At 44.7% G+C, this 72,089-nt stretch overlaps 2 protein-coding genes across 2 annotated transcripts in view; one reads left to right on the top strand and one right to left on the bottom strand.

Annotated features, from left to right (window-relative positions):
* Positions 1–2,659, top strand: part of LOC140389505 (extracellular calcium-sensing receptor-like) — an 18,483-nt gene extending 15,824 nt beyond the window's left edge. Inside the window, exon 5 of the mRNA XM_072473653.1 lies at positions 1,752–2,659. Within this exon, the coding sequence (XP_072329754.1) occupies positions 1,752–2,659 (908 nt within the window). The remainder of the gene's footprint in view (positions 1–1,751) is intronic.
* A 9,406-nt stretch (positions 2,660–12,065) lies between these two features.
* On the bottom strand, positions 12,066–48,235 carry LOC140389507 (extracellular calcium-sensing receptor-like). The gene is made up of 6 exons (XM_072473654.1): positions 47,989–48,235; positions 28,946–29,231; positions 23,831–24,637; positions 19,953–20,180; positions 17,135–17,258; positions 12,066–15,003 (listed from the first exon to the last, which is right to left on the bottom strand). The coding sequence occupies exons 2-6, from the start codon at positions 29,195–29,197 to the stop codon at positions 14,096–14,098; spliced, it is 2,319 nt and encodes a 772-aa protein (XP_072329755.1). The 5' UTR covers positions 29,198–29,231; positions 47,989–48,235; the 3' UTR covers positions 12,066–14,095.
* Positions 48,236–72,089: the final 23,854 nt, after the last annotated feature.

The following is a 72,089-nucleotide window of genomic DNA, read 5'->3' on the forward strand; positions in this document are numbered from 1 at the left end:
TCACGAATTTGATGGAGTTTTTCGAAGAGGTCACAAAAATGATTGATGCAGGTAGGGCAGTGGATGTTATCTATATGGACTTCAGTAAGGCCTTTGACAAGGTCCCTCATGGCAGACTGGTAAAGTCACACGGGATCAGGGGTGAGCTGGCAAGATGGATCATAGAAGGCAGAGAGTAGCAATGGAAGGGTGCTTTTCTAATTGGAGGGCTGTGACTAGTGGTGTTCCTCAGGGATCAGTGCTGGGACCTTTGCTGTTCGTAGTATATATAAATGATTTGGAGGAAAATGTAACTGGTCTGATTAGTAAGTTTGCAGACGACACAAAGGTTGGTGGAATTGCGGACAGCGATGTGGACTGTCAGATGATACAGCAGGATTTAGATTGTTTGGAGACTTGGGCAGAGAGATGGCAGATGGAGTGTAATCAGGATAATTGTGAGGTAATGCATTTTGGAAGGTCTAATGCAGGTCGGGAATATACAGTGAATGGTAGAACCCTCAAGAGTATTGACAGTCAGAGAGATCTAGGTGTACAGGTCCACAGGTCACTGAAAGGAGCAGCACAGGTGGAGAAGGTAGTCAAGAAAGCATACGGCATGCTTGCCTTCATTGGCCGGGGCATTGAGTATAAGAATTGGCAAGTCATGTTGCAGCTGCACAGAACCTTAGTTTCGCCACACTTGGAGGATAATGTTGAATTCTGGTGGCCACACTACCAGAAGGATGCGGAGGCTTTAGAGAGGGTGCAGAAGACATTTACCAGGATGTTGCCTAGTATGGAGGGCATTAGCTATGAGGAGCGATTGAATAAACTCGGGTTGTTGTCACTGGAACGACGGGGGTTGAGGGGCGGCCTGATAGAGGTCTACAAAATTATGAGGGGCATAGACAGAGTGGATAGTCAGAGGCTTTTTCCCAGGATAGGGGAGTCAATTACTAGGAGGCATAGGTTTAAGGTGCGAGGGGCAAGGTTTAGAGGAGATGTACGAGGCAAGTGTTTTTACACAGAGGGTAGTGGGTGCCTGGAACTCGCTGCCGGAGGAGGTGGTGGGAGCAGGGATGGTAGTGACATTTAAGGGGCATCTTGACAAATACATATATAGGATGGGAATAGAGGGATACGGAACCAGGAAGTGTAGAAGATTTTAGTTTAGACGGGCAGCATGGTCAGCACAGGCTTGGAGGGCCGAAGGGCCTGTTTCTGTGCTGTACTTTTCTTTGTTCTTTGTTCTTTATGACCTGCATCCGGTAGTTGAAGTACAGGGAGCAAAGTCCACCAGATGTTTAATGTGGACCAGCAAAAACAACCGTGAGGGTTGTTTCTTAACATCCAATTCTTGCATGAACTGTCATCTGTGTTCCTTTGCACAAACACCCACTTACTCTTCACGTTGATATTAATGTTAGTGGAATTCTGGTATATTCGACAGTTTGGTCTCCAACCTCTATGGAAACCCTCCGGCAGCAAGTTCAAATTTTATCATGTCCGTGGTTGAAAAGTTATACATCAGAGTAAAATTTCACTTCGTAGAGCACAAAATGGGCACGAGGAAACACAGGTGGTCGTTATACAAGATGTCCGCTGTTTCTTTCGCAAAATAATTGAAAGGGAAGTAGAGCAGCGTGTATAATGGTTAAACGAATAACGTAAGCTTTCGATGAGTACTTTATGTAAATTACAGCATTGTAGATCATTCAAATGGAGCGAAATATTTTCAAGTATTGAAGTTTCTTTCTGTCCCTTTGCAGATTCAATTGAATGCTTGAGATGCTCAATCGATCAATGGTCAAATAATGAAAAAAATGAATGCATACAGAGAGAAAATGAATATCTCTCGTTTCAGGACGGAATAGGAATAACACTCGCGGCGATTTCACTGTTTGGAGCTTGTATCACAGTAGTTGTTGCAATTGTTTTCTTATGCTTTGTAAACACTCCCATTGTAAGGGCCAACAATTCAGAGCTAAGTTTCCTTCTGTTAATCTCATTAATACTCTGCTTTTTGTGCTCCATTGCATTCATTGGACAACCAACGCCATGGTCATGCATGGTGCGTCACACTGTGTTTGGAGTGAGCTTTGTTCTGTGCATTTCCTGTATTCTTAGTAAAACTCTGGTCGTCCTGATGGCATTTAAAGCAACGCTCCCAGCCAGTAATGTGATGAAATGGTTTGGACCCAAACAACAAAGATCAATCGTCTTCCTCTGCACATTGATTCAAATTATAATATGTGTGATCTGGTTGGTGACATCTCCCCCACTCCCATCTAAAAACACCAAGTATCAAAGTGCAAAGATTATCCTTGAGTGTGACGTGGGTTCCACAGTTGCTTTCTGCTGTGTGTTCGGTTACATTGGGCTCTTAGCTTGCATGTGCTTTGTTTTAGCTTTTTTGGCTCGAACATTACCGGACAAGTTCAATGAAGCGAAATTTATTACCTTTAGCATGCTCATCTTTTTTGCGGTTTGGGTAACCTTTATCCCCGCTTACGTGAGCACTCCCGGAAAATACACGGTGGCTGTGGAAATATTCGCAATTTTAACATCGAGCTTTGGGTTGTTGTGCTGCATCTTTGCTCCAAAATGCTACATTATATTGTTAAAACCTGAAGAGAACACCAAGAAGCAGCTAACCATTAAAACAGATAGAAATTGAACCAGTTAAATCAAACATGCGGCCAATAGCATCCGATGTACATGACAAAAAATGAGTGCGAGGGTTACGAATGAGATGTAATATTTCTGACCAATGCTAATTTTAAACTTTAGGGTGGAATAGGTGGAGGAGCTCCTTACCCAGAGAAGCTGCGACTTTAGAGATTTTCGGGAACCCTGGCGCTAAAATGTCACTGTCAGTCTTATCTTCTATTAATGCACAATTTGATAGCCAAACTTCTGGATCTTTCTGGCAGGCAAAACAATTGTTCGGAAAGCTTAAAAATCATCCATCCTTCTTTTTCCCTTTCGACTTCCGTGTTGTTTTGCAGCAGTGTTGCCACCGCTACTTTGTTATCACTCTGGGGAAATAACACATGTTTTCAGTTGAAGTCGTAAAACAATTATACTCTCCAATCATTATTTTTCTTCCTATTCAATACGAGAAACGCCTGTAACACTTTAGATAACGAATGGATGAAATGTGATAGCGATATAATATTTTGGCTGGAATATTGAATGAGGACTTGTGTATGTGTACCAATCTGTACGTGTCTGGAACATATTGAAAATATGCGTTTGAATAAATGTTACTAATAAGTCATGAAAGTCTCCTCGTCTATGGTGACCTTTTCAGAGACATGGCTGCCAAGCTATGGGGAGTGCACAACATATTTCAGAATGTATTTTTCACAAGAAATGAGAGGTGGTAATTTGGCTCAGGTGTGGGTTGATATACAAGGTTTGTTTTGGAAACTCTCAAGTGCAGACCGAGTTTCTTGCATGTGGAATTTGAATAGGTTGAGAGTGACTTGTAAATCTGATGCAGAGTGAGCAACGACACTGCAGACATCCACAAACTGCAGGCCATGTGCATTACAGCTCCGCCTTCAACATCATAATCCCAGCCAAGCTCATATCGAAACACCAAAACCTAGGACTTAGCTCCTCCCTATGCGACTGGATTCTCGACGCCCTGACCCATAGACCATAATCGGTAAGGAAAAACAACAACACGTCCTCCATGGCAGTCGTCAATACCAGTGCCCCACAAGGCTGCATACATAGCTCTCTTCCATACTCCCTCTACACACACGACTGCCTGGCAAAATGCAGCTTCAACTCCATCTACAGGTTTGCTGATGACACGGCCGATGTGGTCGGATTCTAAACAACGATGAGTTAGAGTACAGGAGGAAGATAGAGAACCCAGTGGAGTGGTGTAACGACAACAATTTCTCCCTCAATGTCAGCAAAACTAAGTAGTTGGCCATTGACTTCAAGAAGCAAAGAATCGTACACACCCCTGCCTTAATCAATGGTGCTGAGCTGGAGATGGTTGACAGCTTCACATTCCTAGGTGTGCACATCGGCAACAACCTTTCCTGTTCCACTAACGTTGAAGCTACGACATGAAAACACAATAGAGCCTACACATTTCCAGGAAACTAAGGAAATTCAGCATGTTCACTTTGGCTCTTATCAACTTTTGCAGATGCATCATTGACAGCATCCTACCTGTCTGCATCACAGCTTGGTATGGCAACTGCTCGGCCCAAGACTATAAGAAACTACAGAGGGTCGAGTACACAGCCCAGCCCATCACGGGAGCCCACCTCCCATCCATTCGCTCTGTCGACACCTCCCTAGTGTCTCGAAACATCATTGGCAAATAGGGTCAAGGAAAATCCCAAGGCTTTCTACACGTTCATAAAAAGCAAGAGGGTAGCTAGGGAAAGGGTTGGCCCACTCAAGGATCTCCATGCCAACATCTTCATGCACAAGTTTGAACAGGACCTACTCACTGCACAGGACTTCAACCGACGTTTTCCACCAGATACATCGATGACAGTTTTTTCCTTTGGACCCACGGTGAAGAATCACTGAAACGACTACACGATGACATCAATAAGTTCCATCCAACCATCAGACTCACCATGGACTACACTCCAAAATCAGTTGCATTCTTGGACACACTCATCTCCATCAAGGACGGTCACCTCAGCACTTCGCTTTACCGCAAACCCACGGATAACCTCACGATGCTCCACTTCTCCAGCTTCCACCCTAAACACATTAAAGAAGCCATCCCCTATGGACAAGCTCTCCGTATACACAGGATCAGCTCAGACGAGGAGGAGTGTAACAGACATCTACAGACGTTGAAAGATGCCCTCGTACGAACGGGATATGGTGCTCGACTCATCGATCGACAGTTCCAACGCGCCACAGCAAAAAACCGCACCGACCTCCTCAGAAGACAAACATGGGACACAACCGACAGAATACCCTTCGTCGTCCAGTACTTTCCTGGAGCGGAGAAACTACGACATCTTCTCCACAGCCTTCAACACGTCATCGATAAAGATGAACATCTTGCCAAGGTCATCCCCACACCCCCACTACTTGCCTTCAAACAACCGCGCAACCTCAAACAAACCATTGTTTGCAGCAAACTACCCGGCCTTCAGAACAGTGACCACGACACCAGACAACCCTGCCATGGCAATCTCTGCAAGACGTGCCAGATCATCGACATGGATACCACCATTACACGTGAGAACACCACCCACAAGGTACACGGTACATACTCGTGCGACTCGGCCAACGTTGTCTACCTCATACGCTGCAGGAAAGGATGTCCCGAAGCGTGGCACATTGGCGAGACCATGCAGACGCTGCGACAACGAATGAACGGACATCATGCGACAATCACCAGGCAGGAATGTTCCCTTCCAGTCGGGGAACACTTCAGCAGTCAAGGGCATTCAGCCTCTGATCTCCGGGTAAGCGTTCTCCAAGGCGGCCTTCAGGATGCGCGACAACGCAGAATCGCCGAGCAGAAGCTTATAGCCAAGTTCCGCACACATGAGTGCGGCCTCAACCGGGACCTGGGATTCATGTCGCATTACATTCATCCCCCACCATCTGGCCTGCGAAATCCTACCAACTGTCCTGGCTTGACACAATTTACACCTCTTTAACCTGGGGTTACCCCATCTCTGGATCTGTAAAGATTTAATCACCTGCTAATGCTCACATTCCTAGCATTGTTTGGCATCTTTGAATCTGTCTATATATATGTTTCTGGAACATACCTCTTCATTCACCTGAGGAAGGAGCAGCGCTCCGAAAGCTAGTGACATCGAAACAAACCTGTTGGACTTTAACCTGGTGTTGTAAAACGTCTTACTGTGCTCACCCCAGTCCAACGCCGGCATCTCCACATCATGGCTACCATCGACACCGCAAACTGCCGGCTCAAAGTGGAGAGGATCTCCAGGAAGATCGCGCATATAGACACTGACATTAAGTTTCTACAAAGATGCAAGAAAGCAGACAAGATCCCGAAAGGGCTACAGATCACAAACCCACTCAAGTCGACCTACAACACAGACTATGCTGAGAGACTCTGCCGTCGCACCTCTCTCACACTCCTCAACCACCTCGTACGCCAGCTCTACAGCAGACGATGCAACCTGGAAACCAAGATAGAGGCCATATTCTCAACTTGCGCTCAGGGCGCAGCAGACCAGCTGCGGAACGCCGGCAAACAGATGAGACAACAATACTATGCCACCTATATGCATACTAAGACCAGGAAGCTTGAGAAACTCGGCATCACCAACAGCAGCAACCAAGCCACCCCCGGTACCACAGTAGACAACAATGCAGGGAAATCTATTGTCAACTTGTCAGACTACACCCTTCAACCAGACGAAATCGAAGTCCTCAGCAGAGGGCTCAATTTCTGCACCACCACCAAAATGGACCCCATCAGTCTTGCGGCAGACACGGAGGAATTCATCAGGCGAATGAGGCTCCGGGAATTCTTCCATAGACCCCAAGAGGCAAACAGCGAACCCAAGCAGACTATCAATGAACCAGAACAGCAGACCGAGAGATCTGCGGTGCGGCAACCGAAGAGGAAAGAGTCGAATTGGACCCCTCCGGAAGGCCGCTGCACTAGACTCGACATGTATGCTCAAGCCATCAGGAGTCACGTCAATGCCAGATTCATCAGTCGCATTCACAAGACAGCCCCGAACGTCACCCAAGCACAAGGCAATGCCATCCGCGCTCTGAAGACCAACCGCAGCATCGTCATCAAACCAGCAGACAAAGGAGGGGCCACTGTCATACTGAACAGAACGGACTACTGCAAAGAAGTATAGCGACAACTGAACAACCAAGAACACTACAGACAGTTACCCGCAGATCCGACCAAGGAACACATACACCAACTTACCAGAATGATCAAGACCTTGGATCCAGATCTTCAGAGCACCCTACGTGCTCTCATCCCACGTACTCCCCGCATTGGAGATCTCTACTGCCTATCGAAAATACACAAGGCCAACACACCAGGCCGTCCTATCGTTTCAGTCAATGGGACCCTGTGTGAGAACCTCTCTGGCTACATCGAGGGCATCTTGAAACCCATCGTACAAGGTACGCCCAGCTTCTGTCGCGAGACAACGGACTTCCTACAGAAACTCAGCACCCATGGACCAGTTGAACTAGGAACATTCCTCGTCACAATGGACGTCTCGGCACTCTATACCAGCATCCCCATGATGACGGCATTGCTGCAACAGCCTCAGTACTCAACACCGACAACTGCCAATCTCCAGACGCAATTCTGCAACTCATCCGCTTCATTCTGGATCACAACGTCTTCACCTTCGACAACAAGTTCTTCATCCAGACACATGGAACAGCCATGGGGACCAGATTCGCACCCCAATACGCCAACATCTTCATGCACAAGTTTGAACAAGACCTACTCACTGCACAGGACCTTCAACCGACGTTATACACCAGATACATAGATGACATTTTTTTCCTTTGGACCCACGGCGAAGAATCACTGAAACGACTACACGATGACATCAATAAGTTCCATCCAACCATCAGACTCACCATGGACTACTCTCCAAAATCAGTTGCATTCTTGGACACACTCGTCTCCATCAAGGACGGCCACCTCAGCACTTCGCTTTACCGCAAACCCACGGATAACCTCACGGTGCTCCACTTCTCCCGCTTCCACCCTAAACACATTAAAGGAGCCATCCCCTATAGACAAGCTCGCCATATACACAGGATCTGCTCAGACGAGGAGGAGCGTAACAGACATCTACAGACGTTGAAAGATGCCCTCGTACGAACGGGATATGGTGCTCGACTCATCGATCGACAGTTCCAACGCGCCACAGCAAAAAACCGCACCGACCTCCTCAGAAGACAAACATGGGCCACAACCGACAGAATACCCCTCGTCGTCCAGTACTTTCCCGGAGCGGAGAAACTGCAACATCTTTTTCTCAGCCTTCAACACGTCATCGATGAAGATGAACATCTTGCCAAGGTCATCCCCACACCCCCACTACTTGCCTTCAAACAACCGCGCAACCTCAAACAAACCATTGTTTGCAGCAAACAACCCTGCCTTCAAAACAGTGACCACGACACCAGACAACCCTGCCATGGCAATCTCTGCACGATGTGCCAGATCATCGACATGGATACCACCATTACACGTGAGAACACCACCCACAAGGTACACGGTACATACTCATGCGACTCGGCCGACGTTGTCTACCTCATACGCTGCAAGAAAGGATGTCTCGAAGCGTGGTACATTGGCGAGACCATGCAGACGCTGCGACAACGAATGAACGGACATCGTGCGACAATCACCAGGCAGGAATGTTCCCTTCCAGTCGGGGAACACTTCAGCAGTCAAGGGCATTCAGCCTCTGATCTCCGGGTAAGCATTCTCCAAGGCGGCCTTCAGGACGCGCGACAACGCAGAATCGCCGAGCAGAAGCTTATAGCCAAGTTCCGCACACATGAGTGTGGCCTCAACCGGGACCTGGGATTCATGTCGCATTACATTCATCCCCCACCATCTGGCCTGTGAAATCCTACCAACTGTCCTGGCTTGACACAATTCACACCTCTTTAACCTGGGGTTACCCCATCTCTGGATCTGTAAAGATTTAATCACCTGCTAATGCTCGCATTCCAAGCATTGTCTGGCATCTTTGAATCTGTCTATATATATGTTTCTGGAACATACCTCTTCATTCACCTGAGGAAGGAGCAGCGCTCCGAAAGCTAGTGACATCGAAACAAACCTGTTGGACTTTAACCTGGTGTTGTAAAACTTCTTACTGCACTCAAGGATAGGCAAGGGAATCTATGTGTGGAGCCAAAGGAAATGGTGAGGTACTAAATGAATAATTTGCATCAGTATTGACCAAAGAGTTTTTCGACGAGGTCACAAAGATTATTGATGCAGGTAGGGCAGTGGATGTTGTCTATATGGACTTCAGTAAGGCCTTTGACAAGGTCCCTCATGGTAGACTGTTACAAAAGCTGAAGTCACACGGGATCAGTGGTGAGCTGGCAAGATGGATACAGAACTGGCTAGGTCATAGAAGACAGAGAGTAGCAATGGAAGCGTGCTTTTCTGATTGGACGGTGTGACTAGTGGTGTTCTGCAGGGATCAGTGCTTGGACCTTTGCTGTTCGTAGTATATATAAATGATTTAGAGGGAAATGTAACAGGTCTGATTAATACATTTGCAGACGTTACAAAGTTTGGTGGAATTGCGGATAGCGATGAGGACTGTCAGAATATACAACAGGATTTAGATTGTTTGGAGACTTGGGCGGAGAGATGGCAGATGGAGTTTAATCCGGACAAATATGAGGTAATGCATTTTGGAAGGTTTGGAAGGCAGGTAGGGAACATACAGTGAATGGTAGAACCCTCAAGTGTATTGAAAGTCAGAGAGGTCTAGGTGTACAGGTCCACAGGTCACTGAAAGGGGCAACACAGGTTGCGCAGGGCAGCATGGTAGCATTGTGGATAGCCCAATTGCTTCACAGCCCCAGGGTCCCAGGTTCAATTCCCGGCTTGCGTCACTGTCTATGTGGAGTCTGCACATTCTCCCCGTGTGTGCGTGGATTTCCTCCGGGTGCTCCGATGTCCTCCCACAGTCCAAAGATGTTCAGGTTAGGTGGATTGGCCATGCTAAATTGCCCTTAGTGTCCAAAATTGCCCTTAGTGTTGGATGGGGTTGCTGGGTTATGGGGATAAGGTGGAGGTGTGGGCTTGGGTAGGGTGCTCTTTCCAAGAGCCGGTGCAGACTCAATGGGTCGAATGGCATCCTTCTGCACTGTAAATCCTACGATAATTGGCCATGATAAATTGCCCTTAGTGACCAAAAAGGTTAGGAAGGGTGGTTAGGTTACGGGGATAGGGTGGAAGTGAGGGCTTCAGTGGGTCGGTGTAGACTAGTAGGGCCGAATGGCCTCCTTCTGCACTGTATATTCTAAGTTTTAAGGTGGAGAAGTTAGTCAAGAAGGCATACGGCATGTGTGCCTTTATTGGCCGGGACATTGAGTGTAAGAATTGGCAAGTCATGCTGCAGCTGTATAGGACCTTAGTTAGGCCACACTTGGAGTATAGTGTTGAATTCTGGTCGCCACACTACCAGAAGGATGTGGAGGCTTTAGAGTGGGTGCAGAAGAGATTTACCAGGATGCTGTCTGGTATGGAGGGCATTAGCTATGAGGAGCGGTTGAATAAACTCGTTTGTTCACACTGGACTGGCAGAGGTTGAGGGGTGACCTGATAGAGGTCTACAATGTTATGAGGGGCATTGACAGAGTGGATAGTCAGAGGCTTTGTCCCAGCGTAGAGGGGTCAATTACTAGGGGGCATAGGTTTCAGGTCCGAGGTGCAAGATTTAGAGGAGATGTACGAGGCAGGTTTTTTACACAGAGGGTAGTGGATGCCTGGAACCCGCTGCCGGAGGAGGTGGTGGAAGCACGGACGAAAGTGACATTTAAGGGGCATCTTGACAAATACATGAATAGGATGGGAATAGAGGGATACGGACCCAGGCCGTGTAGACGGTTTTAGCTTAGACGGGCAGCATGGTCGGCGCAGGCTTGGAGGGCTGAAGGGTCTGTTCCTGTGCTGTACTTTTCTTTGTTCTTTGTTGTTTGCGGTACAGAGTTACACACCCATCTGGGCTGAACCAACGTTCAATGCAGGCTTATGATCACATCCTTCAGCTGAGTTGGCTGGAAGTTTGGTTTGTGATGCAGAGCAAGGCCAACACCACGTGTTCAATTCCGTACTGGCTGAGGTTGTCAACCGTGTTCCTCCCCTGAGCTGTGGTGATGCTTCGGTTAAATCACCACCAGTCAGCTCGCGCCCTCACAGTGGAAAGGCCTACGGCCATCTGGGAATATGGCGACTTTACGTACTGATTTAACATAAGTTAACTCGCAAAGTCCCGGGACACGCACTCGATGATCACGCTACATGTTTCCAGGTTGGTGCACCTGAGGAGATAGCGGGAAGTCATTTCTAAATTCTATTAACCTTCTCTTAACCCTAGACGATTGAAATCGGCAAATATGTCCTTAACTACTGTGAAATATAAGTGAGTTAATTTAGCCGGAATTGATTTCTTTAAGAGGAAATTGCAACTCTGTGCACGAACATTAGATTGTTTTTGGATTTAGCGAACGGAACCTCGACATCTGTATCTGATCTCCCGACAACGTTCAGACTCTTCGTGTCACAGTCGCATGGTCCACCGAGGAGGAAGAACCACATGATGCAGCTAAATAAACCATAGCTTCAGTCTAAGAGCAGCAGCAACTGAAGCAGTAGCAGACTGCAGATCCGAACCGCTTCGTGCGCTAATGCTTTTCTTTATGTTGCCCTTGTTTCCTTTGCCTGTCGCATTAAATCCGTGCCCCTGCAATTCAGAGAGAACTTGAGATGACTCGAGATTACCATACTGATTTGTTTTATTACCGTACGCCAGAGAGGGCAGACAGATTTCTAGGCAATAGCCTCATTGGATCCTGAACTGCGATTAGCATATTGCAACATACGCAAAACCGTGCTAAATTATCTGTTCAGATCCGGCGCTAGCCTCTGAATCTAAGTCATTCCTAAATTGTGTAAATTCATTAATTCTCACAAGTGATCAATGTAGACGAAGTAGGGTTTCATGATGCTCAGGCCGAGGCACGGCGGATGCCGACTGAACACATGGATGTTGTGGCATTTTCAGAATGTCAACTATTTAGCTTCGGTTCGTGACCTTTACATCAGAATGCCAATTTGTATCAATTTCTATCGCGTTTTGCTATGTAAAGATAATGAACTGAAATATATGGATTCTGTGATTATGGGACAAGGAAACCAAAAGCTTTAGTTTCAATATTCTAAAGCTCACTTCATGTTCGATCTGTTTTGTCAACTTTCATATCTCAAATAAATGGAACAAAAAGACTTAAAAGCTCTGTCAAAGACTGACGGACATAAAAGTCCAATGATTAATTTAACTCGACACAGTGAAGTGGGAGTAATAAGAATTCTACATTTTATTTCTAAACCATCGCGATAAGAAGTAAATATAACAGTTTAAAATGCAGGTATTCAGATGTCAAGACCAAAGTTATTACACATCATTAGCTATGCTGCTGGTCATTATGACGGGCCTTTCATTTCTCTGCAATTCAGTCCACGGGCTACGAACGCAGTTTCTTGATTAACATATCGCCGAGTTCGGCTTTTCTCTATTCCATGACAAACTAACCAGATGACACACAATCTCACGGTTTACCCATGACGAGTGATCACTCAGAAGAACCATTGATAAGTAACCATATTAATTTCGCTTGATACACGATCTTGATTATCTAGTACTTAATTGACATGCACCGTGCCTCAGGCGTTTGAATGTTCATATTTTCCTGTCTCGAAAATAATGCGTCGTTTCAGTGAAAGGAGATATCAATTGGAACGAGGTGTCATGAATCTGTTTAGCAACAGCTGTAAACGAATTTAACAAAATATAATAGGATGTGAGAAATCCAGCAGCAGGTAGAAATATGCCTAGAGACAGTAGTAGCCAGTATTCAAAAGGCCTCAATGAGATGTCCCCCCTAACGTGTTTGGAAGGCAGTTTAGATAATAGGCAAATGTGAATGGCATATGAGGAGAAAGGGTAGCACAGTGGGTAGCACTGTTGCTTCACAGCTCCAGGGTCCCAGGTTCGATTCCTGGCTCGGGTCTCGATCTGTGTGGAGGCTGCACGTTCTCCCTGTGTCTGCGTAGGTGTTCTCCAGGTGCTCCGGTTTCCTCCCACAAGACGTGCTGTTAGGTGAATTGGATATTCTGAATTCTCCCTCTGTGTACCCGAACATGCGCTGAAATGTGGCGACTCGAGGTTTTTCGCAGTAATTTCATTGCAGTGTTAATGTAAGCCAACTTGTGACAATAAAGATTATTATTATCTTTTCGACGTTTATGAAAATCAATGAGGTATTTATATGCGAATATATAGTCACGAAAGTTGACAGAAGCAGGCAGCGAAATACACAGAAGGCATAATCAAAGATGAACAAAGGTATAACTGAGCAGACGACCAGAAGCCACGGAGGAAGTCTCTGAAGATTCCAGCTACCAAGCTTTAAAGCCAGTTTTTCACCGAGCCGCATAGATTCCAGATTTACATCGAACACTCCTCTAAGTCTCAGAGCCAAGGCAGTGCATAAAATATTTGCAACCGCAGTTTTAATACATTTGTTGGACCATGAAAAGACTTTCCCAATACTTGAGTATCATCCCTGTATGGTGTGGTAACTATGCATTGTCTCTTTAACCTGGATGTTGTTTGGTGGAACAGGGGAAGACTTATGGAGTTCTTAGCTTTATTTTAGAATAAGGGGTACGTTCTACAGAAACGTGTGTGTGTGCCGTCATTCATATACAGGCGGAGAGGACAGTGGACCTGTTCGTCTGTGTTTGTCTTTCTTTTACTTTAATAAATAGTATTTAATAATTGTTACAAGACCACTGGGCTATTTATTTCACTCGGGTTTCACTTGTCTCCACACACTAAAACAAAACTACACCCCACCCCAGAAACAGGTGTTCCGTGTCGGGATACCCTCGCAGTTAACATCAGGATGCTTCTTGGCAGAACGATTTTGTGGCTCAGTCGGTAGGACCATTGCAATTGAACCAGAATTCTCTTGATTCAAATCTCACTGCAGGATTTGACGGCCACAGAAGGAGAGCCCTTGATGCGTTTAAACAGTTCGATAACCAGCCTGCCAGTCCTGCCAAAATTTCCAAAGGGAGAAGAGAGTGCGCAAAGGTACGTAAAACAAATAATTGGAGAAGCCACCCGTCTTGTACCGTGACCCATTATGTGTTCCGCCAAATATTCAATTCTACTGAATTTAAAAGGCATTTTTCACAGGCGGTATATGGTGCTGAATGAACCACTTGCTTAGCAAAACCGCGAATACGAATTTCTGCCTGAACGTAGTTAAATGAAGATAATTTGAAAAAAATATAAAGCATAGATAAAAAGGAACATCTAAAAATTTAATCATCCGCTCTCCGGCACATAAGATGCTTTCTATTGTTTTTTTCAGGTTTGAACAGGATAATATAACATTTCGGGACGAATATACAGGACAAAATACCAAAGCTCGACGCCAAAATGGCAAATATTTCAACAGCGACGGTGTATTTTCCAGAAGTGCTCACATAAGCGGGGATGAAAGTTACCCAAACTGCAAAAAAGATGACCATACTGAATGTTATAAATTTAGCTTCATTAAAATTATCTGGTAGCTTGCGGGCAAAAAAGGCCAGCAAAAAGCAGGAAGAAGACAAGATGCCAATATAACCCAAAACAAATGCAAACGCCTTGATTGAGCCAACATCACATTCAAGAATAATTTTTGCATTTTGATACTTTGTGTTTTTTACCGGCAACGGTGGCGATGTAGTTAACCAAAGGAGGCAGATTATAATTTGCAAACTGGTACAGAGTAATATTATTACTCTTTGTTGCACAGGGCCGAACCATTTCATTCTATCGCTGTTCGGAGGTCTCGCTCTAAAAGCCATTAACACAACAATTGTTTTCCCCAAAATGCAAGAAATGCAGAGCACAAAGCTTATGCCAAAAAGCGTGTGACGGAGCATGCAAGACCAGACTGTGGGCTTGCCAATAAAGGTGACAGAGCACAGGAAACACAGCACTAAGGATAGGAGAATGAGGAAACTTAATTCGGAGTTGTTAGCCCTGACAATTGGGGTGTTCCTGTAATTGGTGAATACTGCTGCAGCACCAATCGTGAGTGAGGCCCCACAAAGGGCAATCGTCACCAGTGAGATTCCCAACGGATCCTCGAAGGAGAGAAACTCAATATCCTTTGGCAGGCATCGATCTTTTAGCGAGTTCGACCAGTAGTCTAAATGGCATTTGATGCATTCGATTGAGTCTGCAAATGAGACAAAGCCAAGGCAATATAATCATTAAATATGAAACAGTAATCAAGCGCAGTGATTTATTGCCTGCACATCTAACGATGGGCCGAAGGGCCTGTTCCTGCGCTGTACTGTGTTTTGTTCTTTGTTCTCTATCTTTTCTGCTCTGCTCTCCTCAAAACACACAGATTCGTGCCGGCGCATTGCCTCATGATTTGTGAAACTTCTCCTTTGCCAGCTTGAAAACTTTAGCGTAGAAGGTGCAAGAATGTTTACAGTGATAACTTTGACAGAAGATTGCTGAAAACTCAGATAAACGGCTGTCTTTAATAATAATAGGTTATTGTCACAAGTTGGCTTCAATGAAGTTACTGGAAAGTCCCCCAGTCGCCATATTCCGGCGCTTGTTCGGGGAGGCTGGAACGGGAATTGAACCCGCGCTGCTGGTCTTCTGCATTACAAGCCAGCTGTTTTAGCCCACTGTGCTAAACCAGCCCTTTTCCAGTTTTGCGGTTGCATACCGATCTGATGCCAAATTATTTATGAAGACTGGAAGAGATCCTCCGGAAATATCAGGCTCGTTCCTACTTCAAATTTTATTGTGAGGCAGAATCATGTTAGCTGAAAGGTTACTTGTTTTGTGCTACATACTCAGTTTATGTCCAAGCCCTGGAATATTCCCCCTGAATTCCCCGGACTTCAGTTTTACAAGGGTTCTTGTTGAAACACTTGGTTAAATGTTATCTTGATGCGTCACAGCGACCTCACCTCTTGTCAGGAAACGGAGCGAATTTTAAATAATTCATACTCTTCTTGTCCTCATAGGTATTAGAAATGAGGTATACTTTTACTAAGTTTCATTTTGTGAAGAGTCTGGGGAGCCATTGCCGCCTGAGCGCTCACCTCCGATATACCCCTGGGAGGTGAAGTCGCCAGGTTCACGCTATTCTAAAGGATGCTGGTTTGACGGCAGGCCGGCACCCGGTGACTAATCCGCGTGGACAAGGTCTGGAGAGAGTGCTCGCTAATGAAATGCAAATGTGTTAAAAAGAGTTTGCCAGGCGTATGCGGCGATTCGCACTGTCTGAAGTGTTGGGGCGTTATTCCAAAAGCCAATCACGTCGGGGAGAATCACATTGTTCGCTTCAATCTTGATTTTGAGCTGGCGTGGAGATGACTTGAAATCCCACCCCGTGTGTTTTTATTACCCAAGAAAGCCCTTTGTTTTCTAATAGATTTGCAATACTGTGCTGTGCTGATTTTCACATTTCTGGCAAGTTTCCTGTCGTTTCCAGTATTTTCACACATGTTAATATTTTGTTTCGCTTTTTCTGTTTCCATCTCCCGCAATTTCTCTGGATCTACAATAGTCTTGACGATTTCCTGACGTTTTATGTTGTCTTTCACTACTTCTGCCCATGGTGGCTTTTCATTTGGCAAGAACTCCGTTACCTTCATGTTATAATACTGCTCTTCAATTGTGCTAAATTCTTTGCTCCCATTTCCTAATTTTCAACTATAGCTATACCCGATAACAGTTCTGACCAGTATTCCGTCGCCAGTGTCTGTCTAATCTGGATTATTTCCTTGTTATTCGTATTGATTGTTTCAACAGTACTATACTACGATAGAATCATATTTTTCAGGCTGACAACATCTGCAGGAAGAGTACAGATTCCTTTGATAGTTTGCTTTAGTGATAGGACAGCATTATGGCCACTTTAGCTGATGGCAGCTAGTCGTCAATTGACAAAACCGCAATAAACTGTGAAAACACAAATTGTGGTGTTTTTTTTTATTGCTCTTTAACTGAGTGGCTTCCTCGGCAGGAGAGAGTTAACTACATTGCTGCGGGTCTAGAGTTCCATGCAGTCCGGACCAGACCGGGTAAGGAGGAAAGATTTCCAGTAGGTTTCATGGACATCATTAGAACTTTTAAATCCAAACATTTATTGAATCCAAATTTCACCATTTGCTGAAGTGGGATTTGAACCCGGGCCCCCAAAGTACTTCTCTGGGTCTCTGGATTACTAGTCCACTGCACAACTGCCTCCCCCTGTAAAGCAAGTTTAATATAGGAGAAACATTCAAAACCACGTCATTCTCAGTATAGCAAACAATGTTGCTCGACTTTTATTTCCTCACCTGTCTCATTACTAATCTCCCCGTCTGCACATGATATGCAATCAAAGCAACAAGCAGGTTGGCCTTGTCTAACAGCTTTCCTTGTCCCTCGTACGCAGCCCACACTACAGGTCGATCGAGGAATCTGTGCCGAGATTGTAAAAGTGCACATGTTATGCAATAGCTATGAAAAATTGAGGTTCAATCCGCATACCGACTGAGGTTATTTATGACAGCCCGCACTCTCAACCTTGCCCCTGGCCTGAGGTGCGGTGATGCTCAGGTTAAATCATCGCCAGTCAGCTCACTCCCTCAAAGGGAAAAGCAGCCTACGGTCATCAGGTACTATGGCGACTTTATCGTACAATTCTGTTTCGTTTCTATTGGCTGAATGATTTAACAGTTCATGTTCAATTAAAGTCTCTTATAATTCATTCTGATAATGATCAGTGCTGCATGGTTGGACCCGGTAAAACAACCTATGTTTTCGGGCCCATAGTTTTCGTCTCCGGAAGGATGATCTTGCTCCAGAGGGAGTGCAGTGAAGGTTTATCAGACTGATTCCTGGGATGACGAGACTGACGTATGAGGAGAGGTTGAATCGGTTAGGATTTTATTTTCGGGAGTCGAGAAGAATGAGGGGAGGGGGGATTTCATAGAAAACTATAAAATGCTAACAGGACTAAATAGATAAGGTGCGGGAAGGATGTTCCCGATGGTGGGTTTGTCCAGAACCAGGGCTCACAGCTTGTGGATACGGGTAGCCCGTTTAGGACAGTGATGGGGAGAAACTTCTTCACTCAGAGGCTGTGGAGCTCGTTACCACACGAAGTAGCTGAGGACAAAATATTACGGGCGGGATTCTCTGTCCCATCTCACCAGTTTTCTAATGCACCGCGTCCACACAGGCATTCGCTGTCCCGCCAGCGGGCCAATGGGGTTTCCTATTACGGATAGACCCACGCCATCGGGAAATCCCTGGCATGGGTGCACTGTCGGCGCAACTGAGAATCCCGCTTGCCGAGAATCCAACCCTGTATGTTTCCAAGAAGCAGTTAGATATAGCACTTCGGCGAAGTGGACCAAATAATTTGGGGGAAAGCAGGGTTCGGCCGTTGAGGTGGCTGATCAGCCATGGTCCTAAAGAATGGCAGAGCAGGCTCGAAAGGCCATATGGCCTTCTCCTGCTCCTGTTTTCTACATTTCTGTGTCACGATCTTGCGGTAAGAATAACGAAGAGGCCACAGCGCTCAATGTTATTTTGCAATGAACTGCATAACAACTTCCTAAATTGGATAACAACTTGCTGTTCTCCTGCTCCTCCACATGTCCTGCTGCATCAGTACCGCTGCATGGGACAATTTTGAGCAAGGATAAGTACTAGGAGCTCTCGAGCCTCTTGATCTGGCTGATTTTCGACCTCATACTTCACTTTTCCGCCATTCCCCCAGAACCCTTGGTGCCTTTGGTGTCTTGTCTTCAATAGCTGAGCAGCCACCGCACTTACCTCCCTCCCTATCTTTCTGTCATCAGCAATTTGGCAACCATACCTTTGGTTTCTTCATCCAAGCAATTTATCTAAATTTCAAAACGTTGAGTCCCCAACACTAGTCCCTGTAGCACAACACTCGTTACATCTTTCCAATGAGAAAAAGACTCATATATCTCTACTCTCTGTTTACTGCTAGCTCGCCAATCGTCTGTTCATGCCAATCTGTTACCCCTAACACCATTAACCTTTAATTTATGCAATAAGATTTGCAATAAGCTTAGCAAATACTTTCTGGAAATCCACGTGCAGTACATCCAGCGGTTTCTCGTTCTTCACTGTACATGTGGATCCTCAAGGAACTCGAGTAAATTGGTTAGAAATGATTTTTCTCATGTTGATTCTCCTTGATTTGTTTCCAATAACAATAATAAATATAATAATCGCTTATTGTCACAAGTAGGCTTTATTGAGCTAACTGTGAAAATCCCCGAGTGCCTTTCCCTAACTTCCTTGATAATAGCTTCCAACATTTCCCTTCTGATCGATGTTAAACTAACTGGCCTGTAGATTGCTGTTTTGTGACTCCATTCAATTTAGAATGAGCGAGCTACATTTGCTATTTTTCATTCTGAGGGAACCTTCCAGGAATCTAGGGAATATTGGAAAATTCTATCCAACCTTCCTACTTGCCACCCGTCTGAGCACAATTATACATCTTTTTCTTAACGTTTGATACTCTAACTTATTAAACCTCGGATGATGGGTCTTCTCCTTGGAAATGTTTCGTTTTTTAGATAACAGCTTTTCTGAGCTAAATAAGGGATCATTCCGCTCCTCCTTTTATATGTTGGAAAAATAGGAGGTCTATTTTCTGCACTATATCGGGATCAATAGGTTTAATTGGCTTTCTGTCAAAAGTTTATGAAGATCTTATTTAACTACTCACCAGAATGATTCTGCTCACCTTACATCTCTCTGTTAGCTTCTGTCATATTATATGTAATCTATTTGAGAAATGCTGCATTTCCTTGCAAAGGGTGAGATTAAATAGTATTGTTAGAGTGAGTATGCCTTCAAAATATTTAATTGCCTGTTTCACACTCTGCTGCCTCTAGAGGTCGCGAAATAAATTCCACGCTTTCATCTTTATTTCCTTCTTCCTCTCAATTGTGATAACATCAAGTAATACATTGCGGTCAGAGATTGTATGTTAATCACTTGGCATTGCAGGTATGATGAGAGTTGTCATCATCTGAAAAGTAACTGAAATGTATTTACACTATGATATTACTCATGAAAGAATCCAACAGGTTGACCATACTGGACTTAGACAGGAAGTACACTTACCTCCTTCTTTCCGTTATTCCAAACAATTGTACTTTCATCTATTTGGAGCCTGTGGTTTGAATCAAAAGAACCACCAAACTGACCAACCGTCACATAACGAACAGAACCGTCGGCAGTTTCCCGCCAGTTTATTAAATCATAGGATGGGTTGGGATCTCCATTTTCATCAAATACTACTTCCTCTCCAAGTCTGTTTGTAAAGTTAACATGTTTCAGGTAATGCAAAAGCTTTGTGAAGAAAATGAAAAAAAATTAAGAATATAAGTGTAAGACATGAAAGAAGGAGCCGGCCATAAGATCACTTGAGCTTGCTCCAACATTCGATTACATATTTTCTGAACTTGCACTTCAATTCTGTTTTTTCCTGACATTTTCCATATTTTTATTTTCCCTTACTTTCCAAATGTCTGTCTACCTCAGTCTTGAATATATTGAAGGATTGTATTAACCTGCCCTCTGGGATACAAAATACTAAAATGTCTCAGTACCTGAGTGAAGAAATTTCCTCATATTGCAATCTTAAGTGGATTACCCTGAGACCGATTATTAATTCTAGGTTTTCCAGCCTACCAAACACCACTAAGTCTCTACCAAACACACCAAGGCGTTTTTTAAAAAAATCATTATTCTGAACTCTAGAGAAGATAGTTCCCCTCGACTGAATCTCTCCTTGCAGCCCAACGCTCACATCCAAGGAATCAATGTTGTGAACGTTAGTTGCAGCCCCCTAAGAATTTTTCCTGAGGTAAGAATAGTGGGTGGGATTCTTTGTTGGTTGATGCTGAATATGGGAAACTTGATTGGGCGGAGAATCGGTTCAGATGCCAAAATCACGATAGCAGCCGATTGATGCCAAATCGCAATTCTCCGCCACCTCGACAGCAGCGTCAATGCTGTCCAGAACACATGTACAGGAAACAACGTTTGCATATCATTAGTATTCTCCAGGGCCTCCAGGATTCTCCGCCTCCTGATGGTGCGGTTTACTATTGCTCTCAAAAATCGTGAAACCGGTATCATGGATGATGAAGGAGAGAGAGGAGGTGGGATACAGAGGCGCAATTGCCCGCTGCCGTACTGGATAGTGGCCGGACTGGCTGGGGTGCCTTCCAGGACCAGGGCGGAGTGGGGTTGACGGGGAACGGGCCGAGTGACCGGGGTCCCCTCCCCCACGGCATTGGGGTGTGTCCAGTCACGGAACGCCATTGCCGTGGCCTGCAAGGCAGCCATATTGCTACACACCTCACTGACCAGCCACCTTGGCCTGTGGATCTGCAGAGTGAGACCGGCCATATGGGTGTCCCCAGCCCCGCACAACCGCAATCAGCACTCTGCAACATCTGAAATTTTGGAAAATCAATAACAATGCATCAAGAATCTCAACTGCACGAAGAAAGATGTTAGTTTAATTTAAGACTTCCAGCTTCCAATGTTTGCTAGTTTCCTACCTTTTAAGATGAATTGTGCGTTTTCAGTTTTCCTACAAAAATGGTAATCAGATAATTTCCTAATTTTGGTACAACTGCCACTATTTTTACTCCTCACTTAATCTGTGCAGCCTCCTTGCGCTCTTCCCAAATTCTAGTTTCCCATTTAGATTTATATCGGCATCTACCATTAAGTTTTTATGTCGTATAAGAAGCTGATAAGTTTTTCGGTAATATCTATTGATTTGACCTTTTAGCAACGGTTTAAATTAAATGGCTTAGTTTGAATTTCTGCCAGTTGTAATTTTTTACAGGAAGTCTGTTGTTTACGAGAAACGATATTTTATTGTTTTATCATTTCAAATCCCTGGTCTCGAGTTGTAGCAGCTGCATGCTGTCCAAATTGGCTACAATACGTTTTGACTTTTTAAAGATCAGTTTCAATGAATGGCGAAAAGTGGTTTTAGTTTTGAATAAAACCTTATCTTTAAACAAAGCCTAGGTGTTGTTTTAAATGCATATTTCTCGGATAGAATAGAAACATAGAATCCGTACAGTGCAGAATTCGCCCCATCGAGGCTGCACCGACATTCTGAAAGAGTCCTGACCTAGGTTCATTGAGCTGCCCTATTTTCGTAAGCTCATAATTCCACCTAACCTTCATGTCTTTGCACACTGAGGGGCAATTGAGTATGGCCATCCACCTACTGCACATCTTTGGACTGTGAGAGGAAACCGGAGCACTTGGAGGAAACCCACGCAGACACGGGGAGAACGTGCGGACTCCGCACAGACAACCAGCCAAGGCCGGAATTGAGGAATTGAACCCGGTCCCTGGCGCTGTGAGACAGCAGTGCTAAGCACTCTGCCACCGTGCCGCCGCTGGGTAGGACATATGTAGCCGAAGAAAAGCTTTATTTTCAAATATTATGGTATAAGTGTAATTGCTAAGAAAATGTGGCTTTGTTTGTGAGCATTGCATCGAAAGCAAATTATTATTGTCATGGAATCTAAACTCCGAGGGGGCTAAGTAAGCAAGAGTTAGAGTTGTGTCTCAGTGTACAACTCATAAGGCAGGGCTGAGGAAGGTGGGATGAGGCCTGATGACTTACAGCCTATGCCAATGGAAGAGGTGCAGTTGGACTATTTCTAAGTAAGGGAGGGGAATAGGAAATCGAGGGTGGGGGAGTAAAAGTTGCAAATCCTGGTCTTTTTTTAGCATGGCGATACCATAAAAGGTACCTAGATCTGCACCTTAAGTGCTGTAAGGCACAGGGCTATGGACGGGGTGCAGGACGATGGGATTGGAAAGGGAACCTCCATGACCTCAGACTGGCATGGGCAAGATGGATCGAATGGTCTCCTTCTGTGCTGCAACTTTTCTATTGTTATATGGTTCTATGACTCTTCTGGACACGGTTCAACATCACTGCAAAAACAAAGAATAGAACGCATAGTGGGAGGCGGTGGCGTAGTGGTGTTAGGTGAATTGGACATTCCGAATTTTCCCTTTGTGTCCACACGAGATAACTTTGGTGTTAGACATTAAGAATTCGATCCTTAGAGTTTTTTTGAACTAAGAAGTGTCTTATACCTCAAAATTCTTTTCTCGATTTCCTCATCTGATGATTTCATCTGGACGATAAATATCTGGAGCCCGGTCACTTTTCCTCTCACTCCCTACACTGCTTAATCCACTAACCTAAAAAGACTAGTTTATTCCTATGATCTTGTTTCTGTCCGCGAAGAGATCCTTCATACAATCTCTTTGTTAGCTCCAATCCAGTGAGTCCCAGTTGCCGTTAACAACCTCTGGTGCGACACCTTACATAAAGCCTTTTAAAAATCCAAGTGCATTTTATCGATTGTTTCTCCCTAGTCTAGGTTAAAAAAATACCTCACATTGACTTGATGCCAGTATTTCTATCACAATACTCCGATGGTTCGAACAAATCATATCATTTTCTAAGTGTTCTATTACAAAATCCCTAATGGACTCTAGCATCTTAGTTTCGACTGATGGTTTGCCAATTAACCTCTAGTTCAATATGTTACCCGTTAATGAATATCGATGTTGCATTTGCTACATTCCAATCTAGAAGAGCAGTCCAAGAGTTTCTAGAAATGATGGAAAATCAAAAACAATATAGCCATTGACTCTGCATTCACATATTTGAACCCCCTTTTCTGTTGACCACAGGATTGATCAGCTTTTAGTCTGCTGAATTAACCCAATATTTTTTTCGTAATATTATTAACATTTTAGTTCCCCATTGTCCTGTAATACTTGGCTCCTCAGAATTTCCTGGCCGTTTTTTGCCTTCCTAAACAGGTATATATTGTTAAATAGTAAAGGTGGCTCACATTACAAAAGATATCCTTGCCTTGGATATTGGCATTTCTGTTATACAACGGTATTTTGAAGGTTATTTTTCAGCACGGATCTCTTACCTGCCATGGTTTAATATCCGTGGTGTTGGCACAGCTATTATTTTCAAACGGCCCTTTCCCATCTTTACAATAGGAGAGATTGTGAAGGGCGTGAGCTATTGCATAGATTCCTTTGTATACATTGTATGATACTCTGAGTTGCGATACATCAGAATATATATTTACGCGGCTCTTAATGTCCTCTGATCCCGTACACTGACTTGTGCCATTTTCCGAAGTTTGTAATGAGCACTGAAATAAAGTTTCCCAAAACTCTGTCACCAAAACATTTTGAGCGGCCGTGGAAGGATGGACCTTCTGAAGAAATTGTTGAAGACCTGGTATCTGAGCTCTCCGGAGTGCAAACCCCAGAGTGCCAACCAAAATTGCGTTGTCCTGTCTGGAAAGCATAGCTGACGTCACCCAGGCTTCGCTCGCCAGCCATTGAATTCCGGTAATGTTTTGCCGCATTACTTCCTGAATCAGGGTGTCAGTGTCCTGTTCAATAGCAAAGACGAGTATTACCTTGGCACGGCTTTTTCGAATAGTGTTGACTATCGCTTCAATCTCCTCTTTGGTGTTCACTTTTGGAATCGTGTGAGAGAAAGCGATGCACGCTCCGAGAGCCTCAATTTGTTCACTGAACATCTGAATGCCATATCGACCATAGTCATCATCTCCCGCGATTGTTCCCACCCAGGTCCATCCAAAATGTTTCACAAGCTGTGCCAAAGCTCTGACCTGAAAGTAATCACTTGGCACTGTTCGAAGAAAGGCCGGGTATTCTGCTTTGTCACTCAGACAGGCACAAGTAGAAAAGTAGCTGACCTGCAGAAGAGCAAAAAGAAAATCTACTGCTCCCTATGAAACTTAACATTAATGAGCTAAAAACAAAAAATGCTGGATAAACCCAGCGGGTTGACAGCATCTGTGGAAAGAGAAATAGAGTTAACTTTTCGAATCCACAGAACTGATATCAATAAGATTGCCACCTTTGAAAAATTAAGACATAAATTAATTAAAATTCTCAATGAATGTTTCCAACACTGTACTCATTAAAAAGAACGGACAATACTGGAAGTCCTCAATCGGCGAAGCAGTATCGATGGAGAGAAATGACGTCGCCGTTTCTTTATGATCAATCAGTAACCTAGAATGTTAACGATGTTTCTCTCTCCAATGACCTTGCCTGATCTGTTGAGTAATTCCAGCACCTGTTGTTTTTGCTTTAAGATTTCCAGCATCTGCAGAATTTTGCTGTTATTTTAAACAATATTCGAATATAACTGTAAAGACAGGCATGGCCAATCATCCGTATTCAATAGCGACTATTTGAATCTTGCCATGTTAAGTCACTTGTTTGACAAACCTAGCTTGAGGCGTTGAATGAATAATGCCTTTCAATAATAGATCCTGGGAGAATCGAGTATCCGCACCCGGGGCCTGTGGTTGTGCTTGCTTGGTTTGGCAACAGAATTAGCAGCACTCTTTCTGTTTTCCGTCCTCTCACTCAAGCAGATCGGTCTTTGACGATATAATGGCGCTAATTCAAACTTTTTAAGCAGCGGAGGCAGGGTTAGGCCGTCCTCCGAAAATCGGCAGACAGGTACAAAGGTAAGTATTGCACGTTATGGCAAATGGTTCAAATGACACGCAAAATGCACATGTTTTCAGAAATGCTGAGATAAACACAGGGCTTAGATAGGGGGAAGGGCGGAGTGGTTATTTGGGCGATCTGGGAGCAGACTTCGATGTTGGTCGTCTGCTGCATCGAATTACAGATGGGCTACAACCTGTGTTGCGCAAAACAAAGACTGCGAATGAATGGGTTGAATCAGGTAATGTCCCACGATTTATTTTTTGGATTATTGAGAAACACAATTGACAACTCTCCTTTTTCTCAAGCGAGGGAAGTTAAAATAATTCCGGTTGGTGTATGCTTTTTCCTGAAATATCATCGTGCAAAGTCAATATTAGTGCACTGGCCATTTCAGAAGGAAATCCCTTACAGTTTCCCAACTGCCGAACACCAAACTGTATAACAGACTGAACCGTCATTCCTGATCTGCACCGTTTAGCTCCACTTCGTAAGTATGTCAATAACGTAAATGTGTGGAACTAAGATGTTTTTGGAAGGCTGGTGCTTGGGATTAATTTAGAGGGGGTCGTTTTCAGGAAGCATCCCATCCTATTTCCAAATTTGGACCCGTTTTTAGAATTTGGGGGTAGATGGGGTTTGACTAAATGAAATTCTCACCCAGTTTTCAACGGAAAATACTGGAGGTACTGTAGATGTAAACAGAAACGTGCTGAAAATTATCAACAAGTCAAGAGGCATTATTTTAAAGAACAAAGTTAGTGTTTCAGATGAATACCTTTGCGTCAGAACTTACGTGGAGTATTTTTCAGTATCTTATGCTTTCCTTCTTGTTTCAGCGTATTCCTACAATACGTTTTTTTTCATTATACATTACGATATTTTAATCAAACGTCAAGACAGGGACTAACCCATGAAGAGATTAGCTCTATATTTCCACATCTTAGGTCAATTAGTAAAAATAAAGTTTATTTTACCCGCCGAAGAATATGATCGACACCATAGTTTTCCCCGCAAACATGATTTCAATGCAACATGACATTAGGCAGGATCTGCACACTCGGCCGATCTTTTGGATTTTAAAGCAGTGTCAGAATGGGTTATTGCAGGGGAAATCATGCCTGGCACATGTATTAGAATTATTTGAGTTGAATAGGGGCAGGGAAGAAAAAGGGGAACCAGTTGATGTGACATACTTGGATTTCCAAAAGCGTTTGATAAGATACTGTACAAAAAGCTATTTAATAAGATGTCTTTTGGGGTAGTATGTTAGCATGGACAGAGATGTGCCTAACTGATAGAAAACCACGAGTTGGGAAAAGTGGGGCATTTTCAGGATGCACTCTGTAACGAGAGAAGAGTTCACAGGGACCCGTCCTTGGGCCACAATTATTTACAATATATATTAATCTTTGGACATAGGGAGTGAACGTGCTATTGCCAAATGTGCTGATGACATAAAAATAGGTTGGAAAGCAAATGGTGAGGATGACACAAAAAGCCTACAGTGGGATATAGACAGATTAGACGAGTGGGCAAACACTTGGTAGATGGAACATATTGTAGGAAAATGTGAAGTTATGCACTTTGGGAGGAAGAATATAAGAGCTGAAAATGATTTAAGTGGAGAATCATTGCACAGCAGCGCAGTTTTTTGAGAGTCCTGAGGCACAAATCAGAAAAGGTTAGCATGCAAGTTCAGCAAGTAATAGGGAAGAGAATTGCCGTGTTGGACTTTATTTCACAGCGAATGGAGCATAAAGATAGATAAGTTTTGCTATAACTATACACGGAACGAAGTAGACAACAGTTTGAATGCTGTAAGCAGTTTGGTGCCACTTATGTAACAAAATCTATACTTGTATTGGAGGCAGATGTTTCAATAAGTTGATCCCGCTTATGGAGCGCTTTGCTTATGAGAAGAGGTTGAATAGTTTGGGCCTGTCCACATTGAGGTTTGAAATAATTGGAGACGTTCTAGAGGCATATTCGATTCTCACGGAGTTTGACATGGTAGATGTTGAAAGGCTGTTTGCCCTTGTGGGAGCATCAAGGCCCAGAGGGAATAATCTCAGAGTAAGGGATCGCCTATTTAAAATAGAGATTAGGAGGAATTTCTTCTCTCAGATGGGAGTGTATCTGTGGAAATCTTCACCGCAGAGGAATGTGGATGCTGGGTCAGTAAGTACGTTCAAGTTTGAGGTAGGCAGACTTTTAATCAGTAAGGGAATCAAGGGTTATGGGGTAAAGCGGAAAAGTTAATTACAGGGGCTGTTTAGCACAGGGCTAAATCGCTGGCTTTGAAAGCAGACCAAGGTAGGCCAGCAGTACGGTTCAATTCCCGTAACAGCCTCCCCGAACAAGCGCCGGAAAGTGGCGACTAGGGGCTTTTCACAGTAACTTCATTTGAAGCCTACTTGTGACAATAAGCAATTATTAATTTTCATCACATCAGAACACTCATGATCTAATTAAATGACGGAGTAGACTCGGTGGACCAAATGGCCAACGTCTGTTCCTGTGTCTTGTGGGCTATCATGAAGAACCCCAAATGACTGGCCATGAATTAATGAACACGTTTAAATTTGGACTTATCTGTAGGATAGAGGCGATTTTGAAGGTAGAAAGCGAACTTAATAAAGCAAACCGTCTTACTCCATCACTATCAATGATGTGGAGATGCCAGCGTTGGAGTGGGGTGGGCACAGTAAGAAGTCTTACACCAGGTTAAAGTCCAACAGATTTGCTTCTAATCTCTAGCTTTCGGAGCGCAGCTCCTTCACGATCAATGAACATGACAACCGCATGTGTTCTCTCAGGGGTTATCGAACAAGATGAACAATTTTACCTCCAGGCTGGAAAGTGAACTTTCTTCGACTTGAGGTTTTTGCGTTACACCAGTTAAACACGGAAAAGTTGCAACTCAAGTTTTAAGCTGAAACATACTTTGCATTAAAGTTCACATGCGCTCTACTTTAAAGGCACTGACAAATCCCCGGTTTCATGAACACCTGTTGATCTTTCGTGGAAGTGCTGCAGATATTAAACTAGATCGATCGATCGACAGCTAGATAGATAGATATAAAAGAAGAAATAGAAAAGTAAGGAAAAAGAAAAAAAGATTGAATAAAAGATACTTAGACACAAGAAAAGAAAAAAAGACGAAAGGAAAGGAAGAAAGAAAGAAAGAAAGAATACGGGGAACATTCCAACTGAGACCATGTTTGAACAACCTTTAGTCAAGCTCCAGATACATCCACACACGGGGCAACAAAAGCGCCTTTATTGTGCCCCTTTACTCACAATGGGTGAAGGGTCACTTTCTGTGCTGTAAAACTCTGATTAGAGGTAATGAAGTCAACTATAGTAGCCCCATTCCGTAGTCCGGTTTTCCCCTTAACAGGTTTTAGAAGGTAATGTTTGAAGCGGAATTGTGCTGAACCAAGAAGTGCTGACGCGGATTATACCCAGCTATCATTAATAGTTAATTGTGTTAGATTGGAGATTAATAGATTGTAAATAAATGATAAATACTCTACCAATGGAATTCTGAAAAGCCCAAGCATCCGTGTTACTACCATGGACTGGGTTGATCCAGAGTCTCCGATTATGGCTAGTGTTGAAGGAGTACAGTCGTAATCGATGACCGATTCCTCTTGTCCGTTGATCAGTGTAACAGCAGCTCGCAGAGCTTGAAAGTGTGTGTCGCAGGAGTCGAAGATCCGATATCCGAGAGTAATATTTGGTAGCAGACTCGGGTCTCTATTTATTTCATCTATAGTGAATATCATAGTCTGCACCCACCGAAATGCTCTGAAATTGAAACTAACCAACATATTCCACCTAAGTATTTGTTCATATTGGTTCGGAAACACAAAAAAGATCCAATGTGGTCGGTGCCCACTGAGCCTTCGTCACAATCAACAAAAGAGAACACAAATGTTATTTTACTGCATCGACGGGCCCCTTATATTAGTTCAGAAGTTGATTGATTACTCGAGCACGGCTTTTTTTGTGGGTGACGGAATTAATTTAATATCATTTTTAACTTAGAAGACCAAGAGTAGAATTGAGATCGAATAAACAGACATTGACTCCTGGTGAAACAATCATTCATCGCCCAGTGCAATTCCAGTATTCACTGTTAAAACTACGATTTGCTGATTGTTCATTCAGACCATGTCCAACGAATGAAACATTGCACCCAACGTTTTAGCAGTGCTGCTGAACTAGTTTATTTGTGACGGATTTCCAATATTTCACCTCATTTAAAACTTGTGTTATCTTTCGTCAGAGACAATGTCGGATAAGCACTTCCGTCGTAAACAAGAGGTTCCTCTCATGGTTCAAAGATCAATATCAGCAATGTAAACCCAAGCATCAGACTGAAGATTCACCGTTTTGTCGATTGCATTATTTATTGCAACGTCCTTTACTATGTCCTATAGTGCTCTGCTTCTCCCCAGATATGTTGTCAGTTAGTTAAGCTGTATAATTAAAGCATGCATGGGGAATAGAACTAAATCGAAATTAAGATCTGACAAGTTGTCCTGCATGAGGCGGGCCAGCAGCCTATCAGTTCACTTGCGCCAAAAAATGAAGCCTCAAGACATCAGAAACTCAATGAACAAATTGCTATCAGGGCGGGGTGTGGGGTAATCATTATTTTACCGCGCACTTGACAATATAGTGGAGAATTATTTTCTCTTGGAAAAGATAAGCGTTAATAATTCGCCGCTGACGCAATGGAAAGGGAAATTTGAACATTTCTACAATAAGCGGAAGCTGCACTTCGCTTGTTCGGGGGATAAAGTTGAAAATATATTTATTTTGTTGAACTTGAAATCGTAAGCATGATGCACTTGTGTTTTAGTCTAGTCTTTTTTCGGTTCAGTTCAGAATTAGAGTCATTTCAATTTGTGGCAATATTCTCAGACATGGAAACAGAATGCTGTGCACCAATGCATATCCTATGCCGAACCCTCAAAACCCCGACAAGATTTCGGCAAAGATTGGAAAGTAAGAAATAACAGCAATTTGCATTTTAGTGCACCTTTAACACAGTAAAATTTCACAGGGTCGTTACAACAGACTTTACCACGGAACCACAGTGGCAATATTCGGGTCGATGTTCACCAGCTTATTCAATGCTTTAAATGGCTTTTTAAAGGAGGAGAGTGAGGTAGAGAGGCTGAGAGGTTAAGGAAGAGAATTTCGAGATTAGAGCATGCACAGTTGAAATCGCCAATTGTTTTGGGTAAATCATAGAATCATAGAATTTATAGTGCAGAAGGAGGCCATTCGGTCCATCGAGTCTGAACCACACTAGGCCCTCATCGCTACCCTATCCCGTAACCCAGTAACCCCACTTAACCTTTTTGGAAGCCAAGGGCAATTTAGCATGGCACATTTAGCTGACCTGCACACCATTGGACTGTGGGAGGAAACCCACACAGACACGGGGAGAACGAGTGGACTCCGCACAGGCAGTCACCCAAGCCGGAAATCGAACTTGGGACCCTGGAGCTGCGAACAGTGTTAACCACTGTGCTACCGTGCCGCCCTAACGTCGGGACAAAAATTGAGTTTTAGATGGGCTTAAGTTTGGGAACGATTCAAGACGAGAGCTCGGCCAGCTCTGTGTTCAAAAATTGGCTGCAGCTAACAAATGCGTGGATAGCGTTTCAGTAGCAGCTGCACTATGGCTGAGGTGAAGCGGGGAAATGGGTCATCTTTGCCATGGATAATCTAGTAATGTATGGATTAATTGAGTTTTAATTTCCATGAACTGCAAAGGAAATGGCTCCAACAGACTTTTCTTCGGTGCTAACAGTACACGTTAACTGATTTACATGTTTAACCTTCTAATACAGTACATTAATAATACATTAATACGTATATCTTGAACATAAGCAATTTTCCAATTAATGTAAATTATTTTGTTTGTAAGGCATTCTGGTAACGCACCTTCGGTGTTGAAACTCACCCTTAAAAGTTATCGTCCATTAATCCCGCAAATACCACACACATTCAATCCCTCAACCACCGACGAACATCGGCAGTCCTGTGCACCATCTACAAGATGCACTATCTGATCTCGCCAAAGTTCTCTGGGCAGCATTTCCAAACCCTCGACCACGATCATGTAGAAGAACAAGACCAGCATACACCTGGGTTCCCCATGAAATGACGATTCCCCTCCAGGTGACTCGCCATCCTGATTTGGAAACATATCGGCCGTCCCTTCACTGTCGCTGGGTCAAAATCCTGCAATTCCCTCGCTAACACCACTGACGATGTGCCTACACCTCAGGGACTGCGGCAGGATCATATTCTGAAGAGAAACTAGGGATAAGCCATGAATGCTGGTCTAGACAGCGATGCCTACATTCCGTGAATGAACAAAAAAAAACTCCTGTGCAAAATTTCATTTTATTTCATGTGTAATCTGGCTCTGGGGGGCGAGCATTTGTTCTAGAAACCGCCTGATTTCCCCTTAAGTGAAATTCGTGGTTTTCCATAATCATCAGGACATGCTCATGTATGTCGACCAACAGTTTAAATTGTAGTGCAACTTTGAACACATATAATTAATAAGAAGCAGTTTAATGTCCCCCAGTTCGAACGAAGTGAGTACTGTTGAAATATTAACTCACCCATTCTCTCCAGTAGTACTGGATGACACGCTGGGCACGGCTAGAATGCTGGATTTTGTCCCAGATTTTGAGCGATTTTAGTTCCCAGCTGTCCATTTAATTTAATCCCGTATCTTTCGCTCACTGGGCTAAATCGATGGCTTTTAAAGCAGACGAAGGCAGGCCAGCAGCACGGTTCAATTCCCGTACCGGCCTCCCTGAACAGGCGTCGGAATGTGGCGACTAGGGGCTTTTCACAGTAACTTCATTGAAGCTTCATGGGAAAAAAATGGAGTCTATTCAGCATTGGGAACAACCCCGCTATTTAAGGGGCAGCACGGTAGCAAAGCGGTTAGCGCAATTGCTTCACAGCTCCAGGGTCCCAGGTTCGATTCCCGGCTGGGTCACTGTCTGTGCGGAGTCTGCACGTTCTCCCCGTGTGTGCGTGGGTTTCCTCCGGGTGCTCCGGTTTCTTCCCACAGTCCAAAGATGTGCAGGTTAGGTGGATTGGCCATGCTGAAATTGCCCTTAGTGTCCAAAATTGCCCTTAGTGTTGGTTGAGTGTGGTTACTGGGTTATGGGGATAGGGTGTTGTGGGCTTGGATAGGGTGTTGTGGGCTTGGGTAGGGTGCTCTTTCCAAGAGCCGGTGCAGACTCGATGGGCCGAATGGCCTCCTTCTGCACTGTAAATTCTATGAAAAAAAAAGCCTACTCGTCACAATAAGCGATTTTCATTTCCAAGTATGTCCCTGATGTTGTAATTATTTTATGCTTAGTCTTCAACATTTATCAACATCGGAGCCTCCCTCCACATATTTAGCATCCATCACAAGAATACTAGAATATATCACAATCATAGTTTTTTGAGCAGTGCTCACTTAACTGTCGCTCTTTTTTGCATGTACTCCAATTACAGGGTCACAAATATTTTGGATCGTCATTCCTCGAAACCTGGATGCCCTTACATCTCTCAACAGCCGTTGCAATGTCAAGATTAGCTTCAGGAATTCGAATGTGTCATCCTCAACACACTCCTAATCCTTTCATATCTTTCCAACAATTTAGGGGTGGCTTGTTAACTTGGGGTTTAAATAACAAAAGCAACATAGCTGGAACAAGCTTTGATTGCAGCACCTACTAACCTCCGGTTTGCGACAAACGATGAGGAATTGGTGAATTATCCAATTGATTAGGTTAGTTATTAGTGGCTAACAACTATGATGCATAACTTCCGTCATGATTGGAGACAACTATTCATATGTAATAAATTGCAACTCACCCTTCGCAATGCAAAGATTCCGCCGGGGATTTAAATGTTAAATCTGGCTCCACAACTCGAAAGTGGACGGGGAACAGTCCTCCAATTGTTATTAAGCTATCATTTACTAATCCGGGCAAGTTAAGCTTCCTTTCCACTTTGCAAACTGTGTCAACACTTGCCAGAATATAGGCGCACAAAAATAAAAGGAGACCGAATCTGTAATGCATTTTCAAAAGCGTAACCAAATCTGTACTCGACAATTGCCTGATTATTCTTTGCAGCATTTATATAAACGCAGTCTGTAGCCGAAGGCTAATGCCTACTCAAAATATTAATTAAGCCGCTACCGTACTGTCAGTTGAATTCATAGGGGTGATGTTGTTATTGAACACAATTATCCAAGGAGATTGGAACATCAGTAAAATAAGATTAATTAACTGTCAGGGATCACTAATTCAGAGAGAACTGAATGGAAATTATGAAATAACGTCCCCATACAAATGATCTTCGGACGATTTCTTTATGTCATCAGAGAAATGTTTGAATCATACGGTGAGTAGTTCACCTCCTGATCTTCTAAAGCCTGAGTCCGCCATCTACAAGGCAGAAGTCTTGAGTGTAATGGAATACTCACCACTTGCCTGGATGAGTGCGGCTCCAAAAACACTCAAGAAGCCGACACCATCCAGGACAAAGACCTTTTACATACATGCAACCCCTCCAGTATCGACGAACAGTGGCAGCCGTGTGTATCATCTGCAAGATGCACTGCACTAACTCACCAAATTTCCTTCGGCAGCACCTTCCAAACACGCGACCAGTACGAGTATCAGATACCTGGGAACTCCACAACCTGGCGGTTTCCCTCCAAGTCACCAGCCTGACTTGGAAATATATCGCTGTTCTTTCACTGTCGCTGGGGCAAAATCCTGGAGCTCCCTCCCTAACAGCACAATGGGTGTACCTACACCTCAAAGACGTCAGCGTTTCAAGAAAGCACCTCACCACCATCTTCTGAAGGGCAATTAGGGATGGGCAAAAAATGCTGGCCTAACCAGCGACGCCCATAACCCGCAAATTAATAAAGAAAATGATAGGCAAATGCTTCCAGCAGACATAATTGTTTGAACTGGAAATATTTAGAAGAACGATGATTCGGGAGATTACCCGGAAGGGCGTTTGATTCCTACGCTGTGTCCAACTGTCACTCAATGTGACATCCCCAAGGTGACCAGTTAATGGTCTTGTCGTCCACCTAAGATGGTGTATGTAATCATATAGTTGGAAGGTCAATCAGATGCCTTTCAGCTTGGAAGCAGCTGGATGGTATGGTTGATAAATGAGAGAGCGAGAGAGACCTCTTCTAAATGGAGGCACACCTTGACCAACATTTACAAACATTAACATTAAAAGTGGCCTCCGCTTTCAGGAAATTCCTGTGGTTAGGGTTACGGGGGATCGGCAGGGTTGGCCATCTAGGCTGGTGGATTATTTAACAGTGTACCTGAGACTGCTTGAACATTCAAATATGTCTTCAAAGCCTGCATGAGGTGTTAGGTTCTAATTGTGCGGCCTTTGCGTTGAACATACAGGCTTGCACCAGGATTGTCCAGCTCTTTGCGGATACCCTAATGGTTCACTACATTTATCTCGGGGAAATAAACTGGCCCATTGACTTGAATGAACCCCGTGCCACTCAAAATTCTACCTTTAATGGCAGATGAGCAACTAACGATCGAGTTTGCTGTTGGCACATGCATAACAGAAGGAAACATTCTTGTTGAAATGATTGCTTTTTATTTCGTTGTTGAAAAAAAGTGTGACTTTTGGCAATCGTGTGAACGCATTGATTTCTCATTCGCCAGCGGTGATGCGCCTCTTCCGAAATTTTGTTTAATGTAACTGAATACAAATGAAAGCCTGGACATGTGTACTTCTGTCGGCTGATTCGTTATCGTTCGTTTCATGCTGTTTCCCAAAACGAATATGGCGTCTTAGTTATTTTGTCAATTTCAGATGTATGCTTTGTAGCTCTCCCATTACTCAATCGCGCAATTTAGAAAAACACGAATGGAATACAGCAAAAAAGCAGTTTGATGAGCAGGGTAATGACTCTATGACCCTTTGAGGCTATGGTTTTCAGAACGAAAGACAAACAAAAGTTCCCATAATTCCTCCAGAAAGCTTCATACTATTATCATCGAGTGAAGGATACTTCAACTGTCTAACGATGAAATTGAAAAATGAAAATTAAATTAGCTTATTGTCACAAGTAGGCCAAATAAAGTTACTGTGAAAAGCCCCTAGTCGCCTGCCTTGGTCTGCTTTAAAAACCAGCTATTTAGCCCAGTGTGCTAAACCAGCCCCTATGGGTAACGGACGTCGAGCCCATGAAGTCAAAAAGGTGTGACGGCATCACCAATACGTTTTGCAAACTGTCGGCCAATGTTCACATATGTGCACTGATCTAGAAGCTAAGTTAGAAGACAAAACATCTGCTATATTTTTGATCAAATTTCACTTAACATAACCTGTCGTTCAGGACGGGGTTGGGGGAGGTGGGTTGGGGTGGTTGGAACAACAGATCTGCTGACGAAAGAAAGGCACACCAAAAACCCGCAGGACATTCAGAAACCAGGGCTCAAATCAACAAATCAGCAATAACCCCAACCTGCAACAACATGCCACTTGCTGGCTCAGCTTTCTTACAATTGTCTATATCCAAAGTCTTAAAGGAGCACAAATTACCTCTTCGTGGCAAATTCGGCTTTATTGAAGAAATCAATATATGTTCTGAAATCAACTCAAATATGCGAACAAACGAATGTATGAACATTTGAATTATGAGCAGGAGTGGGCCTTCACCCCTGAGCTTGCTCCATTCAATAAGATAAGGGCTGATCTGATTTTTACCTTAACTCCACATTCTCGCTTACATCCGAAAACCTTTGAACCCCCTTCTTTAAAAGTCTCCTAGCCCCTGTCTTAAATAAGCAATGGCTTATTTTGAAACAGTGATACCGGCAGTTCAAATTCTCTTACAAGAGAATACATCCTCTCCACAGCGCCCTGTCACGAGCTCTCAAGATCTTCAATGTTTCACTCCTATCTTACTCTTCTAAACTCCAAGGGATCCAAGCCTTCCCTGTTCAAACTTTCCTCGCATGACAACACGCCCATTCCGGGCACTGGTCTACAACAAAATAAATTTTGTTCACATTGAGTCTACCATTTGAGCGAACGGTCTGAGGTACACCGTTCCACATGCACGGTTCCAAATAGCGGTTCTGGAGTTTATAATGTTGATAGAGTGGCGGTAGTGAGGGGCTCGACAGCTTTAAATGTCTGAAATGACATTTTCCTCGGAGCAGAGCTGGCCAAAGGGTCGCACAGACTTCAGGCTATCAGGATAAATGATACAATATATGCATTCTCCTTTTGAAAGCATTGAAAATGTCTTAAAAAAGGCAAGGTCCATGTTATTCTCCAAAGATTCGATTCCTTCTGTATCCTTTCCAGAAAGCAGATATGCTGACAACGGGCTGGAGGAGCTAGTCGAATGTCCACGTTGAAGATGTAGCCGCTGTACCCTTAATTATGCTTGGTATTCAATTATACAATGGCTGACCAGATCCACGATTCAATGTGTCCTCCTTTTGACCATCATCTGATAGTCTGATATAACAGAAACCCATTGCTCTCACCCCAATTGTCCCCCACCACTACGCCCCAGCACCCATATACCTTTGAAGCAGAGGGTTTTCAGGACGCCCCTGCCCTTTACAAAACAAAACTGCCATTATCATTACCTCCATTATGAATATCCTAGTTCAAATTCTAAGTTGATGACCCATTGATTGGTGTTAGCCCAACCAAGGAAATGGTTTACCTATCAGCCCCATTGAACACTTTGCTCTTCTTGCTCCATGTGGGAGGCCGGGAACATTTCCAGTGCCCGGGGCAATCATGTGTGTCGGATGTGTCTCTAGTGACAGCCCCTGGAAGACCGAGTTTCGGAGCTGCAGTGGCGGGTGAGGACACAGTGGAGCACTCGTGAGGCGGAGAATGTCGTGTATAGCATACCACCGCCTCAGACTCTACAGGCAGGAAGGAAATGGGTGACCAGTGCAGGAATCTCTTCTGGCCATTCCGCTGCAAAACAGATATGGCGTTTTGGATAGTGTTGAGGGAAATTACCTCTCAGGGAAAAGCAACAACAGCCAAATTCGTTACATCACAGTTAGTACTGCTGTCGAGGGTAGAGTAAGAAATGTGGGAATGCAATAGTTGTAGTTGATTCGATTGTAAGGAGAATGGATAGGGGTTCTGTGGCCGCAAACGAGACTCTGGGATGGTATGTTGTCTCCCTGGTGCTAGGGTTAAGGATGTCTCGGAGCGGATACAGGACATTTGGGGGGAGAGGGTGAACAGCCAATGGTTGTAGTGCACACCTTTACCAAAGACATAGGTAAAAAAGGGATGAGGTCCTGAAAACAGAATATAGGGAGTTCGGAAGAAAGTTGAAAAGTCAAACTCAAAGATAGTGATATCAAGATTACTACCACTGCCACGTGCTGGTCAGAGTAGAAATAATAGGATGTATTGCACGTATACACGGCCGAAGAGATGGTGTGAAAAGGAAGGGCTTCATATTTCTGGGGATTGGGACCGGTTCTGGGGAGGTGGGACCTGTAAGAACTGGATAGGCTACACCTGGGCAGGAATGGTGTTGATATCCTTGTAGGTGTACTTGCTAGAATGGTTGGGGAGCTTTTGAACTAGTATAGCGGGGGGATGGGAATCTATATAATGATTCATATAAGGGAGAATCAAGAACAAGAGAAAAAGGCAGAAATGAGAATAAGAACAGTGATAGGCAGAGAAATCATGGGCCGGCATCAGATAATTACACTGTAAAAAAGAGTTGGGGCGAACAAGGAAGGTTAAAAGGACTAGCCTTAAGCTTGTGTACCTGAACGCATGGAGCATTCAAAAAAAATGGTTAAATTAATTGTGCAGATACATATAAAGGAATATGATACAGTTGTGGTTACAGAGATCAAGGGTAGGATAATATTGATCACTATTCAGTTTTTAGGAAGGTCAGGCAGAAAGGAAAAGGTGTGGAGTTGCATTGTTTATTATCGAACATATGGATACAATATTGAGGAAATACATTAGAACAGATGATGTGGAATCTGTCTGGTTCGAGGTAACAAACACCAAGGGGCAATTAAATATGCGCAGGGGTGGTATACTGACTACCAAACTGCAGTTGTGATGTTGGGAATAGAATTAGACAGGAAATCGGAGATGCACGTGACGAATGTGATATAAAATAGTTACTTTAGAGATATTAGTTACTGTAATGTAGAGATAGGCCAGTCTCATTCTGGTGAGTTCACAGACAAAGGATTTCAGACCACATGGCAAAGCAGGAAGAGGTATGTCCACCAAAGGAGGAGAAAAGGATGCTGGGTAATAGGGGCCAGAGGAAGGGATTGGAAGTGAGACAATCAGAATGTCTGACTAGGTCAGGAGGGGTATAGGCTGACCTATGGGAATCGTGTATGTGAAACTTAATACCATTTGAATTGATTTGCAGAGATCCCTTTGTCTCTTTGTTCATTCGCTTTCCGGGATGTAGGAGGCTAGATGTGTCCTATGCTTCTGTGAAATGAAACAAGCTTGCAAGCTAAATAAAATAACTAATGCTGTACCTGCAAATCCATCTCGACTTTTATTGAGGCCAGACTGACGGGTAAAGAAATTTGGGATTTGTCACACGTGATAAAGGAACATCAGTGATTATTGGTGGCTTGAATCTGAATATAGTTTGGGTGACTCAAGTTAGCCACAGTACAAAATATAGGAGGCATTTCTGGAGTGTGCGTGGGATGGTTTTCTGTCACACTATGTTGAGGCACCAACAGGGGAACAAACTATCTTAGACTGGGTGTTGTGCAATGAGAAAGTATAAGTTGGCAACCTAGTTGCGATAGAACCCTTGGTGATGAGTGACCACGTTAAGGTCGAATTCTTTATCTAGGTGAATAGTGAGGTAGTTGATTCTGAGACCAGGATCCTGAACCTCAATAAAGGTAACAATGATGGTATGAGCCATGAGTTGGCTCTGACGGATTGGCAAATTTAACTGAAATGAAGGGCAATGAACAGGCAAAGGCAGGTATTCAACGAACGAATAGATGAACTCCAAAAGTTGTTTATTCCTATTTGGCATAGAGTAGCAAGGGAATGTGACAATACGTGCATTGTAAGAATAATGAAGGTTTACCAAATTACTGTAACTACATCCAACCACTAGGTGGCGATCACGCGCATATACGTGGATCACGTGATACTCTTGATTCGGAGAGTTGGTTGTTAGTCGAGATAGTGAATAGTTGTGTTATCAGGAGCTGTGTAGTTAGAACCATAGTTTTTTTTCAATCTGTTATCTTTTGTATCTTAGCAAGCAAGTCGAATCTACTTAGTTGCAATGTAAATAAATTAGCTTTGTTCAATACATCGCTTGATGTTCATTGTAAGACACTACACTTCAAAGCCATCCTCACTCAGAAATCAAAGAACATCACATGATACCAGGCGTGGACATCAAATGGTACAAGGTGTGCATGCTAAAGATAAGTTGGAAGGTGCGGAAAGAACCGAGAAGACTGCAAGAAATTTCCGTGAAAAAATTGAGAAACATTTGTATCCAGAATCTGACTTCAACGACCACGGCGAAGCAAATTCCAGTCGAAGTGCTTCAGGCAAAGTAGACGTTAATTGGTGTAATTTCAAGCAGCAGTTTGTATTTTATATATCTGCATTTGACCGAGAAACGGCCAGCGCAAATCGCAAAGTTTTTAACACTGGCTGGCTCGCAAGCCATTGAAATCCTTACCTCATTCCGGTTTGAGGATGAGGCAGATTGAAAAAAATACGACAAAGTTATAGAGGAGCAGCACGGTAGCACAGTGGTTAGCACAGTTGCTTCAGAGCTCCAAGGTCCCAGGTTCGATTCCCAACTTGGATCACTGTCTGTGCCGAGTCTGTGCGTTCTTCCCATGTCTGCGTGGGTTTAGCTGCGGGTGCTCCAGTTTCCTCTCACAGTCCAAAGATGTGGTGGTTAGGTGGATTGGCATTGCTAAATTGCCCTTAGTGTCCAGAAAGGTTAGTTGGGGTTACTGGGTTATGGGGATAGGATGGTGACGTGGGTTTCGATGGTGTGCCCTTTCCAAGGGCCGGTGCAGGCTCAATGGGCCGAATGATCTCCTTCTGCATTGTGAATTCTATGATTATATGATGTTTGACAAGCACTGCCAGTTGCAACAAAACAAAATATTTGAACGGTATTTGTTTAAGCAAAGGGTGCAACAAGCAGGTGAAACGCTTGACTGCTTCAAAACAGATCTGAGACTAAAAGCACGGACATGAAATTTCTTGATTCTCCTAGACTCATGTTTGCAAGATCAGATAATCGACGGAGTAGAAAGTGACGAACTGCAAGAAAGTTTATTGTGACTGTCTAATTTGACTTTAAAAGGCACAATCAGTATGTGAGGAGCAAGCGAACTTGCAAGAAATCAATTTTCAGAAATGAGTGTCGGAGAAAGTGGCGTGAAAACGGACAATGTGGACGATGCCATTAATACAATGGCGCACCTAGAAAAAAACGTGCTCCATTCGGCAACCATTTTAAGAATGACGGCAGCCATTTTACATATGGCGTCGTGAGCGTCATTCCGTTTAGAAGGTGTGGCACACGCATCAGATTAAGAAATGTCCTGCATATGGAGAAACCTGAGCTAAATGTCACAAGCTCAACGATTACGCATCTCAAGTAGATCAGGAACAAATTTGCAGCAGTTTTAAAAGCTCAGTATAGTAAACAAAGGAAGAGCTGTTCAAGAAGTAATCATTAAAAGAAATTAAAACAAGCGATCAAATGTGACTCAGAGGAAGATGAATTTGACTTAGAGGATTCCTTCTTTGTTGAAATAGTGGAAAGCATAGAAAACACACGTCAAAAACTTCCCAATTAGGAAAATTTTAAGCACATTTAAATCATTCAAAATACAGATGGACGATTCCTTTCATAATAAATGGAACTAACATCAAGGTAAAATTCGATATAGGAGCAAGAGTCAATGCTATTAATCAGGTAGATATAGCTAGACAAAGGATACAACCAGTCAATGACGAGAATTATTGTCAACAGCGAGATTATAATGGCAACTTGATAACCATACGGGTACTTGCTATTTAACTGTTGAAGTCAAAGAGAAAGAAATTCAAATTCAATTCGAGATTGTTGAACCAATTACATCATCGTTACTTGGTGCTCAGGCATGTGGGAGTCTGTAGGTCGTGAAACACACTTACAGCTCGGGCAGGATTTGTTCCAATTGGAATGATCATATTGAGGTAATTATTCAGAAATTTCCTCACGTCTTTCATGGTACGGGAACATTATCATATGAACACAAAATCCAGTTAAATGCAAATGGCAAACCAGTAATTCATTTCCCTAGGAGGGCACCGGCTCCTTTGAGGGAATGTTTAAAAGTGGAACTTGAGCATATGTATATGTGGCAGTTGTAAATAATCACCAACGTGGAAGAATCAACAGACTGGGTCAGTTCTATGGTTTGTGTCAAGAAAGCCAATGGTGACCTGAGAATCTGTATCAATCCCAAGGATATGAATCAGAATATTAAGCGGGAACACTGCCCCGATTCTTAAAAGGGAGGAAATTACTGGTGGAATGTCAGTGCCAAGATATTTATCAAGCTAGACGCATCCAGCAGGTTTTGGCAACTAGAATTAAATGGTGCAAGCAAAAAACTCTGCATGTTTAACACACGGGGATACTGTTTCAACAGAATGCCTTTCTGGATTATTTCAGCTTCCAAATTTTTTTATCGGGCTATGGAACAGGTGGTCGACGGTATCACAGGTGTACGAGTGTACATGGATAATATAATCATTTGGTCATCAAATGAAGAAAAACATAATGCACAACATCTGCAAGCCATGAAGCGCATTGCATAGTTTGGTCTCAAACTGAACAGAGCGAAATGCCAACTTGGCATCTCCAGACTAATTTTAACTATCAACTCAAGAAGTCCATTCAGACAGTGACAAGATAGCAGCCATTACTAGATCGCAGCCATTACTGTAATGTCATGTCCAAAAGACAAGAAGGCAGTCCTAGTGATGCTAGGTGTTGTCATGTATTGGGAAAATTCATGCCAAAATTGCCATCATGCACCATGGCATTAAGACAGCTTATCCGAAAGAATGTGACGTTCAATTGGTCTGATGAGCATAACAGAGAGTGGTCTGATTTGAAAACAGCACGCACGAAAGCACCAGTTCTGTCGTTCTTAGATAGCAAAAGCAGTAGGAGATCTCGGCCGATGCCAGCAAAGAAAACAGTGCTGTTACAGCAGACAATTGAAGCACTATGGCATCCAGTTGCATATGCCTCAATAGCAATGACACGAACTAAGCAGCTGTGTGTGAAAATTGAAAAGGAGTGTTTGGGTCTACCCACAGGTATAGGCAAATTCCATAAGTACGTGTGTGGGTTACCCATATTCGGTTGAAACCGATCATCGTCCTCTCGTCTTAATTATCAAAAAGAATTTAACGACATGTCTCCACGACTACAGAGACTGGTAATGACACTTCAAAGGTACGATTTTGAGTTAGTCGACAAGCCAGGAAAGTTGCAGCTATGCACTATCACGTGCAACCAATGATCCCGGGGCGACAGACATCATACAGATCACTTAAGCTTTAGCAACCCTCATTGAAGAGCACCTACCTGTGTATGATGACAAGTCGAAATTGATCAAAGAGGAAACAAGTAAGGACGCAATTATCCAAGAAGTATTAAAATACATGTGGGATGATTTGCCCAAAGGAACTTGTTCCAACTACTGAAACATACAAACAGAATTAAGCATTGCCAATGGACTCGTGCTCAGGTAAAATCGTATTGTAATACTGACTTCTTCATGACAAATGATCCTCAGCAAGGTGCATGAAGCCCATATGGGATGGGGAAATGTAAACGAAGAGCTCGAGAGTCCGTGTATGGCGAGACTCAACAATGACATTTGCAACCTAGTTGTATAATGTGAAACGTGTCAGAAGAACCAGACCCATCAACAAAATGAAGCACTGACTATGCACGAAATCGTCACAACACCGTGGTCAAAAGTAGGCATTGATCTATTTTTCTTTCAAGGCAGTGCATACTTGTTAGTCATCGACTATTTTTCGAATTACCCTGAGGTACTGAAACTACCCAACTCAAGCTCAAAGGCAGTCCTCAAGACTCTGAAAGAAATATTCGCTAGGCATGGAATCCCATTCACGGAATGAGTGACAATGGACCGTATTTTGATAGCATCGCGTGCACTGGGTTTTTCAGACAATATCACTTCCATAATTTAACCTCCAGCCCGTATCATCCACAGACCAATGGAAAGGCTGAGAAGGGACTGCATGTTGCCAAGATATTACTCAAGAAAGCTGGGGATTCAAACAGCGACCCAAACTTAGCTTTGTTAACCGACAGCGTGACACCACTTGCGGCAGGATACTCTCCAGCACAGTTGCTGCTGAATCAAAAGAAATGCACCATGTTACCGTCTCTTACAACAACAAATCCTGAAAATGAAAATGCAATCAGAAAAATCAAACAGAACAAAAGGAAACAACAGAAATACTACGACAGAATAGCAAAACAACTATCATCACTAGGACAAGGTGATACTCTCAGAGTACAACTGCCAAATGGATGGTCGAGCATGGCACATATCACATGTCAGGTAGATCCGCATTCCTATATAGTAGTAACGGAAGAAAGTTCTATCTTAAGGAAAAACCGCAGACACTTCTTAAGGCAAAGGTGACTCAACCCACATTCCCAAGCAGCACAATAGATACAGAGCTGGTCAAAGCGACTCCAACAGAATGTCCAGTAGGCATCATTCCAGAAGTGAACACAACAACAGCAGCATTGGAACAATACCATATGGAAGCTTTGCCGAATAACCAAACACAACTGCAAGACAAGATTGCACTGAGAATATCTACACGTCTCAGGAAGAAAACAGACAAACTTTATTTGTAAAAAAGAGAAAATAATTGTTAATTGATGGATAATAATATTGTGAAGCCATGTATGGCCTCAACAAGCACCATGCACTGTAGATATGTTTGAATGCATATGCAAACAACTTAAAAGAAAGGCGATGTGACAATATGTGTATTGTAAGAAGAATGAAGGGTTAACAATTTATTGTAACTACATCCAACCACAAAATGGCGATCAAGCGCATACACGTGGATCACGTGATACTCTTGATTCAAACAGTTGTTAGTCAAGATAGTGAATAGCCGTGTTATCAGGAGCTGTGTCATTAGAATCATAGTTTTAGTCAATCTGTTATCTTTTATATCTTATGAAATGAAAAATGAAAATCACTTATTGTCACAAATAGGTTTCAATGAAGTTACTGTGAAAAGCCCCTAGTCGCCACATTCCGGCGCCTGTTCGGGGAGGCTGGTACGGGAATTGAACCGTGCTGCTGGCCTGCCTTGGTCTGCTTTAAAAGCCAGCGATTTAGCCCAGTGTGCTAAACTAGCCCCTAAATAATTGCTTATTGTCACAAGTAGGCTTCAATGAAGTTACTGTGAAAAGCCCCGAGTCGCCACGTTCCGGCCCCTGTTCGTGGAGGCTGGAATGGGAATTGAACCGCGCTGCTGGTCTTGTTCTACATTACAAGCCAGCTGTCTTAGCCCACTGTGCTAAACCAGCCCCACCCCCATACTCTTAACAGGTATGTTGAATCTATTCAGTTGTAGTGTAAATACATTAGCTTTGTTCAATCCATCACTTGATATTCATTATGAGACACTACACTTTAAATCCATCCTCATTCAGAAATCAAAGAACATCACAGGCAACTGTAGCCAAACTATAGATTACACGAGAAATTAGAGATAGTTTTAGATTCAAAGAAGAGGCAAGCATATTAGCAAGACAAGACTTGAGGGTTTGGAACAAATTAAAATTCAGCAATGGCAGACCAAGGGATTGATTAAGAAGAGGAAAATACAATTTGAAAGTAAAATAGCGGGGAACACAAAGAGTGAGTGTAAAAGTCTCGAGAGGCATGTAAAGACAAAAAGATTGATAAAAACGAATGTAGGTCCCTTACAGTCAGAAACGGGGGAATTCTTAATGGAACAAAGAAATGGCAGAGGAACTGAATTTGTACTTTGCTTCTGTCTTCACAAAGGATGACATGGCTAATGTACCAGAAGTTCTGAGAAATTCAAGTTTTAGTGAGGAGCTGAAAGAAATTAGTATCAGCAAAGAAATGGCTTGGGGGAAATTAATCGGTGGACAAATCTACAGCGTCTGATAATCTTCACACCAGAGTATTTAATGATGCAGCCATAGAAATAGTCGGTCCAATAGTGGTTATTTTCCAAAATTCTTTGGACTCTGGAATGGTTCCTTCAGATTGGAGGATAGTGAATGAAACCTCGCTATTCAAAAAGGGTGGTAGATGGAAACCACTAAACTATAGACCAGTGAGCCTAACGTCGGTATAGGGAAGTTGCTGGAGTCCATTGTCAAGGATTTCATAGCACAGCATTTGGAAATCAGTGGTGTAATCAGACAATGTTAGCATGGATTTACGAAAGGAAAATTATGCTTGAAGATATAAATAGTAGAGTTGACCAAAGAGAACCGGTGGATCTGATATTTGTCGACTTTCAGAAGGCTTTCGACATGGTCTCACGTGACAAATTAATATGTAATGTTAAAGTTCATGGGATGACGGTTGTACCTTCTGATGGATTGAAAACTGGGTAGCGGACACGAAGCAAAGGTTGGAATAAATGGGTCTTTTTTCTGTTTGATAGGCAATGACTAGTGGGGTACCTCAGGCAACTATTCTATGACCCTAACCGGTGACATTATATATTAATGATATGAGCATGGGAACGAAATGTATTATCTGCAGTTTGCAGATGATTCAAAGTTGAGTGGGAGGGTGAGCTTTGAGGAAGATGTGGAGATGCGTCAGCGAGATTTGGTCAGGCTGAGTGAGTGGGCACATGCATGGCAAATGTAGTATAATGTGGATAAATGTGAGGCTGTCCACGTCGGCAGAAAAAATAGGAAAGCGGGTTATTATTTGAATGGGTGTAAATTGAGAGAGGTCGATACTCGGTGAAACCTTGGTGTCCCCGTGCAATATGAAAGTAAGCATGCAGGTACCACAGGCAGTAAAGAAGTATGCTGGCCTTCATAGCAGTATGATTGAGTATAGGGGTAGAGATGTTTTACTGCAATTATATAGGTTATTTGTGAGGATTGTGTGACCTGGAGTATTGTGTGCAGTTTTGGTGTCCTTATCTGAGGAAGGATGTTATTGCCATGGAGGGACTGCGCCGAAGGTTTAACAGACTGATTCCTGGTATGGCGGGGCTGTCATGTGAGGAGAGACTACGTCGGTTAGGATTATATTCACTGGAGTTTAGAAGAGTGAAAGGGGATCTCATGTAAACTTGTAAGCTCCTAACTGGAATAGACTGGGTAGATTCGTAAAGAATGTTTCCATTGTTGAGGAAGTCCAGATCTAGGGCTCATAGTTTGAGGATAAGGGGTAAACTTTTTAGGATTGAGGTAAGGAGACATTTCTTCACTCAGAGAGTGGTGAATCTCGGGAAATCGCTACTCCGGAAAGTAGTTGAGGCCAAAACGTTGTTTAATCTTAAGTAGGACTTGGATGGATCTCGTGGGGCTAAAGGGATCAAGGGATATGGGAGGAAGGTGGATCAGGATATTGAACTTGATCATCAGCCATGATCATAATGAATGGTGGAGCAGGTGGAGAGAGATAGAATGGCCTCCTCCTGCATTTATTTTCTATGTTTCTATGTTTTTGAAAAATACATTTAGAGTACCCAATTCATTTTTTCCAATTAAGTGGCAATTTAGCGTGGCCAATCCACCTAGACTGCACATCTTTGGGTTGTGTGGGCGAAACCTACGTAAACACGGGGAGAATGTGCAAACACCACACGGACAGTGATCCAGAGCCGGGATCGAAACTGGGACCACGGCACCGTGAGGCACCAGGGCTAATCCACTGCGTCACCGTGCTGCCCTATGTTTCTATGTTTATACCCTTCCATCAAATAGCCTCTCAATCTTTTTTATTCAAGGACTCGCTAGATATGGGTAAATTCCGTGTCCTGCCACCAGCTCCTTGAACCTCTGTGAAAAGGTCGGTTAAAAACATCTCTGGCAGCACTGCTATATGAAATCTATTTTTTTTTTAAATGCTACTCTTTGGACCTTGATGGCCCGGATTTTTCTGTTGGGTTACAGTTTCCGTCGTGTCCTGCAATTCGCAGCAAAGTTTGTCCAATTTAGAAGCGATGGAAGCGAGCTTCTCCTCCCATTCATCCATATTCGCAACCACTCGTCTTAAGGTTGTTTCTGCTGCACGCTTACAATTTCGAGATTCTATGGAAGACTGAATTACTGAGAAATGGGTCCTCGGCTTCTCAGCGTAGGATAGTCCTTCGCCTATTTTCTGCGAACTAAGAGTCCTATCCCTCGCTTCTGCACCATGAACCTCACCTTCACTTCTGATCTGTGCTTCAACCGGTGCTAACCCCTGTGGTACATTAGCAACGTTGTGGTAATCGATCTCATCTTCCTGTTTGTCCAAGCACGATGCCATTTTGGTTGAGACAGTGATATGACCAAAGACAGGGTCGAATGGCTAATTCTTCAGTGGAATGTGCAGTGAGTAATTATCGAGAGAGCCATCTTCGTGCTCCTATGAAATAAGGCGGAAGATCCTCTTCAACTAAACGAATAGCGACCGTCCTCCTATGACACAGAGAGGCTGGTTGTAAATTTCATTGATACAGCTCGCAAAACACATAAAGCTTAAAGTAACCATAAGAAGTATTAGGTAGCTTTTAAAAACCGTCTGAAACACGGAGACTACTCGAGCTACCCCACGCCTCGGCTTCTAGAGATATAGATGTCATCGTTTCTGTTACAGAAAAATAGTCTTTCCGTTTAACGAGCCAAGGAATTTATTTTCCTGTCGGCCAGCGGCGTTGAGCCGATTAGCATCGGTATTAGCGTTCCAGACGCATGCAGCAATGGGAATGGTCGCCCCTTCAAACGATTTGCAGGGGTTTACCACTAGATTCATGTTGATGGAAGGTGTTGTAGCTCTCTCGTTAACCCGATACAGGAAGGTAAGTTCGATCGAGCTGCCTAGGGTCGGGAATTCTCGAACATCATACTCACCCAAAGAGTTAGTCGCCTGAGACAAAGTCAGTCCTGATTTCCTAACCGAAATTTATAGCGCGAAATGAGTCCTGAACGTACCTTCAGCTGATGCAGTACTATGGGCACGTCAGCACAGTTCCTTTGGGTTATCTATCATGTTTATCAAGATGCCTCTAGCTACTTCAACGTTTGGTTAATCAACTGCAATACTTGCAACATAGTAATGTTTGAAACGCATCATGTCACTATTTTACAGGATGTGCGTTCGTCAAGAAAAAACATTGTGTTGCAATTTCAAGGTTGAATAATATGACAAGGAAGTTTCTCCAAGTTCCACTGCTGCGTTGGGAGAAATTCCTCAGTCAATCATTATGTAATATGTTTAGTACTGGAACATAGTGCTGTCAAACCAGCAACAACTGAAACATTTATAATTAACTCCACAAGAAAACAACTGTGCCACCAGAAGATTCTTGGCATTGACATTCTACAAAATGCGACATTATGTCGTCTATCTAACATATTTAATCAGTTGTTTCAGAACATTGGGGACAAATACCTAACCATTAATGTACGTGTGAGGGGGGGGGGGGGGGAGGGGAGTGTGGCGGTGGATGGATCCGTTCACCTCCTTGACCGATTTCACACACGTCTAAACGAGAAATGCCGCAATGTTCCCTTCCAAGTTCAGGGGAGTCTTTCTCTCACAGAAGTATTTATCTCTTGTGTCGCTATCTGTATCCTGCTCCCGCTTGCCATATCACCATAAATGTCCGCAACTAGCCCCCATCCTCTGACGTATACGTTGGTTGCTGCATGTTTCTTTTATATTCGAGAGTTATTCCAGTGATCTGTAACTGCTGCCTAATTGTTTGTGTGCACCCCCTCCCGACTGCACTTTCGGATAAATATGCTTCTGTGCAAAACACAGGGCAGCAAATAACTTTCTACCCCGATTTGCATAGATACATAGATAATCTTTATTGTCACAAGGAGGCTTACATTAACACTGCAATGAAGTTATTGTGAAAAGCCCCTAGTCCCCACATTCTGGCGCATGTTCCAGTACACAGAGGGAGAATTCAGAATTCTCAGCTGGTACGGGAAGTGAACCCGCGCTTCTGATCTTGTTCGGCATTACAAACCAGTTGTCTGGAACACTGAGCTAACCCAGCCCCATAAAACCAGGCACATCAAACCAAAAAAATAACTCAGTCTACTGTAATATTGTGTCGTAATCTGCTGATTGGATTCTTCTTCATCAAATGGTCTCTGACTCTCTTGGTTTTTCATGTGGCTCAATATCTGCGTATGGGGCATACAAATTGCATATGACAGAGTTAAAACTCTTGCGGCTGCTCTGGAGAACTGATGTGGTTTTTTAAAAAGCAAGATAGAAAAATGCGATTTATTTAATTTTGTTTCCTTGCGGACAAAGATTGGTCGCCACTGACCACATGTCAGGGTTGTAGTCACTGACAGAGGCGATGAGACTCTGTTTTCATGGAATTAATAGTCATGTTTCGATGTCTCGCGAAGAATTTCTGTCTAAATATTTTCCTCCATCTGCTTCTTTAATATGCTGTACTGTTTTTGATTGCAATCTCAGGTCAATATTTAACGTCTTTGCCTCACTTTCTCATATTTGTTTTATTATTCGCGTTGTTGTGAGGAGTTATTTACATATAGCTACTCATTTTACGTACATTTTTGGCACAGCGCATTATCCCAAAATGTGTTTACTACTGAGCACTTTGGGTTGCGTCGATAGTCAGCCATTGAGTCCTTAGCAATACGTTTGTTTCCTTCTACAGCGTCACTTCCTTAAGGCAACATAATGTGTTCAGCTTAGATCAAAAAGCGCAATTAATTTTGAAATTGGAATTACCAGAGCACTAAATGTCCCTTTTTGTCATAGTGCCTAAATGTATCAGTTACCACAGCGTCATAGTCAAAGTTAACCACAAACTAAATAGACGGAGGAAAGAAAAAGGAACAGAGAGATGTCCCAATAAGTGACAGGAAGATGAAGCATAATTTCCGACGTAAACCATCATCTGACTCTGTGCTACAAATGCTACAGATTCATTTTACTTTGCACTTGCGCTTTGAAGGGGAACTCTGTCCAGTTGTTTTCCGATTTCCTAAAACAAAACTGAAATTAAGTGAATATCCAAACATTGTACATCATGATTATTTTATAAGAATTATTTTGAAGGTCAAAGCGGAAATTTACCACAATCTTCCGAGTTCTACCAGCAATTAGAAGAATCCCAAGTGAACGACTGAAAAAAGATGGTGACTCCACAGAAAAACTCTCCATTTGATTCGTCACGGTCGCTACATAGCTTGTGGTTTCGACTTAATTACCGGTCAGTGACCTTTTGGTAAGATAGGTTCAGGTTCTATAGTTCTATAGGTAACACGGTAGCATAGTGGTTAGCACTATGAATTCACAGCACCAGGGTCCGAGGTTCGATTCCAGGCTTGGGTCACTGTCTGTGCGGAGTCTGCACGTTCTCACTGTGTCTGCGTCGGTTTTCTCCGGGTGCTCCAGTTCGCTCCCACAAGTCCCGAAACACATGCTGTTAAGTGAATTGGAGATTCTGAATTCTCCCTCTGTGTACCCGAAAAGGCGCGGGAGTGTGGCGACTTGGGGCCTTTCAAGTAACTTCATTGCAGTGTTAATGTAAGCCTACTTGTGATAATAAAATATTATTATTATAGCCTGGGATGCAGTAAGACTAGCTTTTGTTACATATTTTTGGGCGTTAAATGTGTGATCTTGGTGCAGTGGCAACACAATATCCTTGACTTGTTCTGAAATGTAATTTTAAGGGGTTAATCCGGTGACTGATTTTTTTTTGTGTTGCGGCTGAGATATTCAGACTAGGAAATCGGCACGTTACCCCTCTATTCGAGGGCAGGAAGCTGAAATCATGATGGCACCAGGAGACGAAGCATTATGATTTGCTCTGATACCAGTGTGGATCTTTAAGATGATGAAAAACATAATCATGTCCTGTAAATAAAATGGATTAACTGACTCATTTGCAACTGAGTTAGAAATCAATGTGGTTTTGTCAAGATTACATAGAAAGTTTGTTTAACAGCCCTTGAAATACGGCTCACAGTGCCCGTTCTGCTGCAAATGATATTTCTAAAGTGACAACGACCCAGAATATTAGAGTCATAGAGGTTTCCATCATGAAAACAGGAACGTCGGACCAACATGTCCATGCCGCCCAGTTTTTACCACGAAGCCAGTCCCAATTGCCCGCATGTGGCCCATATCCATCTATACCCAGCTTTTCCATATAACTGTCTAAATGCTTTTTAAAAGACAAAATTGTACCCGCCTCCACGATTGTCTCAGGTAGCTTGTCCCACTCAACACCCTCTGTGTGAAACAATTGCCCCTCTGCATCCTTTGTATCACTCCCCTCTCACCTTAAACTCATGCCCTCTGGTTTTAAGCTCCACTTTATTTGGAAAAATATGTAGACTATCTATCTTATCTATGCCTCTCATTATTTTATGGACTTCTATAAGATCACCCCTAAGCCTCCTACGCTCCAGCGAAAAAAGTCCCAGTCTATCCAGCCTCTCCTTATAATGCAAACCATCAAGTCCGGGTTGCAACCTAGTAAATATTTCCTGCATTATTTCTAGTTTAATAATATCCTTTCTGCAATAGAATGACCAGAACTGTACACAGTATTCCAATTGTGGCCTTGCTAATGTGTTGTAGGACTTCAGCAAAACGTCCCAACTCCTGTAGTCAATGGTCTGACCAATGACACCGAGCATGCCGAATGGCTTCGTCACCACCCTGTCCACCTGTGACTCCACTTTCAAGGAACTATGAACCTGTACTCCTAGATCTCTTTGTTCTATAACTCTCCCCAACATCCTACCATTAATTGACTATGTCCTGCCGCGATTCAATCTACCAAAATGCATCACCTCACATTTATCTAAATTGAACTCGATCTGCCATTCATCGGCCCATTGGCCCAATTGATCAAGATCCCTTTGCAATTCTAGATAACCTTCTTCACTGTCCACTATCCCACCAACCTTGGTGTCATCTGCAAACTTACTAACCATGCCTCCTAAATTCTCATCCAAATCATCAATATATAAAACAAATAACAGTGGACCCGGCACGGATTCCTGCTGCTCACTGCTGTCCACAGGCCGCCAGTTTGAAAATCAACACTCTAATATCACCCTTTTTTTTGTCATCAAGGCAATTTTGTATCCAATTGGCTACCTCACCCTGGATCGCATGAAATTTAACCTGATGTAACAACTGACCATGAAGTACCTTGATAACGGCGACTGCACCGCCCTCATCTACCTTCTTCATTACGCATTCAGAAAACTCAATGTATTTCATGGGATATGATTCAGACAACGTCGCCTGCACTGCCCTCATATACCTTCTTCGTTACCAATTCAGAAAACTCAATGAAATTCGTGTGACATGATTTTCCACTTTCAAAGCCATGCTGACTGCCCAATCAGCCCTTGCCTCTCTAAATGCCTGTAGATCCTGTCTATCAGAATACATTCTAACAACCTACCCACCACAGACTGTAGGCTCACCAGTCTGTAGTTCCCAAGCTTTTCCCCGCAGCCTTTCTTAAACAAAGGCACAATATTTGTTACTCTCCAATCTTCAGGCACCTCACCTGTAGGTCTTGACGATTCAAATATCTCTGCTAGGGGACCTGTAATTTCATCCCTAGCCTCCCACAACGTCCTGGGCTTCATTTCATCAGGTCCCGGGGAGTTATATACCTGAATGCACTTTAAGACTACCAGCATCTCCTTCTCTGTAACCGTTACACTCCTCAAGATTGTAACTTTTATTTCCCCAAGTTCCATACCAATTTGCCTTTCTCAACAGTAAATACCGATGAGAAATATTCTTTTATGATCTCACCCATCTCTTGTGCTCCGTACATATGTGACCTTCTAGATTCTTAAGGGACCCTGACCTCTCCCTCGTTACTCTTTTGCCCTTTATGTATTTCTGGAAGCTCTTTGAATGATCCTTTGCCTTATCTTCCAAAGCAATCTCATGTCCCCTTTTTGCTCTCCTGACTTCTCTCTTAACTCTACTCCGACAACCTCTATACTCTTCAAGGAATCCACTTGATTCCAGCTACCGATGCATGCCATATAACTCCTTCTTCGTTTTGACCAGGGCTTCCATATCCAGAATCATACAGGGTTCCCTACTTCTACCAGTTTTCGCCTTCATTCTAAAAGGAATGTACTTACTCTGAACTCTGGTTAACACACTTTTGTAATTGTCCCAGTTACCAACCATCCCTTTGCCTGTCAAAGTACTCCCCCGATCAATGTTTGAACGTTCCTGTCTAATACCATCAAAGTTGGTCTTGCCCACAGTTAGAACTATTCTCCGTAGCCATCTTAAAACTAATGGAATTATGGTCACTGGTCCCAAAGTGCTCCCTCACAAACACTTCTGTCACCTGCCCTTCTTTATTTCCCAAGAGGAGGTCAGAGGACATGAAAACCATACACCCATCAGGAGAACTATTTTGTTTAGACTAAGACACAAATTGTCGTTCATATAACGTGTATGGCACATAGCTGGCCTGAACGATCTCCACAACTAACATAATAAAAAACCATGACTCCGATCCAATGTTTCAGCAACATACACTTAGAAAACATGGAAATAGGCCCCTTGAGCCTGCTGCACCATTGATTATGATCATGGCTGATCATCCAACTCTGTAGGCTTTTCCCGCTTTCCCCCCATATCCTTTGATCTCTTTAGCCCCAAGCACTGTATCTAACCCCTTCTTGAAATCATATGTGCAGCACGGTAGCACACGTGACTAGCACTGCGGCTTCACAGCGCCACGTGTCCCAGGTTCGATTCCATGCTGGGTAACTGTCTGTGCGGAGTCTGCATCTTCTCCCTGTGTCTGCGTGGGTTTCCTCCGGGTGCTCCGGTTTCCTCCCACAGTTCAAAGACGTGCAGGTTAGGTGGATTGGCCATGCTAACTCGCCCTTAGTGTCCATAATGGTTATGATGGGTTATGGGGATTAGGTGGTAGTGAAGGCTTAGATGGGTCGGTGCGGCCTCGATGAGCCGAGTGGCCTCCTTCTGCACTGCATGTCCAATGTTCTACATTATGTTTTGTCCTCAACTGCTTTCGATCGGCCGTGGAAAAATACTTTTCACTGTACTTCAGGATTCGTGAAAATAAATATCAATCAATCAATATCAGTCTATCAATCAATCAAACGTTCTCACTTTCTGGATGTACAGAACGAATCATGAAATTGCGTCCAGTCGGGAGGAACTGGAGGTATGTAGACAGACAGTCGCTCGGTAGTACATTACTTGCAAATTGCCGCAAAAAGAAACATTGTTACGGAGGCTCTCAGCCTTACGCTGATCGGGACATTCCACGAGATGTCAAAAAAGCGGTTAAAGGCACGGGATACTGGAAAGACCATGTGCACAGGCAATATTCCAATCGTACATCTCCAGAAATAGCTGCGCACAAGCCAATATATTCTTGTACAGCTATAACACAGGCATTTTTCCTGTCGTATAGAAACTTGCCAAGATGTGCCTGGCCCACAAAAAGCAGGACAAATGTAGTCGAGGAGTCAATGACCGTCTCATCAGTCGATTTCCATCATCCACAAAGTGGTGGAAAATGCCGTTGACAGCGCTACCAAACGGGACTTCCTCAGCAACAATCTGCTCAGTGACACTGAGCGTGGGTTTCACCATGACCACGCAGCTACTGAACTCATTCGATCGCTGGTGCAAACATGAGAAAAAGAAACTGAGCTCAAAAGATAAAATGAGAGTGAATGCTCTTGACACCAAAAAAGGATTTTACCAAGGCTGGCATCAAAAAGCTCTTACATAACTGGACTGAATTGGAATTGCAGGAAAACACACCACTGATTGGCGTTTAAATTGCACAATGGAAGTATGTAATGCATTGAAGAGGTCACTAATTTTGATACCGGGTCATGACTACAGCAGTTCCCCAGGGAGAGTCCTGGTCCCAACTATCTCCTGCTACCTTATCTAGGGGTTTCCCCCAACATTTATTCAGAAAGTATTTTTTTGAGGAAAATTGGACAATGTCCAACATCATTCGCAAATCCTCAGATACTGATGGAGCGGTGCCCACATGCATCATCACATTGCCATCATTCATAGAATTTTTTTTGTTTTTATTTTTTAGAATTTACAGTGCAGAAGGAGGCTGTTCGGCCCATCGAGTCTTCAGTGGCTCTTGGAAATTCAGACATGGTTTGATAAATGGCTCATAATAATTACACTATGTAAGTGACAGGCAATGACCATCTCCAGCAAAGGAGAATCGAATTATCGTCCAATGGCATTCACTGACTTCCCCATTGCTGAATCCCCCTCTATCAACATTCAGGGAGGTACCATTAACCAGAAATGTAATATGACATATATACAGTGGCTGGAAGTGAAGATCAAACACTAGAATTGTTTGGCAAGTAACTGACCTCTTGATTCTACGAAACCTGTCGACAATCTTCAAGGCTCCAGACAGGCATGTGATGGATTTCTCTCCACTTGCCTGGTTAAATCCATTTCCAACAGCACTCAATTAGCTCAACACAAATCAGGATAAAGCAGTCAGGTTGAATGACCATCATCTTAAACGTGACCATTACCTTAAACATGCAGTCCCCTCCACTCCTGGTGCATATCAGCAGTAGTGTGTACCATCTGCAAGTAAAACTGCAGCAACACTTTAAGAGTCGCTCAGCAAGACACTGTAGACAAGCGATCTCCAAACCTCGATGGACAAGGGCAGCATATGCACGGGAACAACCTGTAATTTAATCTCGAAATTACACACCAGGCAGTCTTGAAACTGTGGCGGAGGAGGGGGAGGGGAGGGAGAGGTGGGGGAGGATGGAGGGGAGGGGAGGGGAGGGAGGGGGAGGGTAGGGAGGAGGGGGGAGGGGAGGAGGGGGGAGGGGAGGATGGAGGAGGGGAGGCGGAGGGCTGAGGGCGGCGAGGAGGAAGGGGAGAGGGAAAGGGTGGGAGGGGAAGGGGAGGAGGAGGGGAGAGGGGGAGGAGGAGGGGAAAGGGGGAGGAGGAGGAGGGGGAGGGGGTGGGGAGGATGAGGGAGGAGGAGGTGGGAGGAGGAGGAGGGTGAGGGAGGAGGAGGAGGTGGGGGGGAGGAGGGGTGTAGGATGAGGAGGAGGAGGGGGAGGAGGAGGCGGAGGAGGAGGGGGAGGAGGGGGATGGAGGAGGGTGGAGGGGGAGGGAATAGGAGAGGGGGAGAAGGAGGCGGGAGGAGGAGGGGAGGAGGTGGGAGGAAGAGGAAGGAGGAGGAGAGTGGAGAGGAGGAGGGAGTGGGGAGGAGGAGGGAGTGGGGTGGAGGAGGGAGTGGGGAGGAGGAGGGGAGGAGGAGGGGAAGGAGGAGGAGGGTGAAGGAGGGGGAGGGGGAAGGAGGGGTTAGAACATAGAACATAGAACATTACAGTGCAGTACGGGCCCTTCGGCCCTCGATGTTGCGCCGACCTGTGAAACCACTCGAAAGCCCATCTATACGATTCCCTTATCGCCCATATGTCTATCCAATGACCATTTGAATGCCCTTAGTGTTGGCGAGTCCACTACTGTTGCAGGCAGGGCATTCCACCCCCTTACTCCTCTCTGAGTAAATAACCTATCTCTGACATCTGTCTTATATCTATCTCCCCTCAATTTAAAGCTATGTCCCCTCGTGCTAGACATCACCATCCGAGGAAAAAGGCTCTCACTATCCACCCTATCCAATCCTCTGATCATCTTGTATGCCTCAATTCAGTCACCTCTTAACCTTCTTCTCTCTAACGAAAACAGCATCAAGTCCCTCAGCCTTTCCTCATGAGATTTTCCCTCCATACTATGCAACATTCTGGTAAATCTCCTCTGCACCCTTTCCAATGCTTCCATCACCTTCCTATAGTGAGGCGACCAAAATTGCACGCAATACTCCAAATGGGGCCACAGCAGAGTTTTGTACAGCTGCAACATGACCTGATGGCTCCGATACTCAATCCCTCTACCAATAAAAGCTAACACACCGTATGCCTTCTTAACATCCCTCTCAACCTGAGTGGCAACTTTCAGGGGTCTATGTACATGGACACCGAGATCTCTCTGCTCATTCACACTGCCAAGAATCTTACCATTAGCCCAGTACTCTGTCTTCCTGTTTTTCCTTCCAAAATGAGTCACCTCACACTATTCTGCATTGAACTCCATTTGCCACCTCTCAGCACCTTTCCATCACCGAAGTAAACGTAATCGAATTGTGGTCACTATCACCAAAGTGCTCACCTACCTCCAAATCTAACACCTGTCCTGGTTCATTACCCAGTACCAAATCCAAAATGGCCTCGCCTCTCGTTGGCCTATCTACATACTGTGTCAGGAAACACTCCTGCACACATTGGACAAAAACGGACCCATCTAAAGTACTCGAACTATAGCGTTTCCAGTCAATATTTGGAAAGTTTAAAGTCCCCCATAACAACTACCCTGTTGCTTTCGCTCCTATCCAGAATCATCTTTGCTATCCTTTCCTCTACATCTCTGGAACTTTTCGGAGGCCTATAGAAAGCCCCTAACAGGGTGACCTCACCTTTCCTGTTTCTAACCTCAGCCCATACTACCTCAGTAGACGGGTCCTCATCAAACGTCCTTTCTGCCACTGTAATACTGTCCTTCACTAACAATGCCACCCCTCCCCCTCTTTTACCACCTTCCCTGTGCTTACTGAAACATCTAAACCCTGGCACCTGCAACAACCATTCCTGTCCCTGCTCTATCCATGTCTCCGAAATGGCCACAACATCGAAGTCCCAGGTACAAACCCATGCCGCAAGTTCACCCACCTTATTCCGGATGCTCCTTGCATTGAAGAAGACATACTTCAAACCACCTCCCTGTCTGCCGGTACACTCCTGCAACTTTGAAACCTTACTCATGACCTCACTACTCCCAACCTCCTGTATACCGGAGCTACAATTCAGGTTCCCAAACCGCTGCTGAACTAGTTTAAACCCTCCCAAAGAGCATTAGCAAATTTCCCCCCCAGGATATTGGTACCCCTCTGGTCCAGGTGTAGACCATCCCATTTGTAGAGGTCCCACCGACCCCAGAATGAGCCCCAATTATCCAGAAATCTGAAACCCTCCCTCCTGCACCATCCATGTAGCCACGTGTTCAACTCCTCTCTCTCCCTATTCCTCGTCTCGCTACCACATGGAACGGGTAACAACCCAGAGATAATAGCTCTGTTTGTCCTAGATCTAAGTTTCCACCCTAGCTCCCTGAATTCCTGACTTACATCCCTTTGCCTTTGTCGTTGGTACCTATGTGGACCACGACTTGGGGCTGCTCCCCCTCCCCCATAAAGATCCCGAAAACACGATCCGAGACATCACGCACCCTGGCACTTGGCAGGCAACACACCAACCGCGAGTCTCTCTCGTTCCCACAGAATCTCCTGTCTGTCCCCCTAACTATGAAGTCTCCAATGACCAATGCTCTATTCCTCTCCCCTCCTTCCCTTATGAGCAACAGGGAAAGACTCTGTGCCAGAGACCTGTACCCCATGGCTTACCCCTGGTAAGTCGTCCCTCCCAACAGTATCCAAAGCGGTATACTTGTTACTAAGGGGAACGACCAGAGGAGATCCCTGTACTGACTGCTTCCTCCCAGCCCCTCTCACCGTCACCCATCTATCTTTATTCTTCGGAGTAACTACATCCCTGAAGCTTCTATATATGACCACCTCTGCCTCCCGAATGAACCAAGTTCATCCAGCTCCAGCTCCAGTTCGCTAACGAGGTTTCTGAGGAGCTAGAGTTGGGTGCACTTCCCACAGATGAAATCAGCAGGAACACTGACGGCGTCCCTCACCTCAAACATTCTGCAGGAGGAACATTGCACTACCTTCCCTGCCAACCCCTCTAGATTAAAAAAAAGAAAAAGAAAGAGCTTACCCGTTATTCACTCCCCTTCTCAGCAAGCACTCACTCAGCAACCTCTGCGCCCCGCACAATAACACCGGAGGAAAAATAAAATAAAAACTACTTACCAGTCTCCGGCCAATCCCTTACCTGCAGGCCGTGACATCACGGAACCACTTCTTTCTACTTCCACCTGCCCGCGAGCCTTCCTCTTGATCTTTACAGCAGTTGTTTGGTTTTTTTTGGTTAGAGGAGGAGGTAGGGAGGGAAACACTGAAGATGTGTTTCGGGTTTAAGTGTCACTTGACAACAGCTCCTCCACAAACCACCTTCAAGTTAGGGTGAGCACAACGGCGTATGTAAATTTCCCCCGCAACAGCCAATCAGCAGCTCCACTCTACTGCCCTCTGCTGGATCTAAACTTCGCCCCTCGCACCTTAAATCTGTATCCCCTAGTTATTGACTCTTCCACCCTGGAAAAAAGCGTATGACTGTCCATTCTGTCCTTGTCCCTCTTAATTTTGTAGACTTCTATCAGGCAGCCCCTCAACCTCCGTCGTTCCACTGAGAACAAACCGAGTTAATCCAACATGTCCTTCTAGTTAATGCCCTCCATACCTGAATGCATCCTGGCAAACATCTTCAATACGCTCTCTAAAGCCTCCACATTCTTCTAGTGGTGTGGCGAAGAGAATTGAATGCTATATTAGAAGTGTGGCAAACGAAGCTTCTATGATTTGCCAACTTTTATACTGAATTCCCTGGCCAATGAAGGCAAGCATGCTGCCTGCCTTCTTGACGATCTTCTCCACCTGCATTGCCACTTTCAATGACCTGTGGTCCTGTACACCCCTGTCTGTCAATACTGCATATTTACTGTATATTTCCCAACTTTATGAGACGTTCCAAAATGCATCACCTTACATTTGTCTGGATTAAATTCCACCTGTCAAGTCTACAACTAATCTATATCCTGCTGTATCCTCTGACAGTCCTAATCACTATCCACTATTCCTCAAATCTTTATGTCATCTGCAAACGCAGTCAGACCAATTGCATTTCCTCCAAATCATTTATATTCTACAAATAGAAAATGTCCCAGTATTGATCCCTGAGGAACACCAGTAGTCACAACGCACCATTCAGAAAATCACGCTTCCACTGCTGCCCTCTGTCTTCTATGACCAAGCCAGTTCTGTATCCATCTTGCCAGCTCACCTCTGATCCCGTGTGACTTCACCTTCTGAACCAGTCTGCCATGAGGGACCTTGTCAAAGGCCTTACTGAAGTCCAAGTAAACAGCATACACTGCACTTCCTTCATCAATCATTTTCGTCAATTCCTCGAAAATCTCGATCAAATTAGTGAGACACAACCTCCCCTTCACAAAGCATGCTGCCTGTTGCTACTACGTTCATTTGCTTCAAAATGGGAGTACATCCGGTGTCAAAGAATACTCTCCAATAATTTCCCTATCACTGGTGTAAGGCTCACCATCCCATAATTTCCTGGACTATTCTTCCTACCCTTCATAAACAAAGGAACAACATTATCTATTCTCCAGTCCTATTGGACCTCACCTATAACCAGTGAGGATACAAAGATTTCTGTCTAGGGCCCAGCAATTTATTCCATCAGTTTTCTGGCGTAGATTCCATCAGGCCAGGGGGACTTATCTATCTTAATGTTTTTCAAGTCGCCTAAAACCTCCTCCTTGTTGATCTCAATGTGACCCAGACTGACGACACACCCTGCCCCAGGCTCATCATCCACCAAGTCCTTCTCTTTGGTAAACATTGATGCAAAGTACTCATTCAGTATCTCACCCATTTACCCTGGTTCCACACATAGATTCAGTCCCCTCTATTTGAGTATGCCAACCCTCTCCTTTCAACTGATATTTCAAAGCCTTTCAAATGCCAGATGTTGATTTACCCTCACACATCCGGCCAGAATCTGGATTCTTAAGTTCCTGCCTAAGATTGTTCTAATCAGCCACCTCCAATTAAGCACCTCCACCCGAGGACTACTCTTATCTTTATCGAACAGTACATTAAAACTTATTCAATTATGATTACCATTCCCGAAATGCTCCTCTACTGAAACTTCGACTACCGGGCCGGGCTCATTCCCCAATACCAGTTCCAATACGGCCCCTTCCCTAGTTGGACTATCTACAAACCCTCCTGGATGCTCCATACAAACTCTGGCCTATCCAAGCTCCTCGCACCAAGTGATCCCAGTCAATATCGGGGGGGAGTTAAAATTACCCACCACAACAACCCTGTTGCTTTTGCGAATTTTCAAAATCTGCCTAAATACATGCTCCCGTATCTTCTGCTGGCTGTTGGGAGGCCCGTAGTAAACCCGCAACATTGTGACTGTACCCTTCCTATTCCTGATCTCTTCCTCTTGCCTCGGTGCATGAGCCTTCTGAAGTGTCCTCCCGCAGTACTGCTGTGATATTCTCCTTACCCAGTAGTGCAATTGCCCCACCCCATTTACATCCCACTCTATCCGGCCTGAAATATCTAAATCCTGGAATGTTTAGCTGCTAATCCCGTCCCTCCCTCAACCACGTCTCTGTAATACCAACAACATCATAGTTCCAAGTACAAATCCAGGCTCTAAGTTCATCTGCCTTACCTTTTAGACTTGTTGCATTGAACCAAATGCACTTTAGACTTCCAGTCCCGCTGTCTTTTGGAACATCTCCTCGCCTGCTCCTCCTCTGAGACTACCCACTCCTTCCCTCCCCCTGCACCCCCTCCTTCCCCCCAACGGAAAGGGATAGGTATATACCGCAGGGCAAGAGTTATATCTGGGGGAAAGGCAATTATGATGTGGTGAGGCAAGACTTAGGATGCATCGGATGGAGAGGAAAACTGCAGGGGATGGGCACAATGGAAATGTGGAGCTTGTTCAAGAAACAGCTACTGCGTGTCCTTGATAAGTATGTACCTGTCAGGCAGGGAGGAAGTGGTCGAGCAGGGGAACCGTGGTTTACAAAAGCAGTCGAAACACTTGTCAAGAGTTAGAAGGAGGCTTATGTAAAGATGAGTCATGAAGGTTCAGTTAGGGTGCTCGAGAGTTACAAGTTAGCTAGGAAGGACCTAAAGAGAGAGCTAAGAAGAGCAGGAGGGGACATTAGAAGTTTTTGGCAGGTAGGATCAAGGATAACCCTAAAGCTTTCTATAGATATGTCAGGAATAAACGAATGACTAGGGTAAGAGTAGGGCTAGTCAAGGACAGTAGTGGGAAGTTGTGCTTGGAGTCCGAGAAGATAGGAGAGATGCTAAATGAATATTTTTCGTCAGTATTCACACAGGAAAATGTTGTCGAGGAGAATACTGAGATTCAGGCTACTAGACTAGAAGGGCTTGAGGTTCATATGGAGGAGGTGTTAGCTATTCTGGAAAGTGTGAAAATAGATAAGTCCCCTGGATCGGATGGGATTTATCCTAGGATTCTCTGGGAAGCTAGGGAGGAGATTGCTGAGCATTTGGCTTTGATCTTTAAGTCATCTTTGTCTGCAGGAATAGTGCCAGAAGTCTGGAGGATAGCAAATGTTGTCCCCTTGTTCAAGAAGGGGAGTCGAGACAACCCCGGTAATTATAGACCAGTAAGCCTTACTTCTGTTGTGGGCAAAATTTTGGAAATGTTAATAAGAGAAAGGATGTATCATCATCTGGAAAGGAATAATTTGATTAGATATAGTCTACACGGTTTTGTGAAGGGTAGGTCGTGCCTCACAAACCTTATAGAGTTCTTTGAGAAGGTGACCAAACAGGTGGATGAGGGAAAAGCAGTTCATGTGGTGTATATGGATTTCAGTAAAGCGTTTGATAAGGTTCCCCACGGTAGGCTACTGCAGAAAATACGGAGGCATGGGATTCAGAGTGATTTAGGAGTTTGGATCAGAAATTGGCTAGCTGTAAGAAGACAAAGGGTGGTGTTTGATGGGAAATGTTCAGACTGGAGTCCAGTGACTAGTGGTGTACCACAAGGATCTGTTTTGTGGCCACTGCTGTTTGTCATTTTTATAAATGACCTGGAGGAGGGCGTAGAAGGATGGGTGAGTAAATTTGCAGATGACACTAAAGTCGGTGGAGTTGTGGACAGTGCGGAAGGATGTTACAAGTTACAAAGGGACATAGATAAGCTGCAGCGCTGGGCTGAGAGGTGGCAAATGGAGTTTAATGCAGAAAAGTGTGAGGTGATTAATTTTGGAAGGAATAAAAGGAATACAGAGTACTGGGCTAATGGTAAGATTCTTTGCAGTATTGATGAGCAGAGAGATCTCGGTGTCCATGTACATAGATCCCTGAAAGTTGCCACCCAGGTTGAGAGGGTTGTTAAGAAGGTGTACGGTGTGTTAGCTTTTATTGGTAGAGGGATTGAGTTTCGGAGCCATGGGGTCATGTTGCAGCTGTACAAAACTCAGATGCGAGCGCATTTGGAGTATTGCGTGCAATTCTGGTCGCCGCATTATAGGAAGGATGTGAAAGCATTGGAAAGGGTGCACAGGCGATTTACCAGAATGTTGCCTGGTATGGAGGGAAGATCTTATGAGGAAAGGCTGAGGGACTTGAGGCTGTTTTCGTTAGAGAGAAGAAGGTTAAAAGGTGACTTAATTGAGGCATACAAGATGATCAGAGGATTGGATAGGGTGGACAGTGAGAGCCTTTTTCCTCGGATGGTGATGTCTAGCATGAGGGGACATAGCTTTCAATTGAGGGGAGATAGATATAAGACAGATGACAGAGGTAGGTTCTTTACGCAGAGAGTAACAAGGGCGTGGACTGCCCTGCCTGCAACAGTAGTGGACTCGCCAACACTAAGGGCATTCAAATGGTCACTGGATAGACATATGGACGATAAGGGAATAGTGTAGTTGGGCTTTAGAGTGATTTCACTGGTGGGCCTGTACTGCGCTGTAATGTTCTATGTTCTATGTTTACAGGAGATGTACGTTGGAAGTTTTTTACACAGAGGGTAGTGGGTGCCTGGAACTCGCTGCTAGAGAAGGTGGTGGAAGCAGTTACAACACTGATGTTCAAGGGGCGTCATGACAAACACATGAATACGATGGGAATAGATGGATGCGGATCCCGAAAGTGTAGAAGGTTTTGGTTAGATGGGCAGCATAGTCAGCATCGGCTTGAAAGACCCAACGGCCTGTTCCTGTGCTATACCTTTCTTTGTTCTTTGAATGCATTTCCCTTCAGGGGAGCGGTCGTAATCCTATGAGCGATTGTTCTAGCGTCAAGGCACATCCAGGAATGGATTTAATATCACCTTCATACAGATTGCAGACGTTTTTCGGTAGATTTATATTGCTGGAAGAAGTTGTTGCTCTCCTGGCAGTCCGAGAAAAGAAGGTGAATTCGATCAAGTTGTCTATGCTTGAAAGCTCTGAAGCGTCATAGTCACGCATAGAGTTTGACACCTGAGATAACAACAGTCTTTCTTTCTTAACGAATGTTCTGGCGTTGAATGAGTTCCGGACATATTTTTGTTGATGGAATATTGGGGCAGTGGCTGCAAATTCTGTTTCGGTTCCCAATCACGTTTATCGTGCAAATTCATGTTTTGATCAATTAACCAAATGACTTACAATTCAGTAAGATTTGAAATGCATCCTGCCCCTGCTTTACATGAAATGCACTCGTCAGGAAATACACACTCTGTTGGGATTTCAAGGCTGAGTATCATGAGAAGAATGTTTATCCGTTTCCACTGCTCTGTCGGGGGAAGAGTCCTTAATCAATTGTGGTGCAGGAGGTTCAGTACTGAAAGCTAGTCCTGTCAAACCAGCAACATGAGCAACATTTTGAATCCACTGTTACATTTCAATGCAGTTTTAATAAAGCGCACAAATGCATTGTCCGATCGCACATTCGTCTAAATCTGAAATGACACAATGATTTCTTACAAAGTCTGGCAAAATCTTTCTCTCACACAAGTTTTCCCAAAGGTAGGGGAGTCTAATAGTAGAGGACATAGTTTGAAGGTGAGAGGGGACAGATAGAAAATGGTCCAGAGGGGAAACTTTGTCACACAGAGAGTGGTGTCTGGACGAGTTGCCGGAGGCAAGTAGACCGGGTACAACTTTGTCTTTTAAAAGCATTTAGACATTTATATGGTAAGATGGGTATAGAGGAATGTGGGCCAAATGCAGGCAATTCGGACTGGGTGCAATTGGGGCTGATGCTGAAGAAATTGTGGACAGCTCGTTCAGTAAATTGGTCACATTACAGATTAAAATTATAGAGGAAGATAGGGAATGAGTGACAACCAGATAGAGGGAGAGTAGGTAGTAAGTGCAGGATGCCCCTGCGGTCATCTCCGTCAAAAACAGATATACCGTTTGGGATATTGTTGGGGGATCTGGCTCCCCAGTGGAAGGCGGCAGCAGCCAGGTTCATAGCACCGTGGCAAGCTCTGCTGCACAGGCTGGCAGGAAAACGAGCGGCATAGATACAGCGATAGGGGATTCAATTGTAAGGGGACTAGACAGGCATTTCTGCGGACGCAAACAAGTCTCCAGGATGGTATGTTGCCTCCCTGGTGCATGGGCCAAGGATGTCTCGGAGTAGCTGCAGGACATTCTGGAGGGGGAGGCTGAACAGCCAGCTGGCGTGGTGCAAATAGGCACCAACGAACATGATGAGATTCTACAAGTTGAATTTAGGGAGGAAGGTGTTAAACTAAAAAGTAGGGGCTCAAAAGTAGTAACCTCAGGATTGCTACCAGTGCCACGTGCTCGTCAAAGTAGGAATGTCAGCATAGATAAGATGAATACGTGGTTTGAACAAACAGCCACTCGGGAGGGCTTCAGGATGAAGGGAGACCCTGGCGTGCAGGGGCGCAGCCACGTGGCGTGCACACAGCTGTCGGCCATGGTGGGTGCCCCCTGGACAAAAGGAAACCCCGGAGCCCTGGGGCCCGAACTCATGGTGAGAGCGGTGACTGTGGCCATTTTGTACGGCCCCCTAACGAATGGAAACCCCGGAGGGCAGGGGCGCATCCACCAAGTAAGTATGGGTGACCCCGCAGGACCGGGGGGTCAAAACCCCTCAACAGGATTGTGACCTGGAACGTAAGGGGACTCAACTGCCCGGTCAAAAGATCTAGAGTCTTCACCCACCTAACAAGCCTGAAAGCAGACGTAATCTACCGACAAGAGATGCACCTGAGGGAGAAGGATCGACAGCTGGTAAGGAAGGGCTGGGTGGGACAGACATACCACTCATGCTACAGTATGAGGACTAGGAAAGTCGCAATATTGATTAGTAAGAGGTTTACGGAAACCAAGACAGTTACGGACCTAGGGGGACAGTACGTCATGGTCAGTGGTGTCCTGGAAGAGACACCGGTTGTACTGGTAAATGTGTACGCTCCCCACTGGGATGACACAGAATTCATAAAGAAAACCATGGCAGAAATCCCCGACCTTGACACACACTGACTGATCATGGGGGGGCGACTTCAACTGAGTACAGGACCCACTGACCGACCGATCAAATCCCAGAGCAGGGAAAAAGACTGGCATGGCTAAGGAACTAGGAGACTTTATGGAGCAGATGGGGGCGGTGGACCCATGGAGGTTCCTGCACCCGGGAGAGAAGGAATTTTCATACTTCTCACAAGTACACAAGGTATACACCCGTATCGACTTCTTTGCAGTGGGGAAATCGGTGCTTCCAGGTATCATGGCAACAGAGTACTCTGTGATCATTATCTCTGACCATGCTCCACACTATATGGATGTGAGGTTGGAGACAGGCCATGCCCAGCACCCCACATGGAGGCTGGACACAGACCTCCTGGTCGACAAGGCCTTCTGTCAGAAAACATTGCGGGCCATAGGCGACTACATCTGTAACAACCAAAACGGGGAGGTCTCACCCTACACGTTCTGGGAGGCAATTAAGGCCGTGATTAGAGGGGAGATCATAGCCTACAAGGCAAGCAGAGATAGGGAAGAGAGGGTGGCCAGGCAACAACTGGTGGACTCCATCCTGGAAGTCGACAGAAAATACTCTGAGGCCCCGACCGTAGGGAGGAGTGGAAAAAGCTGCAAAAAATACTTTTCACTGTACCTCGGTACACGTGACAATAAACAAATCCAATCCAATCCAATCCAAATGGACTTTAACCTGCTATCCACTCGGAAAGCAGTGTACCAACTCCGTCAGACACGGGGGACCTTCTACGAACACGGAGACAAGGCTGGCCGCCTATTGGCTCACCAGCTGAGAAAGCAGGCAGCCACCAGGGAAATAGCGCAGGTAAAGGATAGCAGAGGCAGACTGGTAACAGAACCAAAGGAGGTCAATCGGGCATTTGGGAGCTTCTACCGGGCACTGTACACCTCCGAGCCCACCAATGGGTACTCGGGGATGAATCTGTGCCAAGACGGACTGGAACTACCATTTGTGGGGGAAGACAGATGGGCGGAGCTGGAAGCACCAAATGACCTGGGAGAAATCATGGCGAGCAACAGCTCCATGTAGGCGGGGAAGGCACCAGGACCCGATGTGTTCCCGGCGGACTTCTACAAAACATTTGCACCAGTCCTGGCCGCACACCTAAGGGACATGTTCGTGGAATCACTGGCAGGGGGCACCCTGTCCCCAACGCTAGCGCAGGCCACAATTTCACTGATACCCAAAAAAGATAAAGACCTGACGGACTGCGGATCATACAGACCCATTTCACTGCTGAACGTGGATGCGAAAATACTCGCAAAGGTACTGCCCAAAAGGCTGGAGGGCTGTGTACCAGAGGTGGTCGCAGAGGACCAAACCGGCTTTGCCAAGGGTAGGCAGCTCACAGCGAACATCAGGCGGCTGCTGAACGTACAAAGAACAAAGAACAAAGAAATGTACAGCACAGGAACAGGCCCTTCGGCCCTCCAAGCCCGCGCCGACCATACTGCCCGACTAAACTACAATCTTCTACACTTCCTGGGTCCGTATCCTTCTATTCCCATCCTATTCATATATTTGTCAAGATGCCCCTTAAATGTCCCTATCGTCCCTGCTTCCACTACCTCCTCCGGTAGCGAGTTCCAGGCACCCACTACCCTCTGCGTAAAAAACTTGCCTCGTACATCTACTCTAAACCTTGCCCCTCTCACCTTAAACCTATGCCCCCTAGTAATTGACCCCTCTACCCTGGGGAAAAGCCTCTGACTATCCACTCTGTCTATGCCCCTCATAATTTTGTAGACCTCTATCAGGTCGCCCCTCAACCTCCTTCGTTCCAGAGAGAACAAACCGAGTTTATTCAATCGCTCCTCATAGCTTATGCCCTCCATACCAGGCAACATTCTGGTAAATCTCTTCTGCACCCTCTCTAAAGCCTCCACATCCTTCTGGTAGTGTGGCGACCAGAATTGAACACTATACTCCAAGTGTGGCCTAACTAAGGTTCTATACAGCTGCAACATGACTTGCCAATTCTTATACTCAATGCCCCGTCCAATGAAGGCAAGCATGCCGTATGCCTTCTTGACTACCTTCTCCACCTGTGTTGCCCCTTTCAATGACCTGTGGACCTGTACTCCTAGATCTCTTTGACTTTCAATACTCTTGACCCCCTCTGGGGAGAGAACACCAGAGGTGATCGTCTCCCTGGATGCAGAAAAGGCCTTCGACAAAGTCGAATGGAAATACGTCCTCAAGGTACTGGGACGGTTTGGGCTAGGAGCGGGGTTCACCACCTGGGTGAGGCTCCTGTACAACGCTCCCAAAGCGAGCGTCCGAACTAACACCACCAGCTCTAAATACTTCCAGCTGCAGGGAGGAGCAAGATAGTGCTGCCCCCTGTCCCAACTCATGTTCGCGCTAGCCATCGAACCCCTGGCGATAGCCCTGCGGGACTCAAAAAGCTGGAAGGGTGTCCGGAGAGGAGACAGAGAGCACAGAGTCTCACTCTATGCAGATGACCTGCTCCTCTGTGTCTCGAAGCTACAGGAGGGACTGAAGGCAATACTGCAAATGCTGAAAGAGTTTGGATCCTTCTCGGGCTACAAACCTAACCTGGGCAAAAGAGAGGCATTCCGAGTGAACCTAAATGGGGGAGGGAGAGAGCTGGAGGGGCTCCCGTTCAAAACGGCCCAGAACAGATTCCGCTACCTGGAGATCCAGATAGCCAGAGACTGGACACAGATCCACAAATGGAACCTGACCAGCCTGGTGGAGGAAGTAAGACGAGACCTTCAAAGGTGGGGCTCACTCCCACTCTCCCTGGCGGGGAGAGTGCAGATGATCAAGATAAACGTACTGCCAAGGTTCCTCTTCCTGTTTAGATCCTTTCCGATCTCCATCCCCAAGGCCTTTTTCCAAAACGTAGACAGTGTAATCATGATGTTTGTGCGTGTGTGTGTGTGTGTGTGGGGGGGGGGGGGGGGGGGGAGGGTAAGAACTCGAGAATCCCAAAACAGACACTGCAAAGAAGGAAAATCAAAGGGGGCTTGGCCTTACCAAACCTACAATACTACCACTGGACAGCAACGGCAGAAAGAGTGAGGGGTTGGGTACAAGAACCTGACACAGATTGAGTACAAGTGGAGGAGGCATCCTGTAAAGGAACGACCCTCCGGGCCCTGGCTACAGCAGCACTCCCATCCCCCTAAACAAGATACACAACAAGCCCAGTGGTAGCGGCCACACTGAGAACATGGACCCAGTTCAGACAACACTTCGGGGTAACTAAAATGTCCCCCATGGCCCCCATCTGCGGCAATCACAGATCCCCCCCCCCCCGCCCCCCCCAGCCATGCTAGATACCACCTTCAAAAGATGCAGGCGGGACGGGGGCACATTGACGGTCGGGGTCTTCTACGTAGGGCACAGACTGGCGACACTAGACGAACTGACGAGGAAGTGGAGTCTAGCAAATGGGCAGGAAATGAGACACCTCCAAATAAAACACTTCCTCTGCAAAGAGACAGTGGGGTGCCCTGGGGCCCCAGAAAGCACATTACTAGAGGACCTGATAGCCACAAGCAACGAGAAGGGGGGGCTATGTGGAAAAATATACGGACAGCTACTGGACAGAGCCCGGACTCCACTGGACGAGATCAGACTAAAATAGGAGAACGAACTGGGGACAGAGGTAGGATGGGGACTCTGGAGCGAAGCACTGAGCAGGATGAACTCCACTTCCTCTTGCGCAACGCTAAGCCTAATGCAGCTCAAAGTGGTGCACAGAGCACACCTGACCAGAACCCGAATGAGCAGGTTGTTCCCGGAGGTGAAGGACAAATGTGAGCGGTGCCAGGGGGGCCCGGCCAACCACACCCACATGTTTTGGGCTTGCCCCAAGCTTGCTGGGTTCTGGACAGCCTTCTCCGAGGCAATGTCCAAGGTTGTGGGGGTGAGGGTGAAGCCATGCCCAATAGTGGCAATCTTCAGGGTATCGGAGCAGCCAGAGTTACACATGGGGAAGGGGGCCAACGCCATTGCATTCGCTTCCCTACTCGCACACCGGAGAATCCTGCTCGGCTGGCGATCGTCAGCACCACCCACAGCTGCAGACTGGCTCGCTGACCTTTCAGAATTTCTCCACTTGGAGAAGATTAAGAATGCCACCCGAGGGTCAGAGGAAGGCTTCCTGGATACCTGGGGGCAGTTTGTCGGTCTGTTCCAAAACCTGTTCGAGGCCAACAATGAGGGGTAACCTAATAAGAATTTTAAAAAAAATACCAAGATAGATGAGTTACCAAAAGACTGCGCAACCCGGGGGGTGGGGGTGGGAGGCGTAAGGAAGGCATGCAAACCAGGAGAGATGATTCCACTCTGTCCGGAAAATAAAATAAAAGCACAGCTGAAGCGGGGGGGGGGGGGGGGGGGGTGAACTGGGAAGGGGGAGGAACCATAGACCGATCCAGAGGGCAATGAAAGGCACGAAGGGTCAGTTAAACGAAGGACAAACTAAACCTCTGTATAATAAAGGAAATTAGCGCAGGCGAAAAAAATGTGATGTGTATATATACAACTGTTTATAAATATGAGAAATGCCAATAAAAAGATTTTTAAAAAAAATAATAATCATCGGGAAGCAGGGTATTTATTTAATGGAGAGAAGTTGGGGAGTGCTCATGTCCAACGCGATGTCGGTATTGTTATTCGTGAATCACTCAAAGCTCAAATGCACGTGCAGCAAATAATACGGTCGAAAAATGATACGCTGCCCTGCATGCCAATGGGAATTGAGTTCAGAAGTGCAGATGTTTTGTTGCAATAATGCAGAGTCCTGTTAGGTTCGTTCCTGGAGTTTTGTTGGCATTTTGGGCCCACTTGTCTTAGTAGGGACACACTTACCATATCAAGAGTGGATGAAAGCTCACCGGACTAATTCTAAGGAATCAGGGTTCGCCCTATAATAGGAAATTGAGG

Source organism: Scyliorhinus torazame, chromosome 14 (genome assembly GCF_047496885.1).
Source record: "Scyliorhinus torazame isolate Kashiwa2021f chromosome 14, sScyTor2.1, whole genome shotgun sequence".
NCBI lineage: Eukaryota > Metazoa > Chordata > Chondrichthyes > Carcharhiniformes > Scyliorhinidae > Scyliorhinus > Scyliorhinus torazame.

What these genes read in the sequence shown, in the direction of transcription:
- LOC140389507 (XM_072473654.1), bottom strand. Translation starts at nt 29,197, where the DNA reads ATGATATTCACTATAGATGAAATAAATAGAGACCCGAGTCTGCTACCA. An exon ending in GGCTTTTCAGAATTCCATTG is followed by an intron (nt 24,638 to 28,945) that starts GTAGAGTATTTA and finishes GCTCTTCTGCAG; the next exon opens with GTCAGCTACTTTTCTACTTG. An exon ending in CGGATATTAAACCATGGCAG is followed by an intron (nt 20,181 to 23,830) that starts GTAAGAGATCCG and finishes TTCTTCACAAAG; the next exon opens with CTTTTGCATTACCTGAAACA.